Source organism: Haliotis rufescens, unplaced genomic scaffold, assembly GCF_023055435.1.
Source record: "Haliotis rufescens isolate VD_foot unplaced genomic scaffold, xgHalRufe1.0.p SCAF_34, whole genome shotgun sequence".
In the NCBI taxonomy this organism is placed as follows: domain Eukaryota; kingdom Metazoa; phylum Mollusca; class Gastropoda; order Lepetellida; family Haliotidae; genus Haliotis; species Haliotis rufescens.
The window spans coordinates 2,257,326-2,329,414 of record NW_025964046.1 but is presented as its reverse complement, the minus strand read 5'-3'; the positions used below and the strand labels follow the sequence as shown (position 1 = coordinate 2,329,414).

Sequence of the window (72,089 nt, the reverse complement as noted above, 5' to 3'; positions counted from 1 at the left end):
CACCGTGTACCATGCAGACACATGTGTTGTGTGACACCGTATACCATGCAGACATATGTGCTCTGTAACACCGTGTACCATGCAGACATATATGTTGTGTGACACCGTGTACCATGCAGACATATGTGTTGTGTAACACTGTGTACCATGCAGACATATGTGCTGTGTGACACCGTGTACCATGCAGACACCTGTGTTGTGTGACACCGTGTACCATGCAGACATATGTGTTGTGTGACACCGTGTACCATGCAGACATATGTGTTGTGTGACAACGTATACCATACAGACATATGTGTTGTGTGACACCGTATACCATGCAGACATATGTGTTGTGTGACACCGTGTACCATGAAGACACATGTGTTGTGTGACACCGTGTACCATGCAGACATATGTGCTGTGTGAAACCATGTACCACGCAGACATTTGTGCTGTGTGACACCGTGTACCATGCAGACATTTGTGCTGTGTGACACCGTGTACCACGCAGACATGTGTGCTGTGTGACACCATGTACCATGCAGACATATGTGTTGTGTGACACCGTGTACCATGCAGACATATGTGTTGTGTGACACCATGTACCATGCAGACATATGTGTTGTGTGACACCGTGTACCATGCAGACATATGTGTTGTGTGACACCGTGTACCATGCAGACATATGTGTTGTGTGACACCATGTACCATGCAGACATTTGTGCTGTGTGACACCGTGTACCACGCAGACATATGTGCTGTGTGACACCGTGTACCATGCAGACATATGTGTTGTGTGACACCGTGTACCACGTAGACATGTGTGTTGTGTGACACCGTGTACCACGCAGACATATGTGTTGTGTGACACCGTGTACCATGAAGACATATGTGTTGTGTGACACTGTATACCACGCAGACATATGTGCTGTGTGACACCGTATACCATACATACATATGTGTTGTGTGACACCGTGTACCATGCAGACATATGTGATGTGTAACACCATGTACCATGCAGACATATGTGCTGTGTGACACCATATACCATGCAGACACATGTGTTGTGTGACACCGTGTACCATGCAGACATATGTGCTGTGTGACACTGTGTACCATGCAGACATATGTGCTGTGTGACACCGTGTACCATGCAGACATATGTGTTGTGTGACACTGTGTACCACGCAGACATATGTGCTGTGTGACACCATGTACCATGCAGACATATGTGCTGTGTGACACCATGTACCACGTGGACATATGTGCTGTGTGACACCGTGTACCATGCAGACATATGTGCTGTGTGACACTGTGTACCATGCAGACATATGTGTTGTGTGACACCGTGTACCATGCAGACATATGTGTTGTGTGACACTGTGTACGATGCAGACATATGTGTTGTGTGACACTGTGTACCATTCAGACATATGTGTTGTGTGACACTGTGTACCATGCAGACATATATGTTGTGTGACACTCTGTACCATGCAGACATATATGTTGTGTGACACCGTGTACCATGCAGACATATTTGTTGTGTGACACCGTGTACCATGCAGACATATGTGTTGTGTGACACCGTATACCATGCAGACATATATGTTAAGTGACACCGTATACCATGCAGACATCTATGTCATATGAAACCATGTACCACCCAGACATATGTGCTGTGTGACACCGTGTACCATGCAGACATATGTGCTGTGTGACACCTGGTACCACGCAGACATATGTGTTGTGTGACACCGTATACCATGCAGACATATGTGTTGTGTGACACTGTGTACCATGCAGACATATGTGTTGTGTGACACCGTGTACCATGCAGACATATGTGTTGTGTGACACCGTGTACCATGCAGACATATTTGTCATGTGACACCGTGTACCATGCAGACATATGTGTTGTGTGACACCATGTACCATGCAAACATATGTGCTGTGTGACACCGTGTACTATGCAGACATATGTGTTGTGTGACACCAAGTACCAAGCAAACATATGTGCTGTGTGACACCGTATACCACGCAGACATATGTGTTGTGTGACACCGTGTACCATACAGACATATGTGTCATGTGACACCGTGTACCATGCAGACATGTGTGCTGTGTGCCACCGTGTACCATGCAGACATTTGTGCTGTGTGACACCGTGTACCATGCAGACATTTGTGCTGTGTGACACCGTGTACCATGCAGACATTTGTGCTGTGTGACACCGTGTACCATGCAGACATTTGTGCTGTGTGACACCATGTACCACGCAGACATGTGTGCTGTGTGACACCGTGTACCATGCAGACACATGTGTTGTGTGACACCGTGTACCACGTAGACATGTGTGTTGTGTGACACCGTGTACCATACAGACATATGTGTTGTGTGACACCGTATACCATGCAGACATATGTGCTGTGTGACACTGTGTACCATGCAGACATATGTGTTGTGTGACACCGTATACCATGCAGACATATGTGTTGTGTGACACCGTGTACCATGCAGACATATGTGTTGTGTGACACTGTGTACCATGCAGACACATGTGCTTTGTGACACCGTGTACCATGCAGACATATGTGTTGTGTGACACTGTGTACCATGCAGACATATGTGTTGTGTGACACCTTGTACCATGCAGACATATGTGTTGTGTGACACCATGTACCATGCAGACATTTGTGCTGTGTGACACCGTGTACCATGCAGACATGTGTGCTGTGTGACACCGTGTACCATGCAGACACATGTGTTGTGTGACACCGTGTACCACGTAGACATGTGTGTTGTGTGACACCGTGTACCATGCAGACATATGTGTTGTGTGACACCGTGTACCATGCAGCCATATGTGTTGTGTGACACCGTATACCATGCAGACATATATGTTGTGTGACACCGTATACCACGCAGACATATGTGTTGTGTCACACTGTGTACCATGCAGACATATGTGTTGTGTGACACTGTGTACCATGCAGCCATATGTGTTGTGTGACACCGTATACCATGCAGACATATATGTTGTGTGACACCGTGTACCACGCAGACATATGTGTTGTGTCACACTGTTTACCATGCAGACATATGTGTTGTGTGACACCGTATACCATGCAGACATATGTGTTGTGTGACACTGTATACCATGCAGACATATGTGTTGTGTGACACCGTATACCATGCAGACATATGTGTTGTGTGACACCGTATACCATGCAGACATATGTGTTGTGTGACACTGTATACCATGCAGACACATGTGTTGTGTGACACTGTATACCATGCAGACATATGTGTTGTGTGACACTGTATACCATGCAGACATATGTGTTGTGTGACACTGTATACCATGCAGACACATGTGTTGTGTGACACTGTATACCATGCAGACATATGTCCTGTGTGACACTGTATACCATGCAGACACATGTGTTGTATGACACTGTATACCATGCAGACATATGTGTTGTGTGACACTGTATACCATGCAGACGTATGTGTTGTGTGACACTGTATACCATGCAGACATATGTGTTGTGTGACACTGTATACCATGCAGACATTCGTGTTGTGTGACACCGTGTACCATGCAGACATATGTGTTGTGTGACACCGTGTACCATGCAGACATTTGTGTTGTGTGACACTGTATACCATGCAGACACATGTGTTGTGTGACACTGTATACCATGCAGACATATGTGTTGTGTGACACTGTATACCATGCAGACACATGTCCTGTGTGACACTGTATACCATGCAGACATATGTCCTGTGTGACACTGTATACCATGCAGACATATGTGTTGTGTGACACTGTATACCATGCAGACATATGTCCTGTGTGACACTGTATACCATGCAGACACATGTGTTGTATGACACTGTATACCATGCAGACACATGTGTTGTATGACACTGTATACCATGCAGACATATGTGTTGTGTGACACTGTATACCATGCAGACATGTGTGTTGTGTGACACCGTGTACCATGCAGACATATGTGTTGTGTGACACCGTGTACCATGCAGACATATGTGCTGTGTGACACCGTGTACCATGCAGACATATGTGTTGTGTGACACCGTGTACCATGCAGACATATGTGTTGTGTGACACAATATACCACGCAGACATATGTGCTGTGTGACACCGTGTACCATGCAGACATGTGTGTTGTGTGACACCGTGTACCATGCAGACATATATGTTGTGTGACACCGTGTACCATGCAGACATATGTGTTGTGTGACACTGTATACCATGCAGACACATGTCCTGTGTGACACTGTATACCATGCAGACATATGTCCTGTGTGACACTGTATACCATGCAGACATATGTGTTGTGTGACACTGTATACCATGCAGACATATGTCCTGTGTGACACTGTATACCATGCAGACACATGTGTTGTATGACACTGTATACCATGCAGACACATGTGTTGTATGACACTGTATACCATGCAGACATATGTGTTGTGTGACACTGTATACCATGCAGACATGTGTGTTGTGTGACACCGTGTACCATGCAGACATATGTGTTGTGTGACACCGTGTACCATGCAGACATATGTGCTGTGTGACACCGTGTACCATGCAGACATATGTGTTGTGTGACACCGTGTACCATGCAGACATATGTGTTGTGTGACACAATATACCACGCAGACATATGTGCTGTGTGACACCGTGTACCATGCAGACATGTGTGTTGTGTGACACCGTGTACCATGCAGACATGTGTGTTGTGTGACACCGTGTACCATGCAGACATATATGTTGTGTGACACCGTGTACCACGCTGACAAGGGGCAGTGAAACGTCCCTGCGTTTTACGTAGGAAGAATTTACGTTTCAAGGTTTTACATTTGTCATGAAATAATTTAATTTTCCGGAAGACAATTACATAACAGGAATATAAGGAGGTGAGGTGAATTGGGGTTTAACGGCGCGTCCAAGATTATTGCACTTATATAGCGACGTGCATGCACGTGGATGTGTGCGTGTGTGTGTGTGTGGCTGCTTGTACTACTTACTTACTTATATTAGGAGATTTTACGTGCGCTTTCCGACTGGAGCGTATTTCGCACACGGACTTGTACTAGTCCGGACTGATGCCGATTTATAGTGCTAGCACACTGAGATACTCAGACACAGTATACTGACTCCGAGCCGACCAGTCCTTGTTTTAGCCCCTTAATGCCGAGCGCCAGACAGGGTAACAACAAGTACCATCTTTAAACGTCTTTTGGTATGACGCGGTTGGGGATCGAACCCGGACCTTCCGCTCTCCGGGCGGACGCTCTACCATTAGACCACGGAGGCGGTCCATAATAAATAGGATGTTCCCAGGGCCGAATAACGAGTGACGGGGAAAAGGAGATATCTTCAAGAGTGGCAATAAGCATAAATGCACCTATAAGTAGTGAGATATATGATAGTCGTAAACAAAGGCCCGGATGTAGTGTTTAGGGCTGTGCCTCACTGACGAAGCACCTGTTACACTGACATGTTAGATGCACACGAGTTGTGGATGTTTACCTCTACGTGGCCATTTTATGGATTGGCTTTTGACAGATTGCATGGTGTGGAAACGTCATTTTTATAGTCAGCAGATCACAACTCCACGCAACGTGTATGTGTGTGTGTCATTCGTCGCCACTCGCACCTTTCCGTAACCTGCACGAAGACTCGTCCACCAATCGATGAATGTCATGCGCAAAAATACGACAAACCAATCAGAATGCGCGTATGAATTCAAGTTGTCCGTCAAAGAGTCCCTCAGAAATAAATGTGATTTTACATATGTCTTGCATCTAAAAATATACCCAAGACACTGTTAAATGTGTTCAATCTTACTGTATAATTCCGCATGTCCAGATGTGCTTTACATTGCATTTGAAATATATATAATATATGGGGAAATATACGTGAACCATTACGCAACGAGTTGACACTTGTTTTAGGTATGCCCGTTTGCGCTAAGACGGAACCCGGAAAAATGGCCACGAGAGGGGCACGAGTCGCTATTCGGCTTGTCCCGGAATATCACGAGTTGGTCATGCATGTTGTGTGTGTGTGTGTGTGTGTGTGTGTGTGTGTGTGTGTGTGTGTGTGTGTGTGTGTGTGTGTGTGTGTGTGTGTGTGTGTGTGTCTGTCTCTGTGTGTGTGTGTGTGTGTGTGTGTGTGTCTGTCTGTGTGTCTGTCTGTGTGTGTGTGTGTGTGTTTCTGTCTGTTTGTGTGTGTTTCTGTCTGTGTGTGTGTGTGTGTGTGTGTGTGTGTGTGTGTGTGTGTGTGTGTGTGTGTGTGTGTGTGTGTGTGTGTGTGTGTGTGTCTGTGTGTTTGTGTATAGGCAGCAGAAGATGTCAACAACGTGTGTGTCTGTGTGTGTGTCTGTGTGTGTGTTTCTGTGTCTGTGTGTGTTTCTGTCTGTCTGTCTGTGTGTGTGTTTCTGTCTCTCTGTGTGTGTGTTTCTGTGTCTGTGTGTGTGTGTGTGTTTCTGTGTGTGTGTGTGTGTGTGTGTGTGTGTGTGTGTGTGTGTGTGTGCGTGCGTGCGTGCGTGCGTGCGTGTGTGTGTGTGTGTCTGCTTGTACTAGTCAGGACTTATGCCAATTATAGTGCTCCCCCACTGAGAGACAATGCCGCAATGTAATCCTTGTTTTATCCCCACAATGCCGAGTTCCAGATATGGTAACAACAAGTACCATGTTTTACTGCTTTGGTATGAAGCCGTCTAGGCTCGAACCACGGGGTGCAGAAATCAGAGACAGAGACAGTCAGAGTGGGACCGCGGTGCTGGGCCGTCGATGCTGGTGTACCAAGTGCAATATGTAATATTTATACAAGAGTGTATGGTGGGAAATGCGGGTCAGAGAGCAAACACCTGCGACTGGTTTAAGTCACGTATCCGGGATGGGTGTCATAGCAGCGGGCTTGATAACACCGCGGCCGTCGGCTTAGCAACAAGCCATAAATCCTACTCGAACTGGAATACTGTTCAAAGCATCGTGAAACCCAACTCATTCACTCCTCCCACATTAAGTTGCCACGCCGTGATATAACTGAAATACTGTTCAAAGCAGCGTTAAACCCAACTCACTCACTCCTCCCACATCAAGCTGACACGCCGTGATGTAACTGAAATACTGTTCAAAGCAGCGTTAAACCCAACTCACTCACTCCTCCCACATCAAGCTGACACGCCGTGATATAACTGAAATACTGTTCAAAGCAGCGTTAAACCCAACTCACGCCCCCCACATCAAGCTGACACGCCGTGATATAACTGGAATACTGTTCAAAGCATCGTAAAACCCAACTCACTCCTCCCACATCAAGCTGACACGCCGTGATATAACTGAAATACTGTTCAAAGCAGCGTTAAACCCAACTCACTCCCCCCACATCAAGCTGACACGCCGTGATATAGCTGGAATACTGTTCAAAGCATCGTGAAACCCAACTCACTCACTCACTCCTCCCACATCAAGCTGACACACCGTGACATAACTGAAATACTGTTAAAAGCAGCATAAAACCCAACTCACTCCCCCCACATCAAGCTGACACGCCGTGATATAGCTGGAATACTGTTCAAAGCATCGTGAAACCCAACTCACTCACTCACTCCTCCCACATCAAGCTGACACACCGTGACATAACTGAAATACTGTTAAAAGCAGCATAAAACCCAACTCACTCCCCCCCCACATCAAGCTGACACGCCGTGATATAGCTGGAATACTGTTCAAAGCATCGTGAAACCCAACTCACTCACTCACTCCTCCCACATCAAGCTGACACACCGTGACATAACTGAAATACTGTTAAAAGCAGCATAAAACCCAACTCACTCCCCCCACATCAAGCTGACACACCGTGACATAACTGAAATACTGTTAAAAGCAGCATAAAACCCAACTCACTCCCCCCACATCAAGCTGACACACCGTGACATAACTGAAATACTGTTAAAAGCAGCATAAAACCCATCTCACAATCTCACTCAATGTCAGAAAGTACTGAATAATATACGAAGCAGTTCGGACTGCTGTTTTAAACAATTTGATCTGTCCGGCCTAATATTGGTAGTATTACTCAATGCCATACTTGGTAGTATTATTCAATGCCATATTTGGTAGTATTATCCAATGCCATGTTTGGTAGTATTATTCAATGCCACATTTGGTAGTAATATCTAATGCCATATTTGGTAGTATTATTCAATGCCATATTTGGTAGTATTATTCAATACCATATTTGGTAGTATTATCCAATGCCATATTTGGTAGTATTATTCAATGCCATATTTGGTAGTATTATTCAATGCCATATTTGGTAGTAAACTAGTGTCGGAAAGAAACGATACCAACTTATTTTCAAAATTGTTTTTTACTAAGTGAATTGTCAAGTATGAAAACATGCCAATTCGTATTGCACATCCCAAACACAGTATAGTCGATAAAAAATACCGGGAACACGTGATCACTTCCGGGAGAAAACGTAAATTTCGTGAAAGTGACATTTCCCTCTCTAGCATGTTCTGCACGTGCAGAAAAACTGTATAAAACGGCTGATCAGACACGTTGATATCACAGCAACAAAAAGAACACAAGATATGCCACGTTTGACAGCCATCGAGAGAGAGAGAGCCGTTGGAATGGTCCAACAAGGAGCGTCACACGTCGACGTCGCCAGAAGGTTGGGCTGCGCACGCATCACTATCACCAGGTTGATGCAGCGGTTACGTCAGACAGGTCAGACGACAGACAGGCCAAGGAGTGGGAGACCACGAGTAACCACGCCCCGTGAAGATCGTTACATCCGGGTATTACACCTGAGGAACCGCACCGTAACTGCGACGTCCACGGCGGCTACAGCACTGGGACACAGGATCAGTCGACAGACCGTCTACAGGAGACTACGGCAGTATGGTATCCGGCCACGTCATCCCTACCGCGGACCGTTCCTGACGCCTCGACACCGGAACAACAGACTGATCTGGGCCAGGCGAGTTCGACGTTGGCAACGGCGGGACTGGGCACGTGTTATGTTCTCTGATAATAGCAGATTCCTCATCTTCAGAAACGATGGACGGCAGCTTGTATACCGACGATTTGGTGAACGTTTGGCGCCTACCTGTATCCAACATGTGACATGTATTATATGCTGACTGGCCGCCTGTATAAACATGAGCCAGGGGTCTACTTTCTTCATGACTAAAGATCATAAAGACACCAAAACACTTTCCATAATCACTTTACGAATCACTATCAAATAGTGATGGTACTATGTGTTCCAGGGGGCATGGGTGGCCCAGTCGTCTAAGGCGCCACGATTCGCTGTGCAGAGTTGCGTCCCTTGGACACGCCAGAAACCTATGATTGTGGGTTCGAATCCCGGTTCGCCCCGATTATGTTTCTAGGTTTGTCAGCACCAAACCCGTGCTCGTGGGTTTCACTGAAGTGGTAAACGTCTGAGACCTGCATCACTTCGGGCTTTCCTCCCACATTAAGCTGACACGCCGTGATATAACTGGAATACTGTTAAAAGCGGCGTTAAACCCAACTCACTCACTCACTCACTATGTGTTCCAGATATCCTGATTCTGGGCGGCAGTGGTGTGCTGCCACTAGACTAACATCTAGTCTCTTGAATGAACATATCGTACAGAAAAAAACAGTTGTTCAATTATCTTAATACAGACAGACAGACAGACAAATGTATTCAGTACTTCAGGCCACCGGCCCATAATACAATGGAAATATACTGTATATATATTTGTGCATGCTGAGTAGGTTTAATAATGATTTACCGTTCCACACTGTTTCCTTTCGATGTTCATGACTTGGGAGAGAAATTTACCTAAGCCTTTTATAATTTCTTCGTTTTCAGCTGACAGAAGTCTTATAAAATTCTCAATAGAGGGAGGGGTAACGAGACGCTTGGGAAAAGAGTTTCTTCTTGCTCTAGAATACTGGTCACAATTCATAAGAACATGGAATTCATCTTCAACATGGTTATGTCCCTAAATACAAATATAATGAAAGGGAGCCCAAAGACTGCAGTAATCTAGACTTGCATGGGCTGTATTTGATATATATTTGTATCAGGGTCTGTCAGACAGACTAGGCTGCCACTTCGGGTCGATCTTGTATAGCTGATGTATATCTCAAGGACGAGAAATACAGCTCTTGTGAACATTGAGATGACGTGCTACTGCAGCCGCCCCAGCCTCCAGACATCCGATGGCAATGTTCCTATTTACGTTTGAGTACATAAAAAGCGAGAAATCTATTTTATTATTCGTAAGAAATTTCGGCTAAAAAGAGTAGATTGTACAATTCCGACTATATCATGAGCATGTGTTTATGAAATCGCCATCAAATAGTGATGATACCGGGTGTTCTCGAAAAGGTCAGCGTATCCTGCTCCACATGTGGCACCTGTCACAAACACATGCAAAGGCAAGTCAACTGTTCACGTTACACGTGGGCATATGGTACAAGTTAAAATTGGGAACTGCATCGCACATCATTTGTTTCAGGGCGGTCGGGTAGCCTAGTGGTTAAAGCGTTCGCTCGTCACGCCGAAGACCCGGGTTCGATTCCCGACATGGGTACAATGTGTGAAGCCCATTTCTGGTGTCCCCCGCCGTGATATTGCTGGAATATTGCTAAAAGCGGCGTAAAACCATACTCAGTCAGTCAGTCATTTGTTTCACTGATGCGTCAAAATGTCCCCCCTTTTGAAAGCTTTACTATAGCCTTGAATGTTGTTACTATGGCTGTTTGCCTTCTGATTTTAGAGAGAAATGTTCAGTCTATCCTTGAGTGCAATACGTGTGTAGAAAGAATTATGTGTATTTTCCTTGAAAAATGTCTAATGCCTTTGAAAGCGAAATCTAACCATCTTCGAGAACACCCCAGGCAAGGGAGGTAACTGACTTTAAAGGGGCACTACTCTCTGGCTTCTTCTCGGCTGTCTGACACTGCCCGCAAGGGCTCACTAGCTGCCGTGAGTCGATTTGCTCGGTGACGCAACTGAGCGTGACAAGAGACTGGGCTACCGTCTGCAAGGATAGCTAAATAAACTTGTTTGTTCACGCTCTTTTGAACACTGATTGGTTACCGGTGATCTATGAAGATATCGACAAAGGTCTCATGTTAATTCATTTCTTCAGCCTAAACAAACAGACGAAAAGAACGGTGGAAGCTCATCGGATGTCGTTATTTGGAGTGAGTGAGTGAGTGAGTTTTACGCCGCTTTTAGCAATATTCAAGCAATATCACGGCGGGGGACACCAGAAATGGGCTTCATACATTGTACCCATGTCGGGAATCGAACCCGGGTCTTCGGCGTGACGAGCGAACGCTTTAACCATTAGGCTACCCGACCGCCCCTCGTTATTTGGAAAGGTTCCCATTTGGCATTTCTTGTGACTGGGTTAATTATTCAATCTTAATCCACCTTTGAAAATTTTATACATTTTGACTATAAACAAAAGGCAAAATCAGGATCATCAGTATCAGGATGACATTGTTGACAGTCTTCAAACACAGGTATGACACTAGTATCAGGATGACATTGTTGACAGTCAGCAAACACAGGTATGACATTGGTATCAGGATGACATTGTTGACAGTCAGCAAACACAGGTATGACATTGGTATCAGGATGACATTGTTGACAGTCAGCAAACACAGGTATGACATTGGTATCAGGATGAAATTGTTGACAGTCAGCAAACACAGGTATGACACTAGTATCAGGATGACATTGTTGACAATCAGCAAACACAGGTATGACACTAGCTTTAGGATGACATTGTTGACATGCAGACAAAGAAAAGTGACATTCTCGATATTCCTCTTGTGGCGGCGAGATTAGTTTCTGCTGACTTGGTTTCGCGTTCATTTTGACACCGATGCTGCGTCATCCCAGGGAAGTTCTGAAATTGTAGGGAGAAAACTAAATCTGTGACTCTTTGTGCGTGCGCGGGTGCGTGGTTGCGTGGGTGGGTGCGTGCGTGCGTGTGTGTGTCTGTGTCTCTGTGTGTGTCTCTGTGTTTGAGCAGGGGAAAGTGTACGTTCGGTTTTTTTAATTGTTCAAAGCCGCACTCAGAAATCTGTATGACAGAGGCTCTTAAAAAATCAAGTTTGGACCAGATAATCCAGTGATTATAAGCAACGGTCCACGTCATCGGGGTACTGAGACACGCCATCAACGAAGTCACCGAGCCTGACACCCCGGGCCAATACGTGTCCTGTTGCTACCAGCAAAGGATGCTAGGGGCCTACTTTAACCCACAGGTCACAAGCCCCTGTCAGCATCATTCAAGATAGGGGGCACGGGTGGCCCAGTCGTCTGAGGCGCCGCGATTCGCTGTGCAGAGTTGCGTCCCTTGGACACGCCAGAAACCTTTGATTGTGGGTTCGAATCCCGGTTCGCCCCGATTATGTTTCTAGGTTTGTCAGCACCATACCCGTGCTCGTGGGTTTCACCGAAGTGGTAAACGTCTGAGACCTGCATCACTTCGGGCTTTCCTCCCACATTAAGCTGACACGCCGTGATATAACTGTAATAATGTTAAAAGCATCGTTAAACCCAACTCACTCACTCACTCACTCATTCAAGATATATCACAATACAAATAATAAAAACATATTGACACCTTTCCCGACAATATCATTCGAAATTTACCTAACTGAGTATGAAGAGATTCTTGTTAAGGTGATTAAAATTAAAATTAAAATTAAAACTATTATGTGTCATAAATGTTTATTCAGACACAATTTTATATATATATACTGAACAACAAAAGTTCCGGTTTGCAACAGATAAAAGACTCCGGTAAGTGTTTAAATGGTTTAATTTGCCATACTGCCTTCAGAAAATGCGTGATTTCATTAAAAAAAACATGAACATGCCAAAATGTCAATTTATAAATCAATAGCGTGTGTGTCCACCTCTGGTTGCGATGCAAGCAACACATCTTCGTCTCATGGAATGGACCAGGCGTCGCACAAAGTCCTGTGGGATATCTGTCCATATCTGCTGGAGCATGTTTCGAAGTTCCTGGAGTGTCTGCGGAACACGTGGTTGACGTCGAAGGCGCCGATCCATCTCTTCCCACATGTGCTCGATTGGTGAGAGAATAGGGGAGCGAGCCGGCCAGGGGATGACATTCACGTTGTTTTGTTGAAGAGAATCCTGAACAAGTCGAGCAATATGAGGCCGGGCGTTGTCAAGTTGAAAGGTAATGCCTGGGCCATGACGACGAAAAAACGGTAGAACAACAGGGCCGATGATCTCGTCACGGTAGCGCTGTCCGTTGAGATTTCCCTCTACCACTATCAAACGGGTCCTCTGTCTTGCTGTAATCCCACCCCATACCATAACGCTGCCGCCCCCGAACCCATCTTCTTCCATGACACAATGATTGACGTAACGTTCACCTCGACGTCGGTACACTCGAATCCGTCCATCGCTGAGGCTGAGGTGAAAACGAGACTCGTCAGCGAATAGAACTTGTCCCCACTGCATAGCCGTCCAGCGTAGACGCTGTCTGCACCACCGTAGACGTGCTTGATGGTGCTGTCCTGTCAAAATGGGACGTCTGGCGGGTCTTCTGGCGACAATCCCTGCACGTCTAAGGCGATGACGTACGGTTTGTGAAGATATTCGTCGAAGGCCAGAGATGCTTCTTGTAGTCACTGTTGCAGGCTGGAATCGATTTCGTAGGTGTGTTGTTCAAATCCAGTTGTCTTGTCGATTATTGGTTACGCGTGGCCTGCCACTCCGAGGATGGTTTCTGACTGTATTCGTCTGTTGCCAACGTTGCCATAAACACCAAATGGTGTTTCTGTGGACGTTAAATTGTCTTGCAACATCACGTTGACTCGATCCTGCTTCAAGCATACCAATGGCTCGCAGACGCTCATTTTCGGACAGGCGTGGCATTTCGTAATGTTGAATAATTGCGTAATTTTGTTGTTTTTCTGAGTGGTTGTTGTCAGCACGATCCTAAACAATGCATATGGAATCTCGTTAACGCACATGTTTTTTATACCCATTCTTGGGTAGTGAAATGCATGGGGCTTGCATAAAAGTCAACTTTTGCATCGAATGCATGCTTTTCTGTAGCAGTTGCGTTTTTGTGACTTGATTCCATACATGTACTACAATATTGAAAAACCGAACTTTACTTGTTTGAAAAATACACTAAAATATTTGTGTCACGGGAACTTTTGTTGTTGAGTATATATATATATATATATAAACTCACACGCAAAAGAAACGCAAGTGGTTTTAAGCAAATAGGTAACAAACACGGAACCATAAATTGATACGAGTTTTAGCATGTAGTGAAGCCTGATGGTGTTATCAATATTTTGGGTTGCATTTTGGAAGCCCCGAGTAAAAATGCAACATAAAAAGCGAATCGCCAAAACGCACCATTTCAATAAATTTGTGGGTATCATGCACCCATTTCTCGCGAAATCGAAAATGCACGAACTGTCACGAACTGTAGTGGTTATAAAACTATGGCCGATTCTTGGACCTACCACTCCTTGGTCAACAATGCTACGCCTAACTCAAATTCAGAGAAACCAGGCTATCGGACGTTTGGAAGCTGGAGAGTCTGTCCGGGATGTTGCCCGTCATTTCAACGTTAACATAACCACAATTTACCGTCTCCTGCATCGATACAATGCTACACAGACCACAGATGACCTTCCTCGGAGCGGTCGTCCTAGGGTCACCACACCTCGACAAGATCGGCAGATTACCCGTCAACACCAGCGACATCCGTTTCTAACTGCAAGTGAAAGTGCTCGACAGACCATAGGAACACATAATCGACACATTAGCCGGGAAACTGTGATCCTTCGTCTCCGTTCCAACAACCTCAGATGTCGCCGACCAGCACGTCGTCCTGTTCTCCAACCACGGCATCGACAAGCACGACTTCAGTGGGCACAGGGTCATCACAATTGGCGTCATCTTGAGTGGAGGCGTGTCATCTTCTCTGATGAAAGTCGCTTTTGTGTCTCCCATGCAGACGGAAGAGTCAGAATTTGGCGGTGTCGAGGTGATCGTTTCGCTGACAGAAACGTTGTGGAAAGGGATCCATGAGGTGGACCTAGCGTCATGATATGGGCAGGGATTGGACGTAATGCGAGACTTGGACCAATGTGCTTTCTGAATGTTGGTCAAGGTCGTGACACGGCGTCACTGCTCAGCGGTATATCGACCAAGTGATCAGACGCCACGTTGTTCCATTTTTTGCACAACATCAACAACACATTTTCCAGCAGGACAACGCTCGTCCCCATGTTACCAGAGCTACCATGGCCTTTCTGCAATAACACAACATCCGTGTTCTACCGTGGCCAGCCCTCAGCCCTGATCTGAACCCCATCGAACACTTGTGGGATGAGGTTCAAAGGCGTCTGCACAATGTGCGCCCAGTCCCTACAACTGCCGATGAACTACGCACAGCTGCTCTAGATGTGTGCAGGAGGATCCCTAGGGCCTTCACAAATCGTCTGATCCACTCAATGTACAGGAGATGTGTGGCAGTGATCAATGCTAATGGTGGTCAAACCAGGTATTGACTGTCATTTTGGGTATTGACCCTTAACATTTGAAAAAAACAATTATGTCATCTGCCTTTTAATCCATTAAACTGTCTTCAGTCAAATTTGTCAATCTTGCCCTATTAGTATTTCTTGTCTTTACTGTTGAAAATAAATAACATGTATACTGCATACTCGACTTGCGTTTCTTTTGCGTGTGAGTATATATATATATATATATATATATATATATATACATATATAAACTGACGTCCAAAAGAAACTTTACCAGAGTTTGAAATCACTCTTGCTCAAAAACAACAAAACATACATGCATGAAATAAAGTGTATTGAGAAGATCAATATATCAACATAATCAACACTGAAAATGACAATCATACCGCGACCGAGAATGACGTCAGAGCCCCCCAAAGTTGGGTGTGGTACAAAACTCGAGCTTTCAGAATCATGGACAATAGGCAGAGTACATAAATAATCGCTCACGTTCAATAACAAGTCATTAGTAGCGTGTGTGACCACCAAATGCCTTAATACACTCAAAAACTCTTCGACGCACAGAAAAAGTCAGTCGTCTGATGAGGTCACGTGGGATTTGACGCCATTCTCCTTGGAGGGCCAAGATCAGTTCTTGTCGGTTGGCTGGAGAGTTTGGTCGTTGTCGAACACGACGATCCATCAAGTCCCAGAGGTGTTCTATGGGGGAATGTCGGGTGAGCGTGCATGCCACGGCAGGACGTTGACGTTGTTGGCTGCGAGGAAGTTAGTGAAAATTCTGGCTGTATGGACTCTAGTGTTGTCATGCTGATAAATAACACCACGTGGCTGCTGTTGGAGAAATGGTAAAACAACTGGACGAAGACTGTTATCCATGTAACGCTGAGCTGTCAAGTTTCCGTTAACGATGACCAGTGGTGTCCTCTCCTGCCCACAGATCCCTCCCCACACCATGACACTCCCTCCACCATATGGTACGACCTCCTGCACGCAACACGCCGCCGTTCGTTCACCCCTTCGGCGGTAAACACGTTGTCTTCCATCAGCCTAAACATACAGAATCGACTTGCGTCAGTGAAGACAACACTCTGCCAGTCACGTCGTTGCCAACGTCGTACAGTCCGGTTCCATCTCAATCGCAGGCGACGATGTTGCGCTGTCAATATCTAACCTCTGTATGGTCTAAAAGCCCTGATTCAGTGAGCCCTGAGTCTCCTGGCCACTGTCTGTCGACTAACCCTGTGACCTAAGGTATTTGTCGCCGATGACGTCACTGTCAGCAAGCGATTTCGGAGGTGCAAGGTACGCAAGTACTGGTCATCAGTGGGCGTGGTCACCCTGGGTCTGCCTGTTCTTGGCCTGTCAGCGGTCCGCCCTGTCTGTCTGTAACGTTGCATCAAGTTGGTAACGGCAACACGGGAGCAACCGAAGGTTCGTGCAATATGGGCGTGGGTGGCTCAAATCTGTACCATACCCAAGGCTCGTTCACGTTGTTCGACTGTGAGTCGTGGCATTTCTTTTGTGTTTTTTATCACTGTGGATGTCTGACTTATCGTTGCAATCGTTTTATACCCTTACCCGCACGTGCATTTGCAGTTGTCCGTGGTGCATGTGTTTTTCACTTTTTCGCGTGTTAACTCGCAAACATGTAACAGACGATTAACATTTTCTGCATACACTATATTGTATTTAGGGTATGTGTTTAAGATAGACTTCATTGAAAAAAAATTATACTTTGTCTGAAATTTATATTTTCAGTTGGTAAAGTATCTTTTGGACGTCATGATTTCTGCGGAATTGTTATTCCTGAAATGTTCTCATCTGGATGATTTCTGCGGAATTGTTATTCCTGAAATGTTCTTATCTGGATGATTTCTGCGGAATCGCTATTCCTGAAATTTGTTGAACCAGTGGAATAAACAAATGTCCATAAAGTCGGGAAGCGTTATTCCTGTTCAGTTTTATCCCAGTGATTTCTGCCGAATCGTTATTCCTAAAATGTGTTTATCTGGATGATTTCTGCGGAATCGTTATTCCTGAAATTTGTTGAACCAGTGGAATAAACAAATGTCCATAAAGTCAGGAAGCGTTATTCCTGTTCAGTTTTATCCCAGTGATTTCTGCCGAATCGTTATTCCTAAAATGTGTTTATCTGGATGATTTCTGCGGAATCGTTATTCCTGAAATTTGTTGAACCAGTGGAATAAACAAATGTCCATAAAGTCAGGAAGCGTTATTCCTGTTCAGTTTTATCCCAGTGATTTCTGCCGAATCGTTATTCCTAAAATGTGTTTATCCTGATGACTTCTGCGGAATTGTTATTCCTGAAATTTAATTTTCCCGATGATTTCTGCGGAAAAGGGGTCGTCCTGATTGATAGATTCCCTCTGACTTAGTCACGACTTACCTTCATTCGGATTATCGCTCAGCTGCAGTTTTCTTGCTCTACACCCACCACACGCGCCGCCACACCTCAGGTCAACCTGTGTACCATCTGCAGATCGGTTCACCGAGGGCGGAAAGGGCTTATGTGAAGATGCTTCCCACACTTGCTGCAGCAACATGAAACAAAAACGGATGAGATCATTAGTTTCCGTATCTTAAAATATATACTGAACCAAATGAAAAACTATGGCTGATTTACGATACATAAATTCCATAGCTGAATATATACTGACCAAATTAAAAACTTCACAATCCTAAAAATATTAACATTTTGACCAGTTATCATTGTAGGCCCCTATTGTGTATTTAAACAGTAATGGCCACGTATTGTCTTCAGATAAAACCCGTTTTTGTGCAGGTGAATCGATCAAAATCATGTGCACAGCACTATAGTGGCAAAAGTGGTTTTTCACGTGCAACTGGTCACGTGGCCATAATACCGCACGTAATTTCAGCCATACTTGTTAGCAGTCATTAACAAAAAAAGAAAAACACAAGAAAACAAAAGTCTTTACGGCCATTTGTCATGCCACGCCTTTCAAATGTGCAACGTGAACGTGCCATCGGCATGTTGCAGACAGGAAAGTCCGTAGCTGAAGTCGCAAGGACGATGGGTTGTAGTCGACGGACTGTTTATGATTTACAGACGCGTCTACAGCAAACGGGTACCACCACTGATCGCCCTCGGCCAGGTCGACCACGTGTGACGTCACATGCAGAGGATCGTCAGATTGTCTTACGTCACCTCCGTAACCGATTTTTGAAGGCTACATTAACCAGAAATGAACTGTTTAGGGGTAGACTGAGTGCGCAAACTGTTCGGAACCGTCTGAGAACTGCTCACCTTCAAGCACGACGGCCATACTGCGGGCCGATTTTGACTCATTTACACAAGTCGTCTTCAGTGATGAATCCCGATTTAATCTTCGATTTGCTGATGGTAGGGCGAGGGTGTGGAGGCGCCGTCATGAACGTTACGCCCAGTGTTGTGTACAGGAAGTTGACAGATTTCGAGGCGGAAGTGTCATGGTGTGGGGTGCTTCCCAATAATGTTTTCACAAGCATCACAAGGTCCATGCGGAGGCGTTGTGTGGCAGTTGTCAAGGCACATGGTGGCCATACACGCCACTGAACTTGTGTGCCATCAGATTCTCGTGCTTGGGACTTATGATTTAAACTGTTGATGTTATTACCGAATACCGTAGGTGCTTGGAACAAATTATGGTTACCACCGTAAATTAAAATCCTTCTTTGGACATTATTGATTAAGAATTACCTTCTCTGATACATTTGTCCGTTGTATATCATATATGGGATTACTTTTAAAATTGTGAAGTTTTGAATTCGACTCAGTATATATATTAGGAATAATATTTATGTTATAATCTCTTTATCACATACTGTCATTCTTTAAATAATCAAATTTTCTTACATATTTTTCATCCATGAGACATTCATGTGAGACACACATCTGTGAGACATTCATGTGAGATATTTATACATGTGCGACACACATCTGTGAGACATTCATGTGAGATATTTATACATGTGAGACACACATCTGTGAGACATTCATGTGAGATATTTATACATGTGAGACACACATCTGTGAGACATTCATGTGAGATATTTATACATGTGAGACACACATCTGTGAGACATTCATGTGAGATATTCATACATGTGAGACACATATCTGTGAGACATTCATGTGAGATATTCATACATGTGAGACACACATCTGTGAGACATTCATGTGAGATATTCATACATGTGAGACACACATATGTGAGACATTCATGTGAGACACACATCTTTGAGATATCCATATGAGACACACATCTGTGAGACATTCATGTGAGATATACATGTGAGACATTCATGTGAGACATTCATGTGAGACACATCTGTGAGATATTCATACATGTGAGACACACATCTGTGAGACATTCATGTGAGACACACATCTGTGAGAAAAACATATGAGATACACATACGTGAGATATTCATGTGAGACACACATATGTGAGCCATTCATGTGAGACACACATCTGTGAGACATTCATGTGAGACGTAGATCTGTAAGAGATTCATGTGAGACCCACATATGTGAGCCATTCATGTGAGACACACATCTGTGAGACATTCATGTTGAAACACATCTGTGAGACAAAAATGTGAGATACACATCTGTGAGATATTCATGTGAGACACACATCTGTGAGACATTCATGTGAGACACACATCTTTGAGATATTCATGTGAGACACGCATCTGTGAGATATACATGTGAGACGCACATCTGTGAGACAAAAATGTGAGACGCAGATCTGTAAGAGATTCATGTGAGACCCACATGTGTGAGCCATTCATGTGAGACACACATCTGTGAGACATTCATGTGAGACACACATCTGTGAGACAAAAATGTGAGATACACATCTGTGAGACATATCATGTGAGACACACGTCTGTGAGACTTTCATGTGAGACGCACATCTGTGAGACATTCATGTGAGACACACATCTGTGAGACACACGTCTGTGAGACATATCATGTGAGACACACATCTGTGAGACTTTCATGTGAGACGCACATCTGTGCGACAAAAATGTGAGATACACATCTGTGAGATATTCATGTGAGACACACATCTGTGAGACATTCATGTGAGACACACTTCTGTGAGACATTCATGTGAGACACACATCTGTGAGACATATACCTGAGACACACATCTGTGAGACATTCATGTGAGACACACATCTGTGAGACATTCATGTGAGACACACATCTGTGAGACATTCATGTGAGACACACATCTGTGAGACATTCATGTGAGACACACATCTGTGAGACATTCATGTGAGATAAACATCTGTGAGATATTCATACATGTGAGACACACATATGTGAGACACAAATTTGTGAGATATACATGTGAGACATTCATGTGAGATACACATCTCTGAGATATTCATGTGAGACACACATCTGTGAGACATACACCTGAGACACACATCTGTGAGACATTCATGTGAGACACACATCTGTGAGACATTCATGTGAGACACACATCTGTGAGACATTCATGTGAGACACACATATGTGAGACATTCATGTGAGACACACATCTGTGAGACATTCATGTGAGACACACATCTGTGAGACATTCATGTGAGACACACATCTGTGATACATTCATGTGAGACACACATCTGTGAGGCATTCATGTGAGATATTCATCTGTGAGATATTCATACATGTGAAATATACATGTGAGACATTCATGTAAGACACACACCTTTGAGACATTCATGTGAGACACACATCTGTGAGATATTCATGTTAGACATCGGTGTGAGACACACATATTTGAGACATTCATGTGAGACACACATTTGTGAGACATTCATGTGAGACACACGTCTGTGAGATATTCATACATGTGAGGCACACATCTGTGAGACATTCATGTCGTCATAGGATGCATTGAACCTGTTAACAATGCTGGTTAAATGCTTTCACGACAGGGGCAGCCTTGTGGTTTAAGCGTTTGTTCGCCACGCTGAAGACCCGGGTTCGATTACCCACATGGGTACAATGTGTGAGGCCCATTTCTGGTCTCCCCCACCGTCATATTGCTGAAATATTGCTAAAAGCGGCGAAAAACCATACTCACTCACTCACTTTCATGACAACCAGACACTTTGTCTGAGAAAGAGAATCACAAGACAATACTAACATTAATGAAAACAATATCAATGTGGCAATACGTGGGACGCAACTCTGGGTCACACCCTATGGTTGTCTGCTTATCATCGTACCTCAACCGCATCGGATATACAGGAAACTACGGTTACAACGAACTCAACGGGTCCATTTATTTCAATTCGTTTTAACCGTAGTTCGTTGTAAGCGTATACACAGCATATATTTTTCATCTTATTTCGGTGTGTGCATTCTACCAATGCCATCATACACAACCCACAACGTTCATCATCTACAGGGGGCGGTCGGGTAGCCTAGTGGTTAAAGCGTTCGCTCGTCACGCCGAAGACCCGGGTTCAATTCCCGACATGGGTACAATGTGTGAAGCCCATTTGTGGTGTCCCCCCGCCGTGATATTGCTGGAATATTGCTAAAAGCGGCGTAAAACCATACTCACTTATTCACATTCTACTTGCCTGTTTATCAATCACCATTCCGGTTCCTCTCGTGTCTATGTGAAACGTGCCTTTGGCTTTGCAATCAGTACTTTTCCCAGTATATGGAGTATAGCAGTCAGCCGCTTCTCCGAACCGTCTCTTGGTTCCAGTACCAGACGTGAAATGGAAGTCAGAGGTCACGACAACCATTGTCTGAAACACAACATCAAAAACAACATCAAAAACAACATCAAAAACAACATCTCCAAAGCAGCTTGTGTGTCAATCACTTGCGTTCATTCCTCTCGTTATATAGACCATAGGCCCAGGTTACAAAGCCATAATCTTGAGTGAGGAAATATAGCATAACACAGTAAACTACGGTTATAACGAACTCAAAGGGACCACTAATTTTAGTTCGTTATAACCGTAGTTCGTTATAAGCATATGTACAGGATATATACAGCAAATATACAGCACATATCAAAACACATTTCGTTATATCCGTCAGCTCGTTATAAGCGTGTTCGTTATAAACGTAGTTTACTGTAATAGAGACTGCCTTAACAACATTGCTTGAATATTCTAAACAACAAAAGTTCCTGTGACACCAATATTTTAGTGTGTTTTTTTAAACAAGTAAAGTTTGGTTTTCAATATTGTAGTACATGTATGGAATCAAGTCACAAAAACGCAACTGCTACAGAAAAGCATGCATTCCATGCAAAAGTTGACTTTTATGTAAGGACCCATGCATTTCACTACCCAAGAATGGGTATAAAAAACATGTGCGTTAACGGGATTCCATATGCATTGTTTAGCATTGTGCTGACAACAACCACTCAGAAAAACAACAAAATTACGCAATTATTTAACATTACGAAATGCCACGCCTGTCCGAAAATGAGCGTCTGCGAGCCATTGGTATGCTTGAAGCAGGATCGACTCAACGTGATGTTGCAAGACAATTTAACGTCCACAGAAACACCATTTGGTGTTTATGGCAACGTTGGCAACAGACGAATGCAATCAGAGACCATCCTCGGAGTGGCAGGCCACGCGTAACCAATAATCGACAAGACAACTGGATTTGAACAACACACCTACGAAATCGATTCCAGCCAGCAACAGTGACTGCAAGAAGCATCCCTGGCCTTCGACGAATATCTTCACAAACCGTACGTCGACGCCTGAGATGTGCAGGGATTGTCTCGTTTTCATCTCAGCCACAGCGATGGACGGATTCGAGTGTACCGACGTCGAGGTGAACGTTACGTCAATCATTGTGCCATGGAAGATGATCGGTTCGGGGGCGGCAACGTTATGGTATGGGGTGGGATTACAGCAAGACAGAGGACACGTTTGATAGTGGTAGAGGGAAATCTCAATGGACAGCGCTACCGTGACGAGATCATCGGCTCTGTTGTTCTACCGTTTTTTCGTCGTCATTGCGCAGGCATTCCATTCCAACATGACAACGACTTGTGAATGTTTTTCGCTATTCATGTTTTCATTTTATTCTTCCTTGAATCTTAAAACAGAAACCTTAAAGAAACAAATAATGTGTTACATATAGATTATACACAATCTCATTAAAATCAGATCTTAGTTCTCGCTACTAACCTTGCCGACCGGCCTTGCGCGAACTTTGAACGACCAATGGAATGACCAATCAGAAGGCAGCTTTCTCGTGCTTTACGGCACTAATTGCAAATTGGCGACTACGCTTCGAAACATATTTCGACAATTTCTCGATTACAAATTTGAAACCTGAACAAAAAAAACCATTCTGGAACGGCTAATAGATGGTCTAGATTGTAAGGATTCAGTCGTTAAAACCGCAACTGTCGATCGGAATACCCCATGTTAAAGTTTTCGAGGCTGCAGGATTAGAAATAACATTCCGACTGTCACTTTCATCATCTGGTAAGCGACGCTCTGATTGGTCGGGTGAAAGGTCGTTCTGACGTGACCCCGAATGGGATGTCTTAAGATCTTTGTTCAGCGGTAGCGGTAAAAATACAATATATACTGAGTCAAATTAAAAACTTTACATTTTTAAAAGTAATCCCATATATGATATACAACGGACAAATGTATCAGAGAAGGTAATTTTTAATCAATAATGTCCAAAGAAGGATTTTAATTTACGGTGGTAACCATAATTTGTTCCAAGCACCTACGGTATTCGGTAATAACATCAACATAAGTCCCAAGCACGAGAATCTGATGGCACAAGTTCAGTGGCGTGTATGGCCACCATGTGCCTTGACAACTGCCACACAACGCCTCCGCATGGACCTTGTGATGCTTGTGAACACGTGATTGGGAAGACGACGCCATTGTTGCTGCAAAATGGTGCCAAGATCTTGCAAATTCTGTGGTTGGTTCTGGAGAGTGCGCAGACTTCTGCCAAGAGTATCCTAGACGTGTTCGATGGCCAGTCCATGACGTTGACTCCCGCATTCTGAAGGAAATTCCTTGTCAAAATTGCTGTGTGGGGTCTGGCATTGTCGTGTTGGAAGATCAAACCGGGTCCATGTGCTGCCATAAAAGGCAGAAGTTCTGGTGCCAGTACCTGGTCGCGGTAGGCAGCAGCGTTGAGGTTGCCACGGATGACAAGAAGCCTGGAACGTGCATTGCCACAGAAAGCACCCCACACCATGACACTTCCGCCTCGAAATCTGTCAACTTCCTGTACACAACACTGGGCGTAACGTTCATGACGGCGCCTCCACACCCTCGCCCTACCATCAGCAAATCGAAGATTAAATCGGGATTCATCACTGAAGACGACTTGATTCCAATTCCTCTGAGTCCATCGTAAGTGTCGCTGTGCCCACAATTGACGTTGACGTCTGTGTAATTGAGTCAGAATCGGCCCGCAGTATGGCCGTCGTGCTTGAAGGTGAGCAGTTCTCAGACGGTTTCGAACAGTTTGCGCACTCAGTCTACCCCTAAACAGTTCATTTCTGGTTAATGTAGCCGTCAAAAATCGGTTACGGAGGTGACGTAAGACAATCTGACGATCCTCTGCATGTGACGTTTTTTTGTTAATGACTGCTAACAAGTATGGCTGAAAACACGTGCGGTATTATGGCCAAGTGGCCAGTTGCACGTGAAAAACCACTTTTGCCACTATAGTGCTGTGCACATGTTTTTAATCGATTCACCTGCACAAAAACGGGTGTTATCTGAAGACAATACGTGGCCATTACTGTTTAAATACACAATAAGGGCCCACAATGATAACTGGTCAAAATGTTAAAATTTTAGGATTGTGAAGTTTTTAATTTAGTTCAGTATATATTCAACTATGGAATTTATGTATCGTAAATCAGCCATATTACACGCAACGCTTCCGTGTATTGTGCTTATTTGCTCAGTCAGGAGTGATCACGCTTGGCGAACACGTGCTTTTCATGTTTATTTCACGAGGAAGAGAGAACGTGATCAGGACCACTGATGGAGACTACATCTTTAATGCTGAGGTGCAACGATAATGTGCTTGAATACACTGGAATTCGCTCATTGCTGTCATCGTGCATGTCTAGATACATATTTCCGAAACAGATCGTACTAATGCCACCGATGTTCTTATAAAACGTGATAGTTGTTCAACTATGGATTATATGTATCGTAATCAGCTGTTTTACACGCAAGGTTTCCGTGTTGTGGCCCGCCTCTTGGCGAATCCGAGAATGTCATGGTTATTGCAAGAGAACTCGTGTCGACTGTACCACACATTGCGATGTTTTTTATATGCTTCTTATCCAAAATATTTTGATGTGAATTTGCGATGTGAACTTCATATGAGTGAGTGAGTGAGTGACTTGGGTTTAACGCCGTCTAAGGCGCCATGTTTCGCTGTGTAGAGTTGCGTCCCTTTGGCACGCCAGAAACCTATGCTTGTGGGTTCAAATCCCGGCTCGCCCCGATTATGTTTCTAGGTTTGTCAGCACCAAACAGGTTGGTTTCACGGAAGTGGTAAACGTCTGAGACCTGCATCACTTCGGGCTTTCCTCCTATATTAAGCTGACACGCCGTGATATAACTGGAATACTGTTTAAAGCGGCGTTAAACCCAACTCACTCACTCATATGAAATAGACGATATAAAGAAACAAAGTTTCGAGGACCCTGGGCTCATCATATGATAAATAATTGATAACCAACGGAGAATATTAATTAAATTATCCGGAAATTTAGGAAAATATATTGATCAGATATATAATCTGCCCAAAAAGAAACGCATTGGTGAATTTTAACATATTTAATCAGCTGTTTTAAAAGTAGGATAACCCATTTAATACAACAGAATTTGCAGGCAAAATGCACAATTAGAAAGTCGGAATATCAGTTATCATAAATAAGTATATAAGAGTTCAATTAGTGATGACTACAGTTCACAAGTTGGCGTTGTTCTCAGTGCCTAGTCGTCAAAGGCGACGCGATTCGCTGTGCAGAGTTGCGTCCCTTGGGCACGCCAGAAACCTATGATTGTGGGCTCGAATCCCGATTCGCCCCGATTATGTTTCTAGGTTTGTCAGCACCATACCCGTGCTCGTGGGTTTCACCGAAGTGGTAAACGTCTGAGACCTGCATCACTTCGGGCTTTCCTCCTATATAAAGCTGACACGCCGCGATATAACTGGAATACTGTTAAAAGCGGCGTTAAACCCAACTCACTCACTCATGTGCCCCAGAACTCCCCGGCATCTAATCGGCGTCGAAAAGAAATCTTTGGATCCGAGCTTTTGGAATCCTAGTCCACACGTCCTGTAATGCTTTTAACAGTTGCTGGACCGTCTACGATGGCGGTTGACGTCTACCGAGGTCATCCCAAAACCATTCTCTGGGGTTAAGATCTAGCGATTTGGAATATAGCCAATAGTGGTACGTGCAGTATGCGGCATTGTCTTACTGGAACATATTCCCTCTGACGAGCAATATGGGAACCATTGTATGAGGTCCCCGAAGCGACGTTACATTCCCGTGCGTAAATAGGAATTGATCTCTGCGTGAAGGATGTGGACCCGCACACCATAACACTATACCTCCACCAAATCATCTACGGTGATTTGGGGCAAAATCATCAATCCCGCTGTTGAAGCAAACAATGGCCGTTTCAGCACTGGGCCAATAGCGTCTTCAAACTCGGAGTCCAACCTCTCGCAAATGATTGATAGTTGGATCCGACACTCTTCTCAAACCAGGTATACTACCTTCAGCTTCAGTAGCCGCGACAGTCTGGTTTCGCAAATGAAGAACCCAGATGTGCCGATCCTGGGCGGTATTGGTGATCCGAGATCCGTGATCCGTGATCCGTGATCCGAGATCCGAGATCCGTGATCCGTGATCCGTGATCCGTGATCCGAGATCCGAGATTTTCCACTTCGGGCGAATCTTGCGTGGAATCGTATTGCTGATATCCATCCCAAAGACGAGAAATAGTGCTCCAGTGAAAACTTATAAGTCGAGACTCCCCAGTCTGCAGGCGTCCGATGGCGTTGAGCTGAGCCGTGCCATAACGTTTTGATCAATGGAGCAAACGGTGGGTAATAAGTGTTTGTATACAATAAAAGCGACAAATCCCTGTCAAAACTCATCAGAAATCTCAACCAGTAATCAAACTAAGATGACAAGCAAATGTATTATGTCAGTGGAATAAGACAAAATCATGAATATGACACGTTGAAAGCTAAATACAAGTTGGCTATTAATATTTAGTAGTGAAAACAACATCTTGGTTTTATTATCAAAATATCAATATTAATCCAGGCAATGAATACATTAAGGTAGCTATTTGAGTCTGTGGAGAGATTTTGTTCACTTCAGCTCTGAGTGATCTGAGTGATTCATAAAATCTAATAAACATCATGAATGATGCATTCTAAGCCTCGACCTTGGCGAAATGTGAAAAAGGCCATTTGTCTCTAAATAATCATTTTCATTGGGAAGAACTTAGGCGCCGCCAGAAACCTATCATTGTGGGTTCGAATCTCGGTTCGCCCCGATTATGTTTCTAGGATTGTCAGCACCATACCTGTGCTCGTGGGTTTCACCAAAGTGGTAAACGTCTGAGACCTGCATCACTTGGGGCTTTCCTCCCACATTAAGCTCGCACGCCGTGATATAACAAGAATACTGTTAAAAGCGGCGTTAAACCCAGCTCACTCACTCACTCTGATGACTCGTACCCCGGACAGCGCCACATATGGTCATAAAGGAAGTTTAATTTGTCCAATAAATTAGCTTGTTCATTAGTACAGTTGTCCCAAATATGACAACAATGATCAATAAGTGGTACAATAAATGATATGTACACAGTTTCGAAGGTAGTTCAATTAACCAAAGGACAACATTTCCTTGCATTATCACCAATGTACATTTCCCATGTACAATTACTTTGTAAAGGTATATTAAGGTGTTTATGACTTTGTACATCTTGGATTTCTGTACCATTCATTTATAAGTTAGGTTTGCGACTAGGGTTTACTCTACGGGTAAATTGAATTGATTCAGACTAAATTGATCTTGCCATCTGAAAATCTTATATATCGGAGACACACCAAATTACCAAGTATTATATTCATTATCATATTTATAACAATGTAAATACTTTAGTGATACATTTTTCAGAGGTTTATATTATATTGCTTCCGTGTGTGAATGCAGGTTATACTTGGCATGTCAGTTCTCAGCTTCATACCGGTGGTATATCTGAATTTGTATCTGGAAGCATGCGTAAAGCATGACAATAACTTGCTATTCGTCAGTCCACAACAATTTTGGGCACCGCTTTTGCAAGTTGTTTAGTCCAAAAATGTTTTATTAAAATCCATTTCAATTTGTTTTCACCATTTCCCTAAACCATTTTATGCATGTTTATGTTGCTTGATGTTATTGCTTATGTTTCCAAGTGTTTTGAAACACTTTAATGTTTCTCCTTCCTAATCTAGCCCAAAGTCCTTAAATGAACGTATATGGAACGTAAAATCCACTTAAAAGCGCAGACCGTTAACGTTTTACTTCAATACACAAGACCAAAGATGCGGCAGGCCGGGTTCTTACGCTCTGCGGCCTCGTCTTTGTAAGTATAATCATTAACAATGTAACGAATAGAAATGTAACAACGAGACATAAAATTGGAAATGAGAAAGAAACTAACTAAATTTTAATGTTGTGGAAAATAACGCAAATGAATTTGTGTACACTCGCACGAAATTCGTAAGATAAACTAGAAATATTCTTTGAGAGGTGAGGCCGGGTTCATTCAAGATCGTTACAATATGGACAAAAGGTAAAAATTGTAAAAAATTTATAAAGGTAACATCCAACCAAAGGCCATTTTTAATAACAATGTAATGATATAAATTTAGTATATTTCACATAATTAAAAAAACTTTGCACACGATTAGTTAATGCTTTAAAGAGACTGACCAAAACATGGGCGCAATATTTTAATAACGCCATAAATTATTTGGTTTAAGTTAAACTGAGTTTGCGTCATGATGCTTGTAAACAAACCTTTATGTATTTGCCAAGAAAAACATGATTTTTGAGCAAAAGAACATATTCTCGCCAAACCTTTTTGCCCATGGGCGAAATATTTTAATAACGCCACAAATTAGTTGAATTAAGTTAAAATGAGTTGAATTACGTGGCATGATGCTTGTAGACAAACCTTTATGTATTTGCCAAAGAAAAACATGATATTTGAGCCAAGGAAAATATTCTCGCCAATGGGCCTGCCAATGGGCCAAACCTTTTTGCCCATGGGCGAAATATTTTAATAACGCCACAAATTAGTTGAATTAAGTTAAGTTAATAAGACAAATATTGAGTTTTGAGCAAAGGAAAATATTCTCACCCATGGGCCTGCGACATAGTTTAAATTTATTTTACATTTTTTCTTCCTTTTTATGTACCCATGAGAACAGCATGTTCAATTTTGTAAATACCTTTGACAGAGACTGGCCACAGAATGGAGAGTTTCTGGACAAATTGGTTTCCAGAATTTAAAAGGGACGTGTTTCAATTATTATAGTTTATTATTCGGTGTTTTCAGAAGTTGAGGAAAGTGATATTTTCGTTGCAGTGAACATAACACTTGATATTTCACTGCTGTAAACACAACTTTCATTCATACAGGAGTACCCTTCCCTCAAATTGTCTCCCCTTATCGTAAGTTGTCTGGCCCGTTCACAAACTGTTCATTTTCACGATGGTTCCACATTGACAAGGCAAAATAATGACCGGTGGTCATTTATTGAGTTACTATCGCTACAAAAAATGTTCCGTTATAAACTGTAAATTTCTCACATAACTCATTTTTTGTTACCTGACCAGCGTGTATACTTTCGCTTCCAACAGCACTCTCGAAGTTTTTAAGAATATTATTTGTTAAAGTTGATTTTGTATATAATCATATCTACATGTATGATACAGAATTTCGCGACCTTATATATTTTTTGTTACTTTTGTCTATATTTTGTTATGATTTTACAAACACGAGACTTTTTTAGTCGCTAATACAAGGGATCTGATGTGTTTGGTAGGGATTTACATTTCAAGGTTTTACATTTGTAATGAAATAATTTAAATTTCCGCAAGACAACTACACAAAAAGTATATAATAAATAGAATATTCCATGTGTCGAGTCTGAGGAGAAGGAGATTTTTTAACTTGTGAAAAATATCTCCTCCCCCATCCCCTGTCACCCGATGAGAGAAACATGATATTTCACTCCACACATGAAATATCTTATATATCCTCTCTTATTACCGCAGTGTAATAACGTATCATCTTTTCTTATTACCTCAATCTAATAACGTATTATCTTCTCTTATTGCCTCAATGTAATAACGAATTATCTTTTCTTATTACCTCAATCTAATAACGTATTATCTTCTCTTATTACCACAATGTAATAACGAATTATCTTTTCTTATTACCTCAATGTAATAACGTATAATCTTCTCTTATTACCGCAGTGTAATAACGAATTATCTTTTCTTATTACCTCAATGTAATAACGTATTATATTTTCTTATTACCTAAATGTAATAACGTATTATCTTCTCTTATTACCACAATGTAATAACGAATTATCTTTTCTTATTACCTCAATGTAATAACGTATTATCTTCTCTTATTACCGCAGTGTAATAACGAATTATCTTTTCTTATTACCTCAATGTAATAACGTATAATCTTCTCTTATTACCGCAGTGTAATAACGAATTATCTTTTCTTATTACCTCAATTTAATAACGTATTATATTTTCTTATTACCTAAATGTAATAACGTATTATCTTCTCTTATTACCTCAATGTAATAACGTATTATCTTCTCTTATTACCTCAATGTAATAACGTATTATCTTCTCTTATTACCTGAATGTAATAACGTATTATCTTCTCATATTACCTAAATGTAATAACGTATTATCTTCTCTTATTACCTCAATGTAATAACGTATTATCTTCTCTTATTACCACAATGTAATAACGAATTATCTTCTCTTATTACCTCAATGTAATAACGTATTATCTTCTCTTATTACCTCAATGTAATATAGAGAATCTCACCCGAAAAAATATCTCCAGTGTAGATATCGCTTAATCTACTCCAAGCGATATCTCCTGTGGGAGCCAGTTTTGGATGATAAAACTTATTATCTTACCTTATTACCTCAATGTAATAACGTATTATCTTACCTTATTACCACAATGTAATAACGTATCATCTTACCTTATTACCACAGTGTAATAACGTATTACATTCTCATATTACCTCAGTGTAATAAAGTATTATCTTCTCTTATTACCTCAATGTAATAACGTATTATCTTACCTTATTACCTCAATGTAATAACGTATTATCTTACCTTATTACCTCAATGTAATAACGTATTATCTTACCTTATTACCTCAATGTAATAACGTATTATCTTACCTTATTGCCTCAATGTAATAACGTATTATCTTACCTTATTGCCTCAATGTAATCACGCATTATTTTCTCTTATTGCCTCAATGTAATCACGTATTACCTCAATGTAATGAAATACTGAAGTATCTTCTTCCCTCTATGTAGGGGCGGTCGGGTAGCCTAGTGGTTAAAGCATTCGCTCGTCACGCCGAAGACCCGGGTTCGATTACCGACATGGGTACAATGTGTGAAGCCCATTTCTGGTGTCCCCCGCCGTGATATTGCTGGAATATTGCTAAAAGCGGCGTAAAACCATACTCACTCACTCTATGTAATGTTATTTTATCTGTGTTTTCGTATTACCTCAATGTTGACTCTGATTTTGGAGAAGTGAGTTGTACCAGGTTTACCAATGCCATCGCCTATCATCTGAGTTTTCTCCTCATGACAATTGAAATTCCTCAATTTAGGATACACAGCTGTGTTTAGATGAGGCAGGGTCACAAACTCTCGAGGAGATCCTGAGTCCATGGCATTGCAGTAGATCTTGGACGGACATCCCAAGAAGGTCGGAGCATCAGTGTAGATCCAGTACTCCCCATCGGCAGCAGCAGGATCCGCCTTCTTCACATCTGAGCAGGACCTGATTGGGTCTCCTTAAAAGAATGGATTATGTATAAGGACATACAACCATTTAATCAAACTTTAAATACTAAAACACATCGTTATCAAGGTGCCTGTCCTCTCCAAGTTTGGCAAAGATCTGATTGATTTTCCTTACGGTAATCAACGGGTATGTATTACAATTGGAAGAACAGATTTCTTCTCACACTCCTAAACCGTTCCACATTTTAATACTCCGCTTGGCAAGTTGTGAAAGGGATCGCGAAAGGTCAAAGTGGAGTGAGTTGGCAACAATACATCTTATTGTAATTTGAACAAATTATGCATTTATGATGCTCATCACAAAAAGAAACGCAAAGCCAGATTTGTGTGAGGTAGGAAAATACGTCGGTTGACGTCGGCGTAGCCGTCTATCCAATTCATCCCACAGGTGCACTATCTGGTTCAAATCCGGAGATCTGGAGGGCCAGTGGAGAACATCAACGTTGTTGTTGTGTAGACAGGCACTTGTGATCCGTGCTGTATGCGGCCGAGCGTTGTCCTGCTTGAATCGACGTTGCCGTTGGCTTTAATTGGGAGGACGTGTGGTAGGAGAATTTCGTTGATGTATCGTTGAGCCGTCAGATTGCCCTGGATATGGACCAAACCTGTCCTGCCATTATGAGAGATAGCCGCACACATCATAACGCTACCCCAACCAAACCTGTCCACTGTACGCAGTTTCCGGCGTAACGTTCTCCCCGACGTCTGTAGACCCGTTCTATTCCATCCCCTCGACGTAGGAGAAATCTGATTCGTCGCTGAACCAGACATCTCTCCATCGAAGTTGAGGCCATACCTTGTGTTGACGACACCAATGCAGTCGTTGTTGACGATGTTGTCGACTCAATATGACGCGTCGAACAGGAAGTCTTGCTCGTAGACCTGCTGCTCTTAAATGGTTCTGCGCAGTCCGGGTATTTGGGGCGCGGCTGAGGTGTCTGTGGTCGTACTGTGGTCACGTAGGTTGCGCAGTCGGGTGTAGCGATCTTGGCCAGCGGTGGTTACTCTTGGTCGTCCCGACCTTGGCCGATCGCGTGTTGAAACCGATCCCATAGCCTTGTGATGGTGGTGGGGCGCTACATTGAAAACACTGATCGGGATTCCCCTGCCTGCAAGCGGCCTATGACGTTGTTTCTTTGCATTTCTGTTGATCTTGGCATGTTGATGAACGGTCACTGTTCGATTTACGCAAATGCCAGGCAATCAAAAACCCTGCACTTCAATACCGTTCATAATGCTGTTGCACACGCAGTACGTGCAGCTGCACAGTGTTAATGCACTGGGTGCGTTTTTCCGAATCGTACGTGTTTCTCGACTAATGGTTTGCATGTTCTTGTTGTAAAAATTTTGATCCGTGAATTCTTTTTCACTGACACTATAACACATTATACCTCTTCATTTTGCTCCTCTTCGTCCGCTAATTTTGCTTTTATGGCCAAAAATATCCGTATTACGTTCCTTCTTTTGAAGAGTATATATTAAAATCTGCACAAGGACAGTATAATACCTATCGATATATCACAGATTGATTTGAAAACTAGTTTGATAACATTAAAAAGATGAGACTTATTGACACAGGCTCAATACAAAAATCGGGCTATTATGGAATAATGTAAGGGACATTCTCGCGTTCTCGCATTGAAACTGAATTTGCCAAAGTGCGAGATTTCATTTTCTCACGTTCTCGCATTTTCGCATTTTAGACGCCGTCAGCGCGCATGCGTAATATAATCAGGTCAAGGCAGATGTGCACTTTATTGTGGACATTCTTCTTTCATGGTCTTCATTTTCCTTCATCATTTAGAAAAAATATTACTTAGTTTGAAAAAGCTATGTATTTTAAGTAAAAAGTCCAACCAACTAGTACCTTTCCGTTTTTAGTCTTTGCTATGTAACGTCGCGTCCAAGATTATTGCACTTATATAGCGACGTGCATGCACGTGTGTGTGTGGCAGCTTGTACTAGTCCGGACTGATGCCGATTTATAGTGCTAGCTCACTGAGATACCATGCCGCAGTTTAACATGAATACCCCACTCAGACACAGTATACTGACTCCGAGCCGACCAGTCCTTATTTTAGCCCCTTAATGCCGAGCGCCAGACAGGGTAACAACAAGTACTATCTTATGACGTCTCCGGGCGGACGCTCTACCACTAAATCACGGAGGCTGTATGTAGACGTGCTGTAAAATTGTGAAATGTGTTCACTTAGAAATCGAATTAGGGCTTTACCGAGTTGAGAACGTACGAAGTCCTGTGTCGTGAGATGAGTACACTCAGAAGTCTGTTCAATCAAAGACGTGATTGAATAAACTGTTCTGTCAATTTAAAATGACATGTCTTAAATCAACATGATGGCATATGTGCTATCAAATGCACCGTTAGATGACACATTCAGTCATACTTCTCGCACAAGGTTACCCGTGCAGTCGAACGTCGCGTACTTGCGTTTTCTGGATTTCTGTGTGTATATTTTTAATATTTCCTCCTAAAGAGACAATATAAAGGGGACATCAAAAGCGCAATTGTTAATAACATACATAATGGTAAATTGTTCTGTTTTTCGTTGAAGCGTTTATCTAATACTCAGCCTACTCCAAAAAAGGACATTAACATAAACCAATTGATCAAGTACTTTCATGGTATGTTTACAACTAAATCTGATACAGTCACCGAAGATGAAGGTATAAATACGAACACCGAACAGCTTGCAGAGTCTACCCTTGACTCTCCCATTCTCCAAGAGCAAGTTATTAATTCTATTAATTCATTAAATACGGTAAATCAGCTGGTGCAGATAAACTTATATCTGAAATGTTTAAATATGTCCAGGATATACTTTGTCAAATCTTGACTGAATTATTTAATGCAATGTTTGATGCTGCATACTTTCCTTCCGTGTGGACACATGGAGTTATTGTTACTTGCCTTTTATAACGTTTTTAGAATTATACTGTTGAGTATGAATAGGCTGACACCTACACGATCCACGGCATAGTCCAATTGAGTTTAACAGAATAATACTTCAAACACGTCAAAAATCGAAACGTATGAATTTAATACCATACAACGGTCCACCTTTAGAATTCAGGCGTCCGTTCCACAAAATTATCGCATACTTTAACTTTAACTTAGACTAACGACTGTCGTTGCGCTACAATACGATCGCCTTGTGAAACGGGCCTTGCACCTCAAAGTTAACAATCACGTCACAATACCCGATGACGTAAATTGTGGAATTTTGTAGCAAGATCCATCGCCGAAACAATGCCATGTGACGTCAGCCTAGCAACAAGGTTGCTGAGGTCATCGAGTGTGCATAAGCTCCTCTCAGTGATCTATCAACTCCACACGCAATGTCGTTGAATAAGCCAAGGGATGTTGAGAGCTTTCAATATTTGTTCGTGAAACGTGTTCCGAGAGTACATAAGCACGCGTTTTGGTATTACACAATGTGTAATACAGCTGTATGTTTATTAAACGGGTGATCTCTTCACGGGCAAGTAATAAATCGCTCGATCTCATCCAAGCGATATCTCCTGTGGGAGCCAGTTTTGGATGATAAAAATATGTTATCTCCTGCGTTAAATATGAAAACCAACTTTCAGATTTTTTCCGTGTTATGTTGGAGTCCGTCAAGGCTGTATACTAAGCCCCTTTCTATTTAATATGTTCATTAATGACTTGGCTCTAGAAACTGAATCCAAATGTGAACCAGGAATCCAGCTCCATCCAGGACTTCTTCACCTGTTTTATTTTTGTTTGCGGACGATGTACCTCTAATTGCTGATACTGTATTTGGCCTACAGAAGCGCATTGATGTTCTTAAAGATTTTTGCCACAGATATTCATTGACTGTTAACTTTGATCAAACTAAAGTAAAGGTGTTCAATAAAGGAGGAATGTTGTCTAAAAATTAAAAATGGTATTATGGAGATGTTAGATTAGAATGTGTTTCTTCTTATAAATATTTGGGTGTATCATTCTCAAAAACTTTAAATTGGTCTAACCATGTATGCAATACTGCACTTCAGGCCAAAACAGTATTGTTTGGTATTTTAAAATCACTCAGGAATGTAAAACCATTTGATTAGAAAGTATTTTTCAAGATATTTGATACCAAAGTAGCACCAATATTGTTATATGCAGCTGAAATTTAGGGCTTTAATAAATACAAAGAAATTGAACAGATCCATTTATTAGCATGCAAACAATTTCTAGGCGTTAAGTCTTCGACACCCGATCATGTCGAAAGAGGTGAGTGCGGTCGATATCCTTTGTACATTTCAGCATATAAGCGTTGTATTACTTACTGGTGTAAGGTTATATCTATGCCTAATAGTCGTTACCCAAGAAAGAGCTATAATCTGTTGTATAAAGAAGCTGTAAATGGCAAGATTAATTGGTTAAAAATACCTGATATAAATTTGGTTTCGGCTATGTTTGGTTAAATCAATCAGTTTCTTATCCAATACCATTTCTATTTGAATTTGTATCACGATTAAAATATATGCATGAAAAAGAATGGCATTCAAATAATGCTAAATGCATACCTATTCTTTAATTTTTTGTGTTGAATCGTATCTTCTAAATATCAGTATTGATAAATGTCGTACTGCGCTTTCCCGCTATCGTTGTAGTTCTCATACACTCCATATTTAAATGGGGAGATATCATAATGTCCCAAGAGACCAAAGACTTTGTAATCTCTGTAACATTGGTCTTATCGAAAACGGATACCATTTTCTGTTCTTTTGTAAAACATATAATAATCTTAGAAACAAATATATTCCGGGAAAATATTATGTCCATTCTACATTACATAAATTTGATATAGTGTTGTCATCATGTCATGCTGAAACCATGAAAAACCTCTCATGATATATATTCCATGCCATGAATATCAGAAGCTCGTTAATGTCCATTGTGGACATGACTATCTAAATGTACAATGGGCCGATGGCCTACAGTGCGAAATGAAGAAAGAAATATCAATATCTCCCACCTTGCTTTAAATAGTAGATATTATTAAATAGTGATTGTCTGGATTTATGTGTGTATATAGTAAAATATCTCCTATCTACTTTAAATAGTAGATATAATAAAATAGTGCTTGTCTGGATTTCTGTGTGTATATAGTTAAATATCTCCTATCTACTTTAAATAGTAGATATTCTTAAATAGTGCTTGTCTGGATTTCTGTGTGTATATAGTAAAATATCTCTCATCTACTTTAAATAGTAGATATTATTAAATAGTGCTTGTATGGTTGGTTGATTGATTGATTTGTTGTTTAACGCCGCACTGAGCAGTATTCCAGCTATATGACGGCGGTCTGTAAATAATCGAGCGTGTATATAGTTAAATATCTCCTATCTACTTTAAATAGTAGATATTATTAAATAGTTGTTGTCTATGTTTCTGTGTGTACAGAGTTTACTATTACTATCTACCTTAAATAATGGATATTATTAAATACTGTTGTCTAGATTTCTTTGTGTATATAGTTAAATATCTCCTATATAATTAAATAGTGGTTGTCTATGTTTCTGTGTGTACAGAGTTAAATATCTCCTATCTACTTTAAATAGCAGATATCATTAAATACTGCTTGTCTGGATTTCTTTGTGTATATAGTAAAATATCTCCTATTTACTTTAAATAGTAGATATTATTAAATAGTGCTTGTCTATGTTTCTGTGTGTATATAGTTAAATATCTCCTATCTACTTTAAATAGTAGATTTCATTAAATAGTGCTTGTCTATGTTTCTGTGTGTATATAGCTAAATATCTCCTATCTACTTTAAATAGCAGATATCATTAAATACTGCTTGTCTGGATTTCTTTGTGTATATAGTAAAATATCTCCTATCTACTTGAAATAGTAGATATTATTAAATAGTGCTTGTCTGGATTTCTGTGTGTATATAGTAAAATATCTCCTATCTACTTGAAATAGTAGATATTATTAAATAGTGCTTGTCTGGATTTCTGTGTGTATATAGTAAAATATCTCCTATCTTCTTTAAATAGTAGATATAATTAAATAGTGGTTGTCTATGTTTCTGTGTGTACAGAGTTAAATATCTCCTATCTACTTTAAATAGCAGATATCATTAAATACTGCTTGTCTGGATTTCGTTGTGTATATAGTAAAATATCTCCTATCTACTTGAAATAGTAGATATTATTAAATAGTGTTTGTCTGGATTTCTGTGTGTATATAGTTAAATATCTCCTATCTACTTTAAATAGTAGATATTATCAAATAGTGCTTGTCTGGATTTCTGTGTGTATATAGTTAAATATCTCCTATCTACTTTAAATAGCAGATATCATTAAATACTGCTTGTCTGGATTTCTTTGTGTATATAGTAAAATATCTCCTATCTACTTGAAATAGTAGATATTATTAAATAGTGCTTGTCTATGTTATTGTGTGTACAGAGTTAAATATCTCCTGTCTACTTTAAATAGCAGATTTCAATAAATAGTGCTTGTCTATGTTTCTGTGTACAGAGTTAAATATCTCCTGTCTACTTTAAATAGTAGATTTCATTAAATAGTGCTTGTCTATGTTTCTGTGTGTACAGAGTTAAATATCTCCTACCTTGCTTTAAGTAGTAGTTGTGACCAGTGGCAGGCTGAGTTTGGACGGGTATGGCCCAGCAGTCGCTAGTAACGCATTCCCTGTTCTGCTTGTCGTAGACGTACCACATCCGATGTGGGTGTTTGGACACAGACATGGCACATTCAATCACGTTCACATTCCTCTGTTGGTGTAACAACGAGGTATACTCATAGCTTATGTTCTTGATACTGTATAAGTTGTTGAAACGACACTGTTGCTCACATTTTACGCCTAAATGGATCGTTAAGGCCAACCAGATCCATACGTTGGAAAGCATTGTGGAGTTCTGACATCAAGACAGAGGTGTTGTTGAATATACAATCAAATACTTGACGTAGTTTGTGAATAATATATGTATTTCTTGATGCGGATCGTGTAGACAAGCGACGTATCATATCAGTAAATTCCTCCGAATGTCAGCTGTGCCGTTTCTGGAAGGATTTAACCAGGCTATTTGAGTGAGTGAGTGAGTATGGTTTTACGCCGCTTTTAGCAATATTCCAGAAATATCGCGGCGGGGGACACCAGAAATGGGCTTCACACATTGTACCCATGTCGGGAATCGAACCCGGGTCTTCGGCGTGACGAGCGAATGCTTTAACCACTAGGCTACCCGACCGCCCCCCAGGCTATTTGATGAAACCTTTATTGAAAAGCTCAATTGTAAGCGAGTGATTATTGTAAAACTCAGCACCAGCACTTTTGCTACTATTTGCGGCGAGACATGTCTATTGGCTTACCATGTCTCTTGGCTTAACATGTCTTTTGGCTTACCATGTCCATTTGCTTAACATGTCTTTTGGCTAACCATGTCTATTGGCTTACCATGTCTCTTGGCTTACCCTGTCTCTTGGCTTACCATGTCTATTGGCGTACATGTCTATTGGCTTACCATGTCTACTGGCTTACCATATCTATTGGCTTACCATGTCTATTGGCTTACCATGTCTATTGGCTTACCATGTCTTATTGGCTTACCATGTCTATTGGCTTACCATATCTATTGGCTTACCATGTCTATTGGCGTACCATGTCTATTGGCTTACCATGTCTATTGGCTTACCATATCTATTGGCTTACCATGTCTATTGGCTTACCATGTCTTATTGGCTTACCATGTCTATTGGCTTACCATGTCTATTGGCGTACCATGTCTATTGGCTTACCATGTCTATTGGCTTACCATATCTATTGGCTTACCATGTCTATTGGCTTACCATATATATTGGCCTACCATGTCTATTGGCTTACCATGTATATAGGCTTACTATATCTATTGGCTTACCATATCTATTGGCTTACCATGTCTATTGGCTTACCATGTCTATTGGCTTACCATGTCTATTGGCTTACCATGTCTATAGGCTTACTATGTCTATAGGCTTACCATACCTATTGGCTTACCATATAAACTACTGTCCAAAAGAAACGATACCACCTGTTTGCAACGACATAAAAGAAAAACTAAACAATGCAGAAGTTTAGGATTGGTGTTATGCTTTTGAGAAATCCTTTCACAACATCTGTACAAAAATTTCATTTCAATAAAATCTGTACAACCAATATGACAAGCCTTTAAAGATGGGTGGGGTCGAAAAATGAACATTTCGTTAGAGCACTGATCACAGAAACAACGGGAAATGTCACACCACACGTCTCAAAGTCAAGTCAGTAGCGGGTATGTCCACCGTGAGCATCAATACATGCCAGAACACGCCTACGGACTGATGACGTTGGGAGTGATGCGTTGCCATTCCTCGAGGAGACATCGTTCCAAGTCCTGGACGTTGACTGGAGGCACACGGCGACGTCGGATTTGCCGATCGAGGTGGTCCCATAAGTGCTCGATGGGATTCATGTCCGGTGAACATGCGGGCCATGGCAAAACCTGTACGTTGGCGTTGGCAAGGAAGTTCTGTGTCAATCTTGCTGTGTGTGGCCTTGCATTGTCATGTTGGAAAAGGAGTCCACGAGGCTGTTGCTGAATAAAGGGCACCACAACAGGCCGTAGGATGTCATCAAGATAACGCTGTGCATTCAGGTTTCCACGAATTACGACAAGCATCGTTTTGACGTCACCACATATGCCACCCCAAACCATGAACCCTCCACCTCCAAACGGCCGGACCTGTTGGATACAGTTAGGCGCCAAACGTTCACCAAATCGTCGGTATACAAGCTGCCGTCCATCGTTTCTGAAGATGAGGAATCTGCTCTCATCAGAGAACATAACACGTGCCCAGTCCCGCCGTTGCCAACGTCGAACTCGCCTGGCCCAAATCAGTCTGTTGTTCCGGTGTCGAGGCGTCAGGAGCGGTCCGCGGTAGGGATGACGTGGCCGGATACCATACTGCCGTAGTCTCCTGTAGACGGTCTGTCGACTGATCCTGTGTCCCAGTGCTGTAGCCGCCGTGGACGTCGCTGTTACGGTGCGGTTCCTCAGGTGTAATACCCGGATGTAACGATCTTCACGGGGCGTGGTTACTCGTGGTCTTCCACTCCTTGGCCTGTCTGACGTCTGACCTGTCTGACGTAACCGCTGCATCAACCTTGTGATAGTGATGCGTGCGCAGCCCAACCTTCTGGCGACGTCGACGTGTGACGCTCCTTGTTGGACCATTCCATCTCTCTCTCTCGATGGCTGTCAAACGTGGCATATCTTGTGTTCTTTTTGTTGCTGTGATATCAACGTGTCTGATCAGCCGTTTTATACAGTTTTTCTGCACGTGCAGAACATGCTAGAGAGGGAAATGTCACTTTCACGAAATTTACATTTTTTCCCCGGAAGTGATCACGTGTTCCCGGTATTTTTTATCGACTATGCTGTGTTTGGGATGTATAATACGAATTGGCATGTTTTCATACTTGACAATTCACTTAGTAAAAAACAATTTTGAAAATAAGTTGGTATCGTTTCTTTTGGACACTACCATGTCTATTGGCTTACCGTGTCTATTGGCTTACCATGTCTATTGGCTAACCATGTCTATTGGCTTACCATGTCTATTGGCTTACCATGTCTATTGGCTTACCATATCTATTGGCTTACCATATATATTGGCTTACCATGTCTATTGGCTTACCATGTCTATTGGCTTACCATGTCTATTGGCTTACCATATCTATTGGCTTTCCATGTCTATTGGCTTACCATATATATTGGCTTAACATGTCTATTGGCTTATCATGTCTATTGGCTTACCATGTCTATTGGCTTACCATATCTATTGGCTTACCGTGTCTATTGGCTTACCATATCTATTGGCTTTCCATGTCTATTGGCTTACCATATATATTGGCTTAACATGTCTATTGGCTTAACATGTCTATTGGCTTATCATGTCTATTGGCTTACCATGTCTATAGGCTTACCATATCTATTGGCTTACCATGTCTATTGGCTTACCATGTCTATAGGCTTACCATATATATTGGCTTACCATATCTATTGGCTTACCATGTCTATTGGCTTACCATGTCTATTGGCTTACCATGTCTATTGGCTTACCATATGCAAACAAACGCAATAAAAGTTATGTTTGTGGCAATAATATATCAACGGAAAACTTCCTGTCCAATTCAGATTTATATTTTATCATTGAGACGTATTTCTTTCAAATATGCTGAAATCAGATTGATAGAAACTGTTCTAAAAAGTTCAGACAAGGTATGAACGTTACTATCAAAGCATTGTATAAAGTGCAAAGTCCACACTCTTAAGCACAATGTGCTTAATAGTAATTTGACTAGTGCAAAGGGACGCACTGAGATGGACCAACTCCTTTCAATAGTGAGTGAGTGAGTTGGGTTCAACGTCGCTTTTAACAGTATTCAAGTTATATCACGGCGTGTCAGCTTAATGTGGGAGGAAAGCCACGTGATGCGTCTTGTGCCCTACGAAAGGCAGAAGATTTGCCTCCTGTGTGGGTAGATCGCTTGTCCCTGGCTTTCTGGAAACCAGTGAATCTGGTTTTAAACTGTGTCCTCTGCATAGACTGCATGGAGAGATTTGATGAACAACTGGTCCTTGAGCCTTGCACCACGTCCTTGTTGGCACTTCTGATGTGTCCATCAAACATGGTTGAGGAGAAGTAGAGGATGTGTATAGTTCTAACCAGTGAGTGAGTGGGTATGGTTTTACGCCGCTTTTAGCAATATTCCAGCAATATCACAGCGGGGGACACCAGAAATGGGCTTCACACATTGTACCCATGTCGGGAATCGAACCCGGGTCTTTGGCGTGACGAGCGAACGCTTTAACCACTAGGCTGCCCGACCGCCCCTCTAACCAGTGAGAGTTGGCTATTAAGCCCTATGGACGAAGTAAGTCCAGCTTATATGATCTGAGATGAATTCCTGGTTCTTCTTTTGGGTGACCATTGCTGACATGAACATTCTTTCTCTGTTGGTCTGTAGATTTTTAAGCTCATCTAACATCAGGTGAGGTGAGGTGAAATTGGGTTTAACGTCGCGTCCAAGATTATTGCGCTTATATGTGTGTGTGAGGCTGCTTGTACTAGTCCGGACTGATGCCGATTTATAGTGCTAGCACACTGAGATATCATGCCGCAGTTTAACATGGATACCCCACTCAGACACAGTATACTGACTCCGAGCCGACCAGTCCTTGTTTTAGCCCCTTAATGCCGAGCGCCAGACAGGGTAACAACAAGTACCATCTTTTAACGTCTTTTGGTATGACGCGGTCGGGGATCGAACCCCGGACCTTCCGCTCTCCGTGCGGAAGCTCTACCACAAGACCACAGAGGCGGTCCATCTAACATCACCTCGTTGATAGATCGAGACATCGTTAGGCCAAAGAAGGAGCGTTTAGTAGTCGTGTCTGAGTGTGCCGCTCTGTAATACCTATTGCTAGTGTCTGACATATGAGTGTAGTCCTTGTCTACCTCCGGAGCTAGGAGGAAGTGTGTCATACCATGGAGAAGGGGTTGACAGTCCTTGAGATCTGGTGGCCTTGATGAAGGATACACCAAGATTCTCCGCTACTTGTGTGACGGGTTTGATGGAGAAGGAACTTCTTTGGGTTAAACCCCGGGGTTGACAGTCCTTGAGATCTGGTGGCCTTGATGAAGGATACACCAAGATTCTTCGCTACTTGTGTGACGGGTTTGATGGAGAAGTAACCTCTTTGGGTTAAACCCCGGGGTTGACAGTCCTTGAGATCTGGTGGCCTTGATGAAGGATACATCAAGATTCTTCGCTACTTGTGTGGTTGGTTGGTTGGTTTGTTGTTTAACGCCGCACTCAGCAATAGTACAGCTATATGACGGCGGTCTGTAAATAATCGAGTCTGGATCAGACAATCCAGTGATTAATATCATGAGCTGGATCCACGCATTTGGGATCGATGACATGCATTAACCAAGTCAGCGAGCCTGACCACCCGATCCTGTTAGTCGCCTTTTACGACAAGCATAGTCACCTTTTACGGCAAGCATGGGTTGCTGAAGACCTATTCTTCCCCGGAATCTTCACGGGTGACGGGTTAGATAGGTGGAATAGTCAAAGTATCGATATCTTCCTCTTTGATACACTATGGATGGTGATGTGATGGGGAGTCTACTTCCATCAATCCAGGAAAGCAGTTCCTCCCCTTCATAGACTGAGGGAGGATCTTCCTATCTGGATAACTCTTCTTCAAAGTTTGGCTCGAACACATCCTCATCCTGTAAAAGGAACGAGGCGTTAGGAATCGGAGCGTGAAGACTGTGACATCTCTTCATCCTTAGACATTGGAATGTGCTGCTGCAGAGTTGCGTCCCTTGGGCACGCCAGAAACCTATGATTGTGGGTTCGTATCCCGATTCGCCCCGATTATGTTTCTAGGTTTGTCAGCACCATACCCGTGCTCGTGGGTTTCACCGAAGTGGTAAACGTCTGAGACCTGTATCACTTCGGGCTTTCCTCCCACATTAAGCTTACACGCCGTGATATAACTGGAATAATGTTAAAAGCGGCGTTAAACCCAACTCTCTCACTCACTGCTGCAGAGCAAGTAAACTTGCTGGGAAACGCTGGCTACTAAGTCTGAATTAGCAGTTGCTTCTAACGCACCTTGTAACCATCTAGGCTGTGTGAATGTTGTAGACTACGTGAACCCTTGAACACCTGACGCTGTGTGAACGCTGAAGCCTTTGTGAACGTCTGCGGCCATGTGAAGGACGGGTCCAACATGAGTCAATATTGCTGCCAAGGGATGATCGAGTGAGTGAGTGAGTTTGGTTTTACGCCGCTTTTAGCAATATTCCAGCAATATCAGGCGGGGGACACCAGAAATGGGCTTCACACATTATACCCATGTCGGGAAACGAACCCGGGTCTTCGGCGTGACGAGCGAACGCTTTAACCACTAGGCTACCAAATTTTAATCGAGAACTGTGTCAACATATTTTTCAAGCGTTGTCTAAAATGGAAGTCGGCAGCTTGAAACGAGTGCCGTAAAGCTCGAGAAAGCTACTTTCTGCTTGGCTGATGTCCACTTCTTGTTAGTCATTTCAGTGGTCGGTCAAGGTCCTAATGGGATGTCCTCAGGTCTATGTTTCGCGGCAGTGAGAACTAAGATCTGATTGTAATGAGGTTGGATCGTTCGTAAAAAGAACCAAATGTCCGCAACAAATCTTTTCATGGACTTGAACCAGTACGGAAAGAATCATCAACCCAAACTATCCTATGGCATTATCTAACCGAGTTGTTTCCCTTTGAACATGAAGCGGCAATCTCCTTCCTTGCACGTGACACCTTTCCTAACCCTCCCGGTGAAATCGCTGCCATTAACTGGGCCTCGTTTCTTCGTATCGCAAGTTGATTTGCGCACAGCTAGCCGGGAACGAACGTACGCCATCAGTATCTTGATTAATCGTTTAATTTTAACTATTTTGAAACGTTTTATTTAAACAGCTGTCTTATAGATGGGAATATTGCTGACTGCGGCGTTGCCTTAGCAACGATTCGAATTTAAAAAATCAGGCCAAGAAGTGACGGGGATCCTCTTTAGCCCACTGGGTCAGCGTGATGGTTAAAAGTGAGAAACGCTTGTAGAAATCAGTATAAAGTTTACCAGATGTGTTCATGTTAATGGCCCCGCGTCCGTGGTTCAGTGGACAGAGCGTCTGTCTGGAGTATCGAAGGTCGTGGTTCGATCCCATGGCCCCGTCATACCAACGACATTAAGAGATGGTACTTGCTGTTACTCTGCCTGGAGTTTGGTATAATATCCTCTCAGTAGAAGACTATTTATTGTATCTACCTCATAATTTACGCATTTGGCTTACTAAAATCAGTTCGCTCGTCACGCCGAAGACCCGGGTTCGAATCCCGACATGGGTACAATGTGTGAAGCCCATTTCTGGTGTCCCCCGCTGTGATATTGCTGGAATATTGCTAAAAGCGGCGTAAAACCATACTCACTCAACTAGTAGATGGTATAACCTCAAAAGGAAAGATAGGCTTTGCTCTCTCTGTGTAAAAGTAAAGTTGGTGATGAATTTCATTTTATACTAGAATGCCATGAATTGGATAATTTAAGAAATAAATATCTCACATTTTTATTATTGTAAATTCCCAAATACTGAAAATTGTGTTTCACTTATGACCTGTTTTTATAAACCTCTTCTCTTACGACTAGCGTAAGGGGCAACTAACGTGATCAGGTGGTCAGGCTCGCTGACTTGTTTGATGCATGTCATCGATCCCAATTGCGTGGATCGATGCTCATGACATCAATCACTGGATTGTCTGGTCCAGACTCGATTATTTACAGACCGCCGTCATATAGCTGGAATATTGCTGAGTTCGGCGTTAAACAACAAACAAACAAACAAATCCAACGACCAGCCATGAATGTAAAATGTGGACTGCGTATGCTCAACAAACTATAGTCACGTTACTTTGTATCCGTAGGGGGGCGGTCGGGTAGCCTAGTGGTTAAAGCGTTCGCTCGTCACGCCGAAGACCCGGGTTCGAATCCCGACATGGGTACAATGTGTGAAGCCCATTTCTGGTGTCCCCCGCCGTGATATTGCTTGAATATTGCTAAAAGCGGCGTAAAACCAAACTCACTCACTCACTTGTATCCGTATGCCTCGCTTGTCAACTTATTTATGTCAACACCGTGATTCATGAGAAGTAAACATCTTCTTCTTATAGTAGGAGTTAGTATACTGTGTCTTAGTGGGATATCTACATGTATGTCAGCTGCGGCATGGTATCTCATGGTATATACAACCGGCATAGGTCCGGACTAATACAAGTACACAGACACTCTCTCTCATATTTGCATATTTGGACTAAAACCAACAGAGAGTAAACAACTCATCTCACAAGATATTCTCACATGAACAAATCTTCGGTCAGGGACTTGCGCAATGTTAGAGTTTCACGAAGTTGGAGTAATTGGCCTCGGTCTTTTCAACTGCCCTCCTTCGTCGAGCAGTTAATAGAAAACCTCGGGCTTCTGCAAATGATAATGCCCTGAAAAATAGCGTTACCCTTATGATAGAGATTTTGACATTGTGACGTCAAACTATATGACGTCATAGGGCGCCAAATGACTACGACAAACAATTAGGAAAAATTCTAGTGTGGTTTCAATGTACAGCCATGTTGCATGTAGAATTACCGCGTTAAATTGAATTTGAAACCGAACGCGTAGAGATGGTTATTGTGATTTCATACCTCTGACTGTCCAGTCAGAATCAAGTACTTTCCAAATACATTCTAGAGTGTAATAGCTGATGAGTGCATGGGTAGGGTGAGTGAGGGAATAGGGCCCATAAAGCTACGTTACGGTGGCCTGTAAATAATCGAATCTGGACCAGACAAACCAGTGATACGAAATATTTACCAACGACCCGTTGGGACACGATGACACACAATCGGACATGCGTCACGCATCTTCCCGAGGCAAGGTAGCCCTAAGGTATTAGGACATGGTTCAATCAACCCGTAACTAAACCGACATCCGGTTCATAAACAAAGTGGCAACTGCCGTGCCGATTTCGTTCGATTGCAGGATTTGCAGAGCATGTGTACCGTCGACATATATTTTCCAAATATTTTCATATTTTTTAATCAAAGTGCTCAAGTGAGTTGAATCACGAGGTAAGACCCGTTTTATTACAAAATAGATCTTGAAAATCGATCAAATCGTCAGGACGGGGCTCCGCCATTTTCTTTAAGCAAATGCAGGTGAAATGGTGGATTCTGACTGGCCAGTAGCGGGGACATAGAAGGGACATAACTCGTAATAACTCGCAATAGCCACTGATGGCGCTAGGATCGAGCGCAGAAATTCCAGCCTAGTTCGGCAAGGGTGGAAACAGGATTTTTTTATGGCTGCATATACGAAATAAATCTGTCTGTCTGAAACTGGACTTCTGGAAGTCAGTTAACTCCCTTGTCTCGGGAAGATGTACGGCACCGACCCTGACAACTCGGTCGTCTTCAGGTGTCTCCACAACAAGCAAACGAGCTCTTACCTGGTTTATTTGGGTTTAATGCCATGTTTCTGCCTGTCCTGGTATTTCAGAGCGAAGCGTCCAGTAAAGCTGTGCCGTGAAACCCATGGACGGAGATTTGGTGCTTAACAAAACCAAGGACAATAATGAGGGCGAAACTGGGATTCGAACCAACGATATGCGGACCCAGGCACAGCTAAGGGACGCAACTCTGTACTTCATATTGCCGCACCGGGGCGGTCGGGTAGCCTAGTGGTTAAAGCGTTGGCTCGTCACGCCGAAGACCCGGGTTCGATTCCCGACATGGGTACAATGTGTGAAGCCCATTTCTGGTGTCCCCCGCCGTGATATTGCTGGAATATTGCTAAAAGCGGCGTAAAACCATACTCACTCACTCACTATTGCCGCACCGAAAACCACTCGGCCATCCGTGCCGTTTACCTGTATGAGGTAGAGCATGTATGTTTACATCACAGGAATAAGGAATATAGTCAGCACCTCGCTTGATCTTATAATTATGGGACCCGTGAAGATCCGGGTAAGAATAGGTCTTCAGCAACCCTCGTCGTAAGAGGCGACTAACGGGATCGGGTGGTCAGGCTCGCTGACTTGGTTGACGCAATGTCATCGTATCCCAATTGTGTAGATCGATGCTCATGATGTCAATCACTGGATTGTCTGGTCCAGACTCGATTATTTACAGACCTCCGTCATGTAGCTGGAATATTGCCAAGAGAGGTGTTAAACAACAAACAAACAAATATAGTTATGGGTTATCAATTTTAGTCAATTTGGTAATTTATAAATTTATCGAGGAATTTTTTTTTTCTTATACTCCTAAAGCTCAAACTCTCTAAATCCAACTCCCATGTCATATTGAGTGATTGGGTAGGGTTCTCCGCATCTTTTAACCATATTCCCGCAACATTACCCTTGGGGCACAGTAGAACCAGGTTTCACACACACTGTACCAATGTTGAGAAACGAACCATGCAGGGCCTTCGACGTACACGAGCGAACACTTTAACCACAAGGCCACCGCCCGTACAAGATCAAACCAGCCCCCGTGAAGATCCGGGTTGGTCTTCAGCAACCCATGCTTGTTGGAACATGCGACGGACGGGATCGGACTGGGTGACTTGATTGATGCATGTCATCGTATCCCAATTGCGTAGATCGATGTCCATGATGTCAATCACTGGGTTGTCTGGTCCAGACACGATTATTTACAGACCGCCGCAATGTAGTTGGAGTGTTGGGTTACACAATAAACAAGCCTATCGCAATCTCCTTAATAATTGCATAATATGTCACCAATGCCCTGTATAAGTTTGTATCAATTGTTGTTACTCAATGAATGATTACTTAACACTGATGGTGGTATAAAAATTATATCAATCTTTTTTTTCTTTAATAAAATTATACTTAGTAAATATAGGCCTTTCTTGTATATAATATCTTGATATGAGGCATAACTGTTCAAATTATCCATAGAAAACAATGACAAATCTGTTTACTCAATAAGCAAGTTTAACATCTATACCATTTACTGTTACTGTGTACACAGAGAATAGCTGTAAATCAAACGTCGCAGTCGTCGCCCATATTGAGCATAGGGGCGTACACTGAAATAGATTTACACGATAATCACGTGCCAATTAGAGCATAACGGCACGGCCTTTCCGTGGGGCCGCCCGGCCCACGGTTAAACTGACATCGCTCTGCCACTCAAACTAGCCATAACACCCCCTCGTGCCGTCAGCCCATTGTTTGACACCGCCGCGAGAAAGCTCATCTATTTCTCTCGCAATGACATCTGTCCATCAATTTTCTGATATCGACAAACGCTCAAGCCTTCCCCGAAGTACGACTCGCCTTTCAGTTACAAAATCGACTTTTATCAGACGTTACGAGTTTTGATATTTTGCTTCTCGTGTTCGCAAACGTTTGCTTAAAAAGTTGTATCTCGGCATGATGTAAAATGGGTCAAAACAACCAGACGGGATTATTTTGTCCAGGCTAAATAATGCACGTGTACAATACCGCTGTGGGGTTGCATTGTTTAATATTATAAGGGAGGTAACCGGTGTTGGGATATGTAGACGCACTCCCATTCCCGTGCATGCCTTTGTTGCAAGGTGCGAGTGACGTCAAGGTCACGTGACGGGGTGGGCAGTATCGCTAATTGACGCGCGCCATTTTGACGAAGAGTGACACTGTCGCTTTGCAAGGTAAGCTGCCAATAACCAAGCAGTATTCCCTGCTCAGAATTAGTTCCACAATTTCCATTTATCTTCCGAGCTGAATTAATGTCATTCATTAACATAGTCATGATTGAACAAGCCGGTGCGTAGTCGGAATGTTTCGCTGGCATTTCGATCGTCTCTGGCCATTTTGTGTGTTTATTTTATCTGGCGATTTAGCTACTTAGATACGGAGAGAAATGCGGCGAGTTTCGAGATGAATATTTCCTTATATCGGAGGACATAATAGTTTAGGTGTACATAAACGCTTGCAAATACCCGTTCATTAATTCTGCTAAAACAGTATGTGGTGATATATTAGACTGCATAATGTTTTTCTTAGCCATCGAGTTAGTAAATCGAATCTTAAAGGCGCAATCTGTTATTTTCTCATGATTATGGTAACCGAAGCGCGTGAAGGGATAGACTTGAATTGTAAACTTTGGGGGTTTGTCACGGAAAGTCGTGACTGAATATGCGATTGACTTTAGGAAGTGAAATCAAACCAAACACTACCCAACATCACATCGCGCTTGAATAAATTGAGGAACACCGTCCAACAGTTTACAGAAATGCATGAGAACAATCGTCGCTTTCGCTGTGGGTTGAACGGCCGCACGTTGACAGCGACCGTCACTGTCGGGTGATTGACAACCAGTGATGATTGTGGGTGGACCTTGGTGATGAGTTTTGTGTGGATTAATTATGACTGATTGACAGGAGAACGTTCTCTACACTTGATTGGTGCCGACGTAAATATCTACCTCGCAGCGGTGAAAACCGAGCAGCCGAGCAATGGCGGTCCATGTAGACCAGAAGTGTGTTGTGGAAAACGGGATGGTTGTTGCACGCAGCGATGCATGGTGGGTTCTGCTGGTTTAGCCCGTAACAGTGTGAGGGGAGTTGGAAGGTTGTTGTCAGATTAAAAGTGTTCGGTCGGATTTATTTTGTGGGAGACGGGATCCGGAATTACCTGTTTTATTTCATCACATTCAAATGTTTACTATACGTAATGGGGAGCGGAACTTTAAACGAATAAACAATCTCAACAAATCCAATCATCTGCCAATTAAAACTATTTATTTTTTTCAATTTGATTTAATCAACAGTGTCAGAATTTTAGAAGCATTCATAATCCCAAGTTAGCATTGTTATATAATTCTGACAATGTTGATTAAATCAAATTAGCCTGTCAACATACAAATATGTTAATTGCAATAATAATGGAGAAAAAGGACTTCTCACATAAATATGTAAATATTCTTACAACTGGACTTGTATTTATATTTAATCATGTAATGGATTTCCATCGATGTGATAAACCAATCCAAATATCTTGGTATCATCATCAAATAAATATGCAAATGAGGTCCCCTAGCACAAACCTATTGTATAAATTTCCCTACATATATAGTTCATGGTTTCCTCAGAGGTGTTAGTGTTTATGTAAACATACATGGCTGCCAGTCATCAGGCAATACCATATCATAAATGGGGCAGTTCGCTCAACCTTTGTATTCCTACACAGTCTCTTAAGTAACTACGGTGAATAGAGATATGTTAAATTTAAGAAAGACATACCGTATTCGACTTAATAAGCGCCCACGGCGATATTTGCTAATATATTGGCACGTGAACAATCCCAATTAGCACCCCTTCTGATTGATCAATGTAAACAAGACTTATTCATTCGCATATAATACACACTCCTGTGTTATATGCACCATTAATTATGGGCAATTAAATTCTGGAAAATATATCTGCCGTACATAAACATTTCAGGCTGTCAGCTTAAACCACAAAATTTATCTTTCAACTCTGTTTTTTTTCACTAAAATAATATTCTAATAAGAGGCCCCTATTTCTAATTTTGAGAGCGCCCTGGGCGCTTATTACGTCAAATACGGTAATATGCAAAAAGGACTTTTATATATGTTTGGCATAAAAGTATGTACTACGTTTACCAAATGCTCGCAGAAGAAATTTGTTTTCCTAATATGTATGATATTCACATTAATTTACGCAAACACACTCAGCTGATAATTTCTATGTTGTTTGTTTGTTGTTTAACGCTGCTATTTCAGCTATATGACATCGGTCTGTAAATAATCGAGTCTGGACCAGACAATCTAGTTATTGACATGAGCATTGATAAGTCAGCGAGTCTGACCACCCGATCCTTTTAGTCGCCTCTTACGACAAGCATAGTCGCCTCTTACAGAAGCTTGTGTTGCTGAAGACCTATTCCCTACCTGGTAGGCGACTACGCTTGTCGTAAAAGGCAACTAACGGGATCGGGTGGTCAGGCTTGCTGACTTGGTTGATGCATGTCATCGATCCCAATTGTGTGGATCAATGCTTATGATATTAATCACTGGATTGTCTGGTCCAGACTCGATTATTTACAGACCGCCGTCATATAGCTGGAATATTGCTGAGTGCGGTGTTAAACAACAAACTAACCAACCAACCAACCAACCCTACCTGGATCTTTACGGGGGTTGTCTACACAAACACACATACATCAGAAAACTCTAAACGTATTGGGAACTTCAGACAATAATGTATTGAGCCTGTCATTGTACCTAACAGCATTGTACATCGCTCACAATGTCAATCACTGCTTCGTCTAGTCCAGTCTCAATTATTGACAAACACTCTCATATAGCTGCGACATTTAACAGTGAGTGAGTTGGGTTTAACACAGCTTTTAACAGTATTCCAGTTATATCACAGCTTGTCAGCATAATGTGGGCTGAAAGCCCGAAGTGATTCAGGTCTCAGGCGTTTTCCACTTCGGTGAAACCTACGAGCACGGGTATGGTGCTGACAAACCTAGAAACATAATCAGGGAGAACCGGGATTCGAACCCACAATCATAGGTTTCTGGCGTGCTCAAGGGACGCAACGCTGCACAGCGAATCGCTGCACCTTAGGCGACTGGGCTACTCACTGTAATGTGTACGTTAACATGTTTCTTGTCGTCCCCCAGGCTACATGTGACACACGCAGGGCGGGGCCATGTCGGTGGTGCCCCAGCCCCCATCGTATCAGGAAGCACAGATCTTGGCTCAAGCACAGGCCGTGGCAGCTGGAACCTCCGTTGTGCAGGATGTTGGAGGGTGAGTGACTATCACAATCAAGGTCAACCGTATCGTAGGGGGACAGATCCCCCAGTTTTACCTGGCACAGCAAGCCTACCTACGTGTTGGATGCAATTATTATCCAAACTACTCCTAAAATCCATGTACTAGAAACAGTCCTAGTTTGAAGTGTACGTGCATCATTTTTAGGCAACATGTTTTAGTCAGGTGACTATGTCTCACAAAACAGCCAAGTGACTGTAACCATGGTAACAGAAATTGTTTCTTTTTATCCTCTGGTTTGTAAAATTGGGGGATATAGCTGTCTGTCTTCTGTTTCTGGAGCTGAACTCCTGAACCATTGAATATTTCTTGATGAGACTTGCTATACAGATCAGTCTGGTGGTGAACTGGTGTCCTTTGATGATTTGGAATTTTCTTTTTTAAATTTCATGACCACAAGTTGACTCGTACTGACAAAGAGGGTAGTCCTTTTTCAGAGCAGAAGTAAAAAACTGTTAAATATTTCTTGATGAAACTTGCTATGCAGATCAGTCTAGTGGTGAACTGGTGCCTTTTGATGACTTGAGACATTTAAATGAACTAAGGCTTACAAAAATATAAGAATTGGTTCTCAGGCAACGACTTTTGAAATTATAGTGTGGGCGGGAGGGCGGGCGGTTGTTTTTGTTTTTGTCTGCTTGTTCAAACTAGTATGTAACCAAACAAACAGTTGTGTCCCCTCAACCTGGGAAAGGGCCTCCCTACATAAACAAGCATTCAAACTCCTATTGCCACCATGACCATAACATGAGATGCACAGCAAAGCAGTGCGCATGTAAAGGGAAGTAACTGTGTGCTGTATGGATCGCATTTTTTTAAGTATTAGGATTTTTTTGTATTTTTTGAAAATGGAAATGAAACGTGTGACAGACTTAATGATGATGCTGGCGGGGCTTTAGAACCAAGACTATAATTTCTTTAGCCTAAACGGCATTATTTTTTTGTTCATTGAATGGCAATGAACCAATAGTGGGGTACAAGCAGAGCTCCAGATCAGCTTTTGGTGTTGTGGGTATTTTACCCATGCATTTTAAAATCATTGGGTATCAGTAATTCTATCTGCGTATTCAAATTTCTGTTACCCACTAGTTTTTACACATGTGGGTATTTAAGTTAAATATTTAAAAACACTATTCATCTAGTCCCTGCAAACTGGTGTCGTGTGGGTTCGAGAGCTTTATAGAACTCAAAAATACCACGATACTTCCACAAGAAAGTGTGATGGCAAATGATCATGATCAGACTGTCATCGTGGAGTTTCGCAAGGTTGACGGAATGCCAACTTATAATTTCAAAATAAGTTGCTCATTTGCTAATCGAATACCCAGGGTTACTTCACAGTATTTTGATGATACGCACAAGTTTTATTTTTGTAGCGTATCTGTAATGTTCGTTGCGTATTTGATATGCTTGGATTATATTTTACTGTGTATTTCTGCATTTCTGATGCGTATTTCACGCAGATACGCAGCTTATCTGGAGCTCTGTATAAGTAGCCAATCTCCATTTCCGAATTGCACCAGACCGGGGACATGTCATCTCCAACAGAATGTTATGTTTTTGCTATCACAAGTTAAACTAATTAGTGTCAAGCGCTTCATACAACATGATACACAAGACATTTAAGATATGTTCTTGTATTTTAAAATACAAGCGAAATTAAGCAGTATTATGGCATGATTAGTGGAGTTTTGAGCTTTCACTCTCATGTGGTCTGACAGTGGAGAGTTACCTCCCTTGTCCCAGGTAAGGCTGCTGCAGGGCTACAGGCAAGCTGCTGGGATATTGATAGCTGAACGTTAAAATCACATTACCTTTCTTTGCATGGGTTTTATGTTTCAGCCCCTTTCAGCCCCAAAGTATTATAGTTCTGCTCATATGGTTTGGCTTAAAACCCGTTTTTTTGACAGGGGGCGTGTATGAAAAACATAGTTGTCTCCAGTGTAAATATGTCGTTTTATTTTAAAGTAGTATGATGATAACGATGTTTAAACTGAACTCGACAAGCCTCAAAAAGCTTTATAATCTCCTCACACACAACCAGCAAACATGAGAGATGTCGTGCGCCATGTGCAGTTACTCCTTTTGGGTTTGAGAAACAGGGTAGAGTTATCTGCCCTTGGTTAAAAATCCTGAAAATTTAAAAAAAGCCTGGGATTTGCATCAATTGGGGTTTTCCTCCCACATTAAGCTGACACGCCGTGATATAACTGGAATACTGTTCAGTGTGACGATAAACCCAACTCACTCACTTACTCACTCACTCACTCACTCACTCACTCACTCACTCACTCACTCACTCACTCACTCACTCACTCACTCACTCACTCACTCACTCAGCCTTTTTTAATTATTCTATTTTCAGAGCCACCATCATAACAGTTGGTCAACCTGCGACTGTGTCCGAGGCAGAGACTCTCCAGGTGGAAAATTATAAACAGGCCATATACAGGTACTACTTCCAGTAATGGGAGGCCAGATTATTGCACTTATATAGCAACATGCATGCACATGGGATTGGATTTATACATATTTTTGTGCAATAAATGCATCTGGGTTGGCAAAAAAGTCATCTGACTTATTTTAATAACGCTCCAGTACAAAGTAATAGAAGCCAAATTATATTTATCAAGTATTATTGATTTACGTTGGTTATATATATACATTAAAACCGAACAAACAGGAGTGGTCAACAGTTTGGTACAGTTGATGGAAAGATGTTCAATTACTAAGAAAAGCAAGCCTTTAACTATTTAATACCATGCACACACGTGTGTGTGTGTGTGTGGATGTGGGTGTGGGTGGTAGTCCGGAGTAATACTGCTTTAATTGTGCTAGCCCACTGAGATACCATGCCACAATTTCCAGAGCTACAGATAAGCAGTATATTTGCGTAAAATACCACCCCCACCCCCCACCCCACCCCCCACCCACCCCCACCCCAAATATATATATATTCAAAACCCAATTATATTCAATTAACTTGCGTACAGAAACGCATGCATTAAACGAAAAACTCAAATGTATAGAAGCAGCACGCGTAAATACCCAATGAAGCTTTTTCAGGATGCGTACAAAGGAACTAATTTCCAAAACACAATTACGAGCTAATTTACTTTCCGAGTCAAGCCTATATATTTAGAACAGTTATATACATATAAATCATTATTTCATATTTTTTTTAAGATCTTAAAATGTTCACTAATTTTGGGAAAAACCCAATAGAGTGATAAATAGATGAGTGAAAAAATATTGGTTACCCAATGAAAAAGGTAATAACCCAATTAAAATCGAACCCTAGAGTAAAAACTCAATTGTTCAAAAAGTTATCTGGAGCTCTGAGTTGTACCCATGTCGGGAATCGAACCCGGGTCTTCGGCGTGACAAGCGATCGCTTTAACCACCAGGCTACCTGACCGTTCTTGGATATTGCTGACAGCGGCACTAAGTTAACGGAATTCTGTATGTTTTTCAGACACCCATTGTTTCCGCTTATGGCGTTACTGTTTGAGAAATGTGAGCAAGCCTCCCACTCCCACGACTGCCCGACCTCGGAGAGCTTTGACGTGGACATCCAGGCCTTCGTCCAGCACCAGGAGAAGGAGCGCAAGGCCTTTTTCAGCGATGATAACGAACTTGATAATTTGGTAAGTAGCGTGAGACTCACACCGGCTTCCACTCACACAGTGAGTGAGTGAATATGGTTTTACGCCGCTTTTAGCAATATTCCAGCAATATCACGGCGGGGGACACCAGAAATGGGCTTCACACATTGTACCCATGTCGGGAATCGAACCCGGATCTTCGGCGTGACGAGCGAACGCTTTAACCACTAAGCTACCCGACCTCCCCCCCAACTCACACAGAGTCCTGTTGGTTCGATTACTTGGCTGACACCTGAAAAACCAACATCTACTAACTGAAATTAATTAAAATAAAACTACCTTATTCGATGTAATAAGGACCCACGTTGAGATTTGCTAATATATTGGCTAGTGAACAATCCCAATTAGCACCCCTTCCAACCCCTATTCGCGTATAATAAGCACCCATGTGTTATATGCACCCTTTATTATTGGCAATTAAATTCGGGAAAAATATATCTGTCGTACATAAACATTTCAGGCTGTCAGCATAAACCATGAAATTTATCTTTCAACTCTGTTTTTTTTCACCAAAATAATATTCTAATAAGACACCCCTATTTCTAATTTTGAGAGCGCCATGGGTTCTTATTACGTTGAAGACGGTAATTGAAATTAGATGAAAGGAAACTAATTAAAATTAACTGAAATGAAATTAATTGAACTGAATTAAAATTAACTGATGTTGACTGAAATTTACTGTTTAACTGAACTCTAATTCTCTTAGCTTGTTTGCAGGAAGAGTATTCACCTCAGAAAAACAAGCAGGGTTCAAAATTAACAAATTTACTGGTTCGGACAAGTAAAATTCAGAAAAGGCCAGAGACATTTCCTTGTGCATTATAACCCAGAAATAAAAACATTTTGCTTAATTCGACAAGTTTTGAGTCGGAGAATGATGCTATTAAGTAATCACATTTAAATAAATATTAAAAGTCATCATCCAAGTTTGTTGCTTACATACATTCCAGAGTAGTTCACTCTTCTTCTTTTTTTCTATTTTTTTTTATACATTTTGTTTTGTGCCCTGTTCAATTGGAAAGAAGTGATTAGACTTTATAGAAATACTGTTGTTAAAAAGGGTCTAGTTAGCAAGATTGTTGACCCAGGAAAAGCCCCACTGAGCTGATCACTGAGCTTGGGGGATTGTGACAGTGGGAGTCTTGACACTGATTGGTCCCTCGTCAAGTCAGGGCTATAAGCAATATAGCCTGGGCTGTAAGCAATATAGCCTATGTGTAGCCATACATATTCAGGGGCATGTATTTGTTGAAAGCTATGTCAGGTTGATTTTGCTATACCCAAACTGGACCAGTGCAGGTGAACTATACCTGGTGCAGGTAACGTTTATTGTCAAGTGACATTGCCACAACAAGTGCATGGCAGCCATTTTGGTTGTATAAGTTTACCGTAATTATTGTCTACTCCTATCGTGCGGGGCAGGTTAAAATCGGTTACTGGAAGTAAACAACGTAAATAGGTCTGTTCTCAAGCCCATAAATCAGTTACGAAGACCACGTGCTGTGTACACAATATTGTGACGTTTCATGGAACGTCAGACCCGTGAAGATTCCTGGGTAGAGTAGGTCTTCAGCAACCCATGCTTGCCATAAAAGGTGACTATGCTTGTTGTAAAAGGCGACTAACGGGATCGGGTGGTCAGGCTTGCTGACTTGGTTGATGCTTGTCATCGATCCCAATTGCGTGGATCGATGCTCATGACATTAATCACTGGATTGTCTGGTGCAGACTCGATTATTTACAGACCGCCGTCATATAGCTGGAATATTGCTGACTGCTGCGTTAAACAACAAACCAACAAACCAGACGTCAGATACGTCACTGGCTAATGTGTGGCTCATAATAGTGACAAGTTGAATTTGTCGACGGATTTGCTCACTGACCATATGGAAAAGAATTTGAACCTATGAACGTAAAATGTCAGTTTTGAAGCAACCATCTATCAGAGAGAGTGAGTGACGAGCGAACACTTTAACCCCTAGGCTACTCAACTGCCCCCTATCTATCAGAACATACTTCAAGACGTCCAGTAATGTGAGCAGCACTGGGGACAGTGAAGTTGGCCATGATTATACTTCTCATTCTGCTGTCAGTGACAGCGATAGGATTGTTAATAGCCCAGTCAGGGAAACTGCTAAGACAAACGTTTCTAAAGTTAACAATGTGTCCTGGTAGTATCTGTAATGATATCAAGAAGAAAGTAAAAACTGATTCTTTAGAAATAGCTGGGCAGACAGTAGTGATTGGCTTCAGTAAGAAGAAACAGAAAACATTATGTACTGTCATACAGTGGTGGGACAAAACACCGGTGGATCGCTTGGCATTAGCAATATAACCAATGTTTGTTGAAAGCTAAGTCAGGGGTATAAGCAATATAGCCCATGTTTGTTGAAAGCTAAGTCAGAGGTATAAGCAATATAACCCATGTTTGTTGAAAGCTAAGTCAGAGGTATAAGCAATATAACCCATGTTTGTTGAAAGCTAAGTCAGAGGGTATAAGCAATATATAGCCCATGTTTGTTGAAAGCTAAGTCAGAGGGTATAAGCAATATAGCCCATGTTTGTCCATAACCAACTCAGTTACATATGTGGCCCATGCTCTCAGCCAATCACTCCCTCATGTCTAAACTAATTGTGGACCGCCTCCGTGGTCTAGTGGAAGAGCGTCCTTCCGGAGAGCGGAAGGTCCGGGGTTCAATCCCCGACCGCATCATACCAAAAGACGTTAAAAGATGGTACTAATTGTTACCCTGTCTTGCGCTTGGCATTTAGGGGCGAAAACAAGGACTGGTCGGCTCTGAGTCAGTATACTGTGTCTTGAGTGTTAAACTGCGGCATGGTATCTCAGTGAGCTAGCACTATAAATAGGCATCAGTCTGGACTAGTACAAGCAGCCACACAAACACACAAACGTACATGCACGTCGCTATATAAGTGCAATAATCGTGGACGCAACGTTAAACCCCTTTTCACCTCACCTAAACTAATTGTGTGTTATATGTGGCTGTATTTGCCATGTTTGTGTCATGACTAAGCAGCAAATACTGTGTTTTCAGATGGTAAAAGCGATACAAGTGCTACGAATTCATCTCCTGGAGTTGGAGAAAGTGAACGAACTGTGTAAGGACTTCTGTACACGCTATATCGCGTGTTTGAAGGGCAAGCTGCAGAGCGAGAACCTGCTGCGTATAGACAACATATACGACGATTCATCACCGCCCTTGCCGGGAACACCCCAGCCTAGTCAACAAGCCAATCAGATGCAGGTTCAGCAACAGGTCATGACCCCTGGGGTCGTGACCTCTGTTAATGGCAACGTCGTGATACAGCAAGGGATAGCCCAGCCTACTGTTTCCATGGCAACTATAAACCAAGGACAAATCGTATCGGGGAATACAGTCTATCAGATGGTGCACACGCCTCAAGGAATAGTAGCACAACCCATTCAGGTAAGACTGCAACGCCAGACCATTGACCCGAGGTTTGCCTTATCGAGGTCCTGTTGCCATGGTTACCTTGTTTGTATCCACTGGTCAAGTTTGATGCTCAGAATATTGGCCACTGTTCGCTAGCTAATTTGTTTAATTTTGTTTTAACCATAGTAACTTTTAATGTTCATGTGATTTGTTATCTTTTCTCAGATTCAAAGTACGCCTTCAGTACAAGCCCCTATCATGACCCCAACAGCTACTGTGATACATGGCAGCACCCCTCTGTCTCAGATAGGCGTGGTCGGGGCACCTGTTGTGTCTCAAGTCAGTACATCTACTGGTGAGTGTAGTACACCTCTGTCTCAGATAGGCGTGGTCGGGGCACCGGTTGTGTCTCAAGTCAGTACATCTACCGGTGAGTGTAGTACACCTCTGTCTCAGATAGGCGTGGTCGGGGCACCTGTTGTGTCTCAAGTCAGTACATCTACCGGTGAGTGTAGTACACCTCTGTCTCAGATAGGCGTGGTCGGGGCACCGGTTGTGTCCCAAGTCAGTACATCTACCGGTGAGTGTAACACACCTCTGTCTCATATAGGCGTGGTCGGGGCACCTGTTGTGTCTCAAGTCAGTACATCTACCGGTGAGTTTAACACACCTCTGTCTCAGATAGGTGTGGTCGGGGCACCGGTTGTGTCTCAAGTCAGTACATCTACCGGTGAGTGAAGTACACCTCTGTCTCAGATAGGCGTGGTCGGGGCACCTGTTGTGTCCCAAGTCAGTTAACTACCGGTGAGTGTAACACACCTCTGTCTCATAGGCGTGGTCGGGGCACCTGTTGTGTCTCAAGTCAGTACATCTACTGGTGAGTGTAGTACACCTCTGTCTCAGATAGGCGTGGTCGGGGCACCTGTTGTGTCTCAAGTCAGTACATCTACCGGTGAGTGTAGTACACCTCTGTCTCAGATAGGCGTGGTCGGGGCACCTGTTGTGTCTCAAGTCAGTACATCTACCGGTGAGTGTAGTACACCTCTGTCTCAGATAGGCGTGGTCGGGGCACCTGTTGTGTCTCAAGTCAGTACATCTACTGTTGAGTGTAGTACACTTTGTCTCAGATAGGCGTGGTCGGGGCACCTGTTGTGTCTCAAGTCAGTACATCTACCGGTGAGTGCAGTACACCTCTGTCTCAGATAGGCGTGGTCGGGGCACCTGTTGTGTCTCAAGTCAGTACATCTACCGGTAAGTGTAGTACACCTCTGTCTCAGATAGGCGTGGTCGGGGCACCGGTTGTGTCTCAAGTCAGTACATCTACCGGTGAGTGTAGTACACCTCTGTCTCAGATAGGCGTGGTCGGGGCACCGGTTGTGTCCCAAGTCAGTACATCTACCGGTGAGTGTAACACACCTCTGTCTCATATAGGCGTGGTCGGGGCACCTGTTGTGTCTCAAGTCAGTACATCTACCGGTGAGTGTAACACACCTCTGTCTCAGATAGGCGTGGTCAGGGCACCGGTTGTGTCTCAAGTCAGTACATCTACCGGTGAGTGTAACACACCTCTGTCTCAGATAGGTGTGGTCGGGGCACCTGTTGTGTCTCAAGTCAGTACATCTACCGGTGAGTGAAGTACACCTCTGTCTCAGATAGGCGTGGTCGGGGCACCTGTTGTGTCCCAAGTCAGTTAACTACCGGTGAGTGTAACACACCTCTGTCTCATATAGGCGTGGTCGGGGCACCTGTTGTGTCTCAAGTCAGTACATCTACCGGTGAGTGTAGTACACCTCTGTCTCATATAGGCGTGGTCGGGGCACCTGTTGTGTCTCAAGTCAGTACATCTACCGGTGAGTGTAGTGCACCTCTGTCTCAGATAGGCGTGGTCGGGGCACCTGTTGTGTCTCAAGTCAGTACATCTACCGGTGAGTGTAGTACACCTTTGTCTCAGATAGGAGTGATCAAGACAGGAGTGGAATCTTCTGTGTTTGAAACAAAACTGAGTGATTCAGTGAAGAAAGTCTGACAAGGACAGTAGAATCAAAGGCAGCTACCTCACCGCAATGGAGTTGGTTTATTAATTCAGAGACCGCCTCCGTGGTCTAGTGGTTGAGCGTCCGCCCGGAGAGCGGAAGGTCCGGGGTTCGATCCCAAGCCGCGTCATAACAAAAGACGTTAAAAGATGGTACTTGTTCTTACCCTGTCTGTCGCTCTGCATTAAGGGGCTAAAACAAGGACTGGTCGGCTCGGAGTCAGTATACTGTGTTTGAATTGGGTATTCATGTTAAACTGCGGACTAGTACAAGTCCGGACTAGTACAAGCAGCCACACACACACATACACTTGTATGCATGTCGCTACATAAGTGCAATAATCTTGGACGCGAAGTTAAACCCCATTTCACACCACCTCATCCCACCTCATCCCACCTCACCTCAGAATAGAATATTTCTTCACCAAACTTGGTACATAGATAGTTCTAATGGCGAACTGGTCCCTTTTGATAGTTTGGCAACAACTTTGATTTCGGCTGAAAATGACAGAAATGTTCGTTTCCAGAGCAGATTTTGAAAACTGTACACTATGTCTTCACCAAACGTGGTATGTAGATAGGTCCAGTGGTGAACTGGTGCCTTTTGGTATTTGGGATTTTTAAAAAGAAATTTTACAAGTGTTTGGCTACTACTTTGACAAGGCTGAATATTGCGGTAATGTTTGTTTCCGGAGCAGATCTTGAAAACCACACGACTCTTCACCAGACTTGATTAATTAATAGGCCTAGTGGTGACCAGGGGACCCTTGAATTTGGGGGGGGAATTTTTTTAAATATATTTTTCAAGTTACCTTTGCAACAACATTGATGTAGGTTGGTAACGGTGGTAGTGCGTGTTTCTGGAGCAGATCTTGAAAACATCATTATTTCTTCACCAAACTTGGCACATAGATAGGCCTAATGGTGGACTGGTGCTATTAGATGGTTTGGAATTTTTTTAGATAAATATTTTTTGGTTCCATTGCAACAAGTTTCATATACTTTTCACTTACCGTATTCGACGTAATAAGTGCCCCGCTCTAATAAGCGCCCACGGCGACATTTGCTAAGATATTGGCTAGTGAACAATCCCAATTAGCACCCCTTCCGATTGATCAATGTACACAAGACTTATTTATTCGCGTATAATACGCACTCGTGTGTTATATGCACCCTTATTATGGGCATTTAATTCTGGAAAAATATATCTGTCGTACATAAACATTTCAGGCTGTCAGCATAAACCACGAAATTTATCTTTCAACTCTGTTTTTTCCACCAAAGTAATATTCTAATAAGAGCCCCCTATTTCTAATTTTGAGAGTGCCCTGGGCGCTTATTACGTCGAATACGGTATTTACTAAGTTTGTTCTATGAAAAAAAAGAATTGCTGTTATTCGTTTGAATGAATGCCACCGTTTGTCTATTTTCTAATCAACAAATATGGTAGTATATTTCAGAATTTAAACGATTTAGTTTGTCTGTGTTGTAGCCCCTGCCGCTCCCCAAGTCCCACCACAGATGTCGGCCGCCAACCTCAGTGCTTTGTTTGATGATGACGACTTCGGTAAAAAGAAGAGCAAGCGAGGAGTTCTGCCCAAACAGGCCACTCAGGTCATGAAGACATGGCTGTTTCAGCACATCGTGGTAGGTGCCGTTACTGACGATGGAGGGCGGTCGGGTAGCCTAGTGGTTAAAGCGTTCGCTCGTCTCGCTGAAGACCCGGGTTCGATTACCGACATGAGTACATTGTGTGAAGCCTATTTCTGGTGTCCCCCGCTGTGATATTGCTGGAATATTGCTAAAAGCGGTGTAAAACCATACTTACTCACTCACTCACTCACTGACGATGAAGCACTTTCACAGTCATCCAAATTTGGAAATAGAGAATCTCACCAGAGCATCTGTTGATATGAAATATTAAAGTCGATAAATGTTTAATTTTCGGAGGCTTGCCAAGACGTTTTCAACATTCATCATGAAGTGCTGTACTACACTTGAGTGAAATTCTATTGATCATTCAAAATCATTCTTTTCACTTAGCTAACAGTAATAACCAGTGTCTTTTGTGTAAAAAGTACAGTTAAAAAGCTTCAGTGGCAGAGAGGTTAGTGATGTCATTTGATTCTGATGTCATGGTTACCAATGACACCACAATGGTCTTCAATGATGCAATGTCATTGTAAGTGATATCTCCTGTAGAAGCTAGTTTTGTATGGGAGAGTCATCAAATGCAACTTACTGTCCCAGACTGGATATTATTAATGTACATAGAATGATATGTACCATAGAATCCAAGATTGCAGTAATGAATGCTATTGTTAAAACTGTGAACAAATATTATTAATAATATAGATTAATAGATTAACAATAGATCTTGTTGGACACTGGTTTGAATCCTAGGTTTCAGAAATTATGCATGATGTTTCAGCATCCGTACCCAACGGAGGATGAGAAGAGACAAATAGCCGGTCAGACGAACTTGACCCTGCTTCAAGTAAATAATTGGTGAGTAGCCAAGCGGGCACTGCACCCTCTCATCTGGGTTCAGTTCTCCACATGCATGGATACTTCTTTGCCCTGCCGACTGCCTCTGTGGTCTATTGGTAGAGCGTCCACCCGGAGAAAGGAAGGTCCGGGGTTCGATCCCTGACCGCGTCATACCAAAAGACGTTAAAAGACCGTACTTGTTGTTACCCTGTCTGGCGCTCGGCATTAAGGGGCTAAAACAAGTACTGGTCGGCTCGGAGTCAGTATACTGTGTCTGAGTGGGGTATTCATATTAAACTGCGGCTTCGTATCTCAGTGAGTTAGCACTAGAAATCGGCATCAGTCCGGACTAGTACAAGCAGCCACACACACATACACACTCACACACATGCATGCACGTCACTATATAAGTGCAATAATCTTGGACGCGACGTTAAACCCCATTTCACCTCACCTCACCTCACCTCACCTCACCTCACCTCACCTCACCTCACCTCACCTCACCTCACCTCTTTGCCCTGCTTATGTATCTTGGTTTGTGCTCGTGGATTGCAACAAAGGAATAAATGACCTCCACCACATCAGGCTTTCCTCCCACATCGAGCTGGTTCAGCTGAATACGAGCAGTGTTAAACCTGATTCGCTCACCCACTCTGGGGATTCTGGGTTGGAAATTGGTCACCTCTGAATTGGTAACTGTTGTATGTCATGGAGTCTGAGGACATCCCATTACGGGGCATGTCAGAACGACCTTTCATCCGACCAATCAAAGCGTTGCTTACCAGATCATGAAAGTGACATTCAGAATGTGTTTTCTAATCTAGCAACCTCAAAAACGTTAACACGGGGTATTCCAAATGACAGTTACGACTAATTCCGTCCAATTTATCGTCTATCTCTCGCTTCCGTGGCATAAAAATTTGAACAGGCTGTCATTGCACAGTACTTGGGAAGCACTGCCATACAATCTCAACCATATGTTTGACATTCCGAAATGTTCTTTTGTTCAGTTTTCAAATGTTTAATCGAGAACTGTGTCAATATATTTTTCAAGTGTAGTCTGAAATGGATGTCGCGAGGTTGAAACGAGTGCCATAAAGCTTGAGAAAGCTGCTTTCTAATCGACTTCTTGTTACCGGTAGTCATTTCAGTGGTTGGTCAAAGTTCGCGAAAGTTCATTCTAACATGTCTCGTAATGGGATGTCGGCAGCGAGAACTTAGATCTGATTTTAATGAGATTAGGTGTTGGGACCAGAAATATGCATCCAGTACGAAAGAATTTAGATGGGAATGAAACAAAACAGTTGGAGTCAGTATACTGTGCCTGAGTTGGGTAACCATGGTAATGGTATATTATTGGGACAGTACCCTTTTTGACAGTAGTTAAGCCAAATTTTGAGGACAAAAAAAAAGAAGCTTCTGTTGAAAGGGGTTGGCCTATGTAAAGGTTACACTTTCATCAAACTATTCTTCTGTTGGAAAAAGAACTACTTGTAGTGCTTCAGATGAATGAACAGATATACAATGAACACTTATTATGGCCAGATAGGGTAACGACAGGATTAATTTGCGTAATTCAATGGGGATAGTTGATGTCCTATTTCCAACGAGACGAGAAGTAGTTTAAGGTTGGTGGTCTGGCTTATGTACTTCACATAACATTTTTATACAGATTTCAAGGATGAAGTTAATACCCTGGCTTAACTATGAGATCGGCCTACCTACGGTCATATACAATACTATAATACCGGCATTTTTCCAGACCAGAATAAGCAGACACAATTACATAAATACATAAACACATACACACGCACGTACGTACGTCGCTAAAATAGTGCAATAATCTTGAATATGACGTTAACCCGATTTCACCTTCCCCAAACTTTTATAACAATTATATTTGCTACAGGTTCATCAACGCCCGACGTCGGATATTGCAGCCCATGTTAGACGCCAGTAACCCGGAAACCACAAAGACGAAAAAGAGCAAGCCCCAGACCCGCCCCCAACAGAGGTTCTGGCCGGACAGTATAGCCAATATCACACCCCAATTGCCGGCGCCGGACGGACAAGGGGACGACCCGATGGACAAGCTGTGTGACGACCAGCAACAGCATCATGTCATTGTGTCACAGGGACAACAGCTTGTGCTGCCTGGTATGAATGCTTTGGCCAGACTCATTTTTAGAATTGGTCCACGACAACCTTTGCTTGTGGGAGGCGACTTGAGTCTGATTTGTTTCATTACGTGTCATCATATCCCAACTCTGTGGATTGTTGCTCATAATATTAACCATTGGATTGTCTGACCCAGACTCAATTATTTACAGACCAGCCAGAACATTACTGAGTGGGTGTTTGACAGCAATTTAATCCAACAAATCACATCAAAGAACATTATGATTATTATTATTGTTGTTATTGTTATTATTGTTATTGTCATTTGACAAGAAAATCCAAATATCCTTTATACACGTGACGGCAGTTAGAGCAACCCATGCATGCGACTATGCTTGTCGTAAGAGGCGACTAACGGGATCGGGTGGTCAGGCTCGCTGACTTAGTTCATGCATGTCATCGTATCCCAGTTGCGTGGATCGATGTTCATGTTGTCAATCACTGGATTGTCTGGTCCAGACTCAATTATTTACAGACCGCCGTCATATGGCTGGAACATTCCTGAGTGTGGCGTTTACCAACAACAAACAAACAAACAAACAAACAAACCTCAGATGGAGGGATGTCTACAAGGGAGATAACTCTTGTTTCAGTGAGGAAAGGAAGTGAGACTTGATCCAGTTTGAATTGAGACAGTTAAAATGATTGTTTCATAAATTATACATAAACCTCAGTTGTAGGGTTGTTTACAAGGGAGATAACTCTCGTTCAGTTGAAGTATACCAATTGAGACCAAATTAAAAATAGTATTTGCATGTATGTCAGGTGTATGTTTACAAGGGAGATAACTCTGTTTCAGTGATGACATCAGAAGGGCAGATAATCACGTCACTTCCACATATTCACCAGGCTTCCAGCTCCCCTCACGACGACGATGGAATCAAGATGGAGACCGAGCTCGTGGGAGATGATTCTGACTCCAGTAAAGATGACAGTTAGATGTGTTTTCCTGTTACCATGGTTACAATTGCTCACTAAGTGAGCATGTCATTGTTCATTCTCATCATGTTAGCTTCCTATGATATGCCAAGTCCCATAATGCAATATTCAATAATAATGAACGGCTTTGTTTTCCTCCTTCCGTGGGTGTTTGCATGGCGAATCTTTACCTTCCGAGTGTTTGTAAATAATCTGTGTATGTGGCATGGCTACAAAGAATTCTTGTTTCCGGCTATAACCAACATGGACCCCTTCAGCAAGTGATGACTGTAGTACTACTACATGGCTGAGTGGGATTTTTCCAGTGCAAACAAGTCCTACAAAAGATATGCATATATACATGCATATGTTTCACATGAGGTATCCTAAGCAGATAACAGTCTGTGGATCGTAATAATAATCTCTTATTTTTCAATGAAATATGGTAAGTTTCCTTGACGACTTGTTACCATGGTTACAGATACCACAATATATACATGCATATGTTTCACATGAGGTTTCCTAAGCAGATATCAGTCTGTTGATCGTAATAATAATCTTTTGAAAAATCCCAATTTTGGGCAGCGGCAGTTAGTTTAGACTTCTGGAATGGTCCCTAAAAAAACTTGGCATTTGCATAACCTACTGGTTAAAGCGTTCCCTTATCCCGCCGAGGGCCCCGGTTCCATTCCCCACAGGGGTAGATGTGTGAAGCCCATTTCTGGAGTTGGACGTCGTGACATTGCTGACATATTGCTAAAAGCTTTATCAAATCATGCTCACTCAATCCATCAAAAGTATCAGGTCACATCTTTTAAGATTAATCTTCTCTGACGGTTGTTTTTTGTATGCCTTCCCATTAGTCCTTACACTGGCTTTAAATGTTCAAGTTTGTTGTTCACAGTTGAGTGTGAGGACATTACGAGGTCTCGGACAGGTCTGCGAGTTTGAAAGTTAGAGGTTTTTGTAATTGACCAAGTAATGATTCATTGATAGAGAAACAGTTATCCTTTTCATACTTACACTATCTGCCATTTTGGATCATGATCTGTTTTTCCTTGTTGTCCAGTTTTTGTGTTATTTCCGATTTATACAGGGTCCATTCGGAACGGGAATTAGTCAGTTGTGCACATACAATTGTCACTGTAGAGTACGTGACGAGACCAGGGGTGGTCGGTAGCCTAGTGTTGAAAGCATTTGCTTGTCACACCAAAAACATGTTTTCTGTTTCTACATGGGAAAAGTATGTAAAGCCCATTTCTGGTGTGGTGCCATGATATTGCTCACGTATTGCTAAAAACAACGTAGAACCCTTCTCACTGACCCGCCATGATATTGCTGGCATATTGCTGACGTATATATAACAGTCCCCTAGTTTCAACACACTAGGTTTATCTCCTAATTATGTACTGGTATTCACTCCCGCTGTTGGTAAGTCTGTCTTTACAATTACAACTAAACAGAAGAAACCATGGCAACAAACGTCTTGGTAATACTGTTGTAGAGTTTATTAGTTTTGACCTAGCCTATGGATATGACTACTCGTGGATCTAAGTAGTGATATGCTTTAGATCCAAATGAAAATACAATCTGTTGACTATACAGGATAAGGGCCATGAAGTCTTTGTGCTCAGCCCTGATTGAGATCTCAGAAATGGTGCCAGGAGTAAATTGGTGTTGCTCAGGCTTTTGAGTTTACAGAGTAAGGGCTGGCTGAGATCTCAGTAATGGTGCCTGTAACGCGTGGGTATTGCTCAACGTATTTAAGATTTCCTTGTTAAATCCGTAGTTTTGAAAAATAAAAGTCTGAAAATAGTATTAACTATCACGACAATGACGCGGGTTCGATTCACCACATGGGTAAATGTGTCGAGCCAGATGCGATATTGCTGGAAAATTGGTAAAAGAGGCGTTAAACCAGACTCACTCACTCACTCACTCCTCCAGCCTGTATCGTTGCTATTTCTTGCCCGGTTTAGCTTTAAAAAAGGTAGTCATCAAGCACCCATTCTAGGTCTGCTTATGTCCAAACGAGGCTTACATTATTGTACTATTTTATAGCATCACATGAGCTTTCTGCGCATGTGCATTTGTAATTATAATAGAGGGGCGGTAAAGTAGCCAGGTGATAAAACATTCGCTTGTCACGCCGATGGCTTGTGATATAAGCGGAAAATTGCAAAAAGCAGCATAAAACCATACTCACTCACTCACTCACTCACTCACTTATACTGTTGTGTATAGAAGAATTCCTTTGTGGCATAGTTAGGTCACATGTTACTTGAGGTCTTCCAGCCTTTGAGTGCTGCTTGATGGCTTCCTTACTTGTCAGCATAATGCCAGGGCCAACTGATGGTGCTATTTGACTCTAGATCTGATGTACGAGGACTGGCTTTAGTAGTTTTCAACCTTCACGTAACAGGTCTTGTTTGGTAGAGTCAAAACAGAGTTCTTGTATTCCAGGTATAACCACTTGGGTATTAATGCCATACTGTTGTACAAGTCCAGTCTGGTTTGTGGAACGCCAGAAACCTATGATTGTGGGTTCGAATCCCGGTTCGCCCAATTATGTTTCTAGGTTTGTCAGCACCATACCCGTGCTCATGGGTTTCACCGAAGTGGTAAATGTCTGAGACCTGCATCACTTCGGGCTTTCCTCCCACATTAAGCTGACATGCCGTGATATAACTGGAATACTGTTAAAAGCGGCGTTAAACCCAACTCACTCACTCACTCACTGGTTTGTGTAACAACACTAGTCTGCAAATGTGAAAAGAAGAAATTGTTTTCAGTGGACTTTGATATTTTCTTCTAGATCAGCTGGGAACAATATTGCAACTTTCTTTCTTTCAAAACAACCTTGATTTTCGGGAAAGAGGAAATAATTTAAGACAAATTTGCCTGTTCTAGGGCTTGAGTATTTACCAGGTTTAAAATAGAAAGCTTTTGAATAACTTGATCGTAATTACATGATCGTAATCCTACGACTTTTGTAACTCCTATACTTAAGCATACTACAGGGCCCCATTGAAAATACAATCTGTTGACTATACAGGATAAGGGCCATGAAGTCTTTGTGCTCAGCCCTGAT

The 72,089-nt window shown here is 42.4% G+C and overlaps 1 protein-coding gene across 1 annotated transcript; it reads left to right on the top strand.

Annotated features, from left to right (window-relative positions):
• Positions 1-51,034: 51,034 nt before the first annotated feature.
• On the top strand, positions 51,035-71,874 carry LOC124148343 (homeobox protein PKNOX1-like). Its single transcript, XM_048380895.1, has 10 exons — positions 51,035-51,141; positions 54,146-54,275; positions 56,665-56,751; positions 57,775-57,946; positions 61,021-61,413; positions 61,606-61,735; positions 64,905-65,059; positions 65,844-65,920; positions 67,812-68,059; positions 68,880-71,874. Exons 2-10 carry the CDS (start codon positions 54,175-54,177, stop codon positions 69,017-69,019), a joined length of 1,503 nt encoding a protein of 500 aa, XP_048236852.1. The 5' UTR covers positions 51,035-51,141; positions 54,146-54,174; the 3' UTR covers positions 69,020-71,874.
• Positions 71,875-72,089: the final 215 nt, after the last annotated feature.

What these genes read in the sequence shown, in the direction of transcription:
- LOC124148343 (XM_048380895.1), top strand. Translation starts at nt 54,175, where the DNA reads ATGTCGGTGGTGCCCCAGCCCCCATCGTATCAGGAAGCACAGATCTTG. An exon ending in ATAACGAACTTGATAATTTG is followed by an intron (nt 57,947 to 61,020) that starts GTAAGTAGCGTG and finishes CTGTGTTTTCAG; the next exon opens with ATGGTAAAAGCGATACAAGT. An exon ending in TCAAGTCAGTACATCTACTG is followed by an intron (nt 61,736 to 64,904) that starts GTGAGTGTAGTA and finishes TCTGTGTTGTAG; the next exon opens with CCCCTGCCGCTCCCCAAGTC.